Raw genomic sequence first — 71,127 nt, 5'->3', positions numbered from 1 at the left:
GTATTTCTATAAAACTTGTGTAAAACAGCTAAACTTGACTACTCCATTGTAGACCATTTTACAACATATGCAGAGCTGATCCAAAGCAACGTGATGACTCAGGAGCTCTGTTTTGTGCTGAGAAGCTGCAGACTTTATTTGCTGGCAAACTCAAACTGACACTACATGCCATCGTGCTACATAAACTGCCAGATGCTCACCTTTCCGCCTGTTAAGTGTGCATTCATCGTCACTCTCGGCCACCACAGACAGTAATAAGGCTGCCACTCATCCTCTCTTATGCTCGCTAAAGTTACAGACTCATTACTCTACACTACTCTGTCCACACAGTAGACCGCAGTATTTGTAAGCTTACCAAGACCCTTTTACAGTCACGGTTATCAAAAAGCTGCAGATGCATTTTGGCAACAGAAGTAGCAGTCTGTCCAAGTCATCCAGACGAGTTATCAAACTGCAACCGTTGAATCAGATGTTTTACCAGCACCAAAATCACCTAAATGTCTGGCTGTTGCTTGTCGATTGTCAGAGTCAGTATTCCACTGGTCGACTCAAGTTGTACAGGAGTCCAACAGGATCACAGCTGATTCAGAGCAATTGGCGGTGTCTATGGCTGCAAGCTAATAGATGTGTTGACTGGACTGAGGACATGGTCAAAATTGTTTGTGTTTGCTGCGCCCACTGACAGGCCATTGTGGTCTGCCTTTCGTTACTCAACTCAGAACAAACTTAAACACTGGCTCTAGATGCGGCGTTTCTTGAGTGTCACGACTACTGCAAGATGCCACTCAATCCTACACATGTGTCCTTTAAAAACTAAACTGTAGTATCCCGCAAATTTCTAGTTACTTAGACAATGGTTTTATGGGTGTGTGACTTTAAGTTCTCAAAGGCCTTAATTTGTTCCTGGTGCTGAATGTGTTGCATGTTTTGTGTAGCTGATTGAAATATGAAATGTAGTTTTTGTGAGAGAGGGAAAAAATATAGATATACAAAGACAAAGCTAGTCTCCTCACCCTACATATTTATTTATTTATTTATTGGACATTAGTGTAGCCACGATTTATCTTATTCAAATCTTTTTCTCTTTATCAAACTCACCCCTTTTGAAGAATGTTGGTGTTTTTATGTTTTGCTGTTGTTTGACCTGATAACAAAGAGATACAACTGTAATATCCTTGATGATAATTTAGTTTAACTTGAACTTGAGCTTTTTATCCCAAGCACACAGATAAAATGTATTTGTAGAATTACTGGAGACAGCCTGTAGAAGATGTCATTTGTTTTCTTCTAGACCGATGAGAGCTATTAATATATAAATGTTGGTGTTGGTGGGGGAGGAAGCATTGTGTTTAGCAGAGCCCTGCTGACACATGGCTGTGGGTTTGCTTGCTGTGGCCAACATATTTGACAGACAGAATGTGAGTCGGTTATCTGGTCGTGAGTGATGAAGCGTTAGCTTGTGAGCAGGCTGATGATCTGATAAGAGATTGAATTAGGCCACATGGTCTCTGATGGGGAGTATTTGCTCTGCTGCTTCAATGTAGGAGACATATACTGTCAACTCAGTCACACTGTTCCTCAAAGTGACAGATACTATGTGGAAAACAGGGTTCAGTGTTACTCTCATACCTAAAATATTCCTGATGTTGTTTACTTAAGAATTTATCTCAAATTTGACTGATTTCAGTGCTTTCTTGTATGGTTTTAGTTCTTCCTCAGTGTTTTAGTTTTTTCATTTTAAAGGAATAGTTTCACATTTTTGAAAAAGATATATTTGCTTTCTTGCTGAGAGTTACATGAGAAGATCTCATGTCTCTCATTTCTGTCTGTACAATATGAAGCTGCAGCCAAGAAACAATTAGCTTACAGGGATATACGCTAATATTTATAACCACTGGTTCCACAGACCATCGAACCCCTAAATTTGGTGGCCAAAGCACATTTTTGGTAGCCCAAATTTAAACTTGTAAACAAAATAGAAAAGGCACTTTAACGAAATTTAACAGAGCCTTCCTTAACTGTCCACTTTTCCCACAAATCGTGTTGTAGTGTTCCCTGAAGGCATTGTTTCAGATGAAAAATGAGCTAAACTTCTTGGCTAATTGAGGAAAATAGCGGCACGCACTGCAATACATTGTGTCCGTAGATGTGTCATATTCTAGCCACTTTCCGATCTTTTATAGTCCACCTTTTTTTGTTTCTGGTTCTTTTTAGGAAATGTGTTCACAGTTTGATTAGGTTTAGTAAACTCATACTTCAGCGTGCATTCAGACTGAATCAGGCGTTGTGATGTTTAGCTGCAGGATTCTGTGGCTGTGTTGGGGGTTGGGGTGTGTGTGAGGGTGTTTATTTATTCTTTATGTTGATTTCCCAAAGCTGCTTGGTGTCACCTCCCCCTCCTCCTTCTCTCAAACACATCGACACAAACCAAAAGAAGGTTCTTGATGTCAGTATTTTGTAGCATTAACTGTAACCAGAATCAGACGTTGAAGCTGGGTACACAATATAAACCAAACGAGGACATAACTGTGCTGTACTGGATAGCACCTGTTTTCAGAGATATTTCAGGCAGACTGTGGAGCAGTCTGATTGCTGGCTCATGATTGGCCATTGTAGCATGACATCAGGTTGCGTTTTACCAAAAGTTAACTTTCAACTTTCTCTGCTGCATGCTGCTCTGTTTTTTCTGCACCCCCCTGTGCCCCCCCCCCCCACTACAGCCCAAACTACTCCCATTCAAAATGAATGAGAAGACCTGTGTTTTCACTGCAGCGAACGATTCAGTCTGAATGAGGCCTTAGCAGCCTTGACATGTTGGTACCTAGCCGGTGATGAGTACTGCTCAGTGTTCGCATTCGTAGAATGTTGAAGTAAAAGGCACGGAGGATCAAGATGTTTATTGGAACTGTAACAGTGTGCTGGGAAAGACTGGTGCATGGAATATTTGGTAGCCACAGAGTAACGTTCTGTGGCCATAAGCCTGCCTTTAATATCAAATCCTGTCTTAGCTCAGCATAAACACTGTAGACAGGAGGAAACTGCTCGCTCTGTCTGAAGGTTAAAAAAAGGAAGCAGCAGCCACAAGGCTCACAAATTAACATACTATATCTCAATAGTTAAATCTGTAGGCTAAAAAAAAAGAAAGACAAAACGTTAAGTTATGTTTTTTTTCTTGTGGACTTATTTTCAGGACTACGAATTAAAGTAGACATAAGGTATTAATTAGTGAGCTTTAGGAGTGCCTGACTACTAGGCAGATTTTGTTAGCTTTGAATATAGGGAGGCTAATTGTTTCTCACTGTTTTCAGTCAATATGCTAAGCTAAGCTAACTGCTTCCTGGTTGTAGATCATGTTTTTCATACAGACATGAGACTAGTATCAATATTCTCATCTAACTCTCTGCAAGAGAGTGATTGAGCCAGTTCTCTAAAAATGAAACCACTGGTTTTGAGTTTAGTTTTTTTTTTTTTCTGTGAATACACCATCACTTGATAGACATTTCTTGTGCGGCAGTGGATTTATTTAAGAGATGATTTGACTCACTGTGTACACGTAAATGAATTAAATTATATTAATACCTAGGTTTAAAAAAACTGCTCAATACACCTTTAAGAGTGGTTGGTGCTGCCGTGAGACTGCACAAAGGTAGATCTCAACAAAATGTTAATTCATTGTTGCTGTGTGTAATCTAAATTTAGATGTATATTTTTGTGCATTACTCAGAATCTCTTTAAAGAGCTTTTTAATGTTCTGCCATCATAACTTCAAGCTACAAACTGTCTGTTTATTTTCTTGAGCAGTTCATTAAAACGCACACTGTCTGTCTCTTTGTCCTCTCCAGACAGTCTTCCATGACGAGTGCAAGTTCAAGGAGAGCTTGCTCCCAAACAACTACAACGCCTACGAGTCTCTGGTTTACAGAGGCTCCTACATAGCACTCAGCAAGCATGGCCGCGTGAAGAGGGGCAACAAGGCCACCACTGCCATGACTGTAACGCACTTCCTACCCCGAATATGATGAGCAAAAACTGGCAATAACAAACTTATTTGCACATGTGGATTATTTCCCAGGTAACATAAATACCGTATACGTACGTACAAACACAAAAGACAAAATGGACTGTAAAAGAAAGAAATACCACTATATCAGATAGTATTTATTCAAACTTTATATGTATATTTGGGTAGCTTACTTTGTATTAGAAATGATGGAAATGCCATTCTTTGCTGCTTTTATGATTTTCATCATTTTGTGATATGAAGGGGATGGAGAGGTGTTGTTTATCCCCTCGGTTTATATGGGTGCTTGCTGGAATTGGTTGAGTCCTTTGCCCTGTCAGTGGATGACAGTTCATCCTTTTGGAAATGAAATGGATACGTTATTACCTCAAAGCACCATATCCTGAGAAGAAGAGGAAGAAGAAGAAGAAGAAGAAGAAGAAGAAGAAGAAAAGAAATGTGTGCATGAAATTTCTACAGAGAAGAATGCTTGTTTACTTCAAATGCTTTTGTTGTCATCCATCAAGGACTTGGACATTTTCCCATCCTCATCCCCATCCCCCTCCATGTTCGATTGTCTCTGTCACTGTCAGGGCAACTAGAGCACTTGCAAACATGGCGTTGGTTTTTCTTGCTTCGTCATGAGGTGGTGGCGGTGCCTTGAATTCCTACTTGCAGCCCCCTTCCCCTAGCATGCGAGAAACGTGGTGCTCGAGTCAGAAATAGGAACGAAACGCAAGTCATCACTCCCTCAGACACCACTGGGGGCTTTAGCCCAATTCCTAGAGGGCCGGAGGTTTCTCCACTTTATTTTCTTTCCATAATTAGATCAATTAAGTAATTGAGACTCTATGCTGCACAGGACCCAGTGGAGCCTCTTGTTAATATGGAAAGCTAGATTTAGAGTCAGCACTCACCCCCGCTCCCCCGTCCCCCACCATGTCCAAGGGAGCTTTGACAATCCCAGGTTTTACTTTCACAAACTTTGTAGCCAGATCATCAGGCCAGATTGAGTGTGTGTGTGTGTAATACATGTGTGGGCATGCATTTCTGTTAAGTATGTCTGTGGAATTGCTCGCTTTGAGAGCTGCTTCATTTGAAGGTTTTTTTTCTCACTGTGGGAGGTCAAGGGGGCATCTGTGTAACAGAATATCATAGACCTGACACTATGAAGCAAAATGTCCTCGTTTTCTGTCTGTATGTTGTGTTTCCCTCCAGTTCAAATTGAATCAGTGCAGTCCATTGCATCTGCTCTGTAGCCTTGGTGTTTTGTTTGTTGATTACTCATGCTAATTTATTTGACTTTACTTTGGAAAATGTTGAGTTTATAGCAAAAGTGACAATAGGAGCTGTATGATTTTCACATCGGATTGATAATATTTGGCACTTAAAGTAATGTGTTTGAGCAGAAAGGAAGTGAAGATAGGGTGCATTTCATTGAGAAGGCAATTTGCTGGAAGTACGTTGGTCTGCTGCAGTAATCTGAGAGACTCCAGTCTGGTTTAGAGTAGGACTGCACAATAGGGTAAAAAAAAGTCATATTGCGATCATTCTGGCATATTTTGCAATGTGATTCACAATTAGTGGGAATGACCATTTTTGGATTGCAATTTTCATTTTTACTGGGAAAAAGCACTTAAAATCATGATGCTGTGACATTTATTGGGGTCTGTACCAAACAAACGTCTTGTTTTCTTACATCTAGAGAACAAGATTTATAGGCAAGGGCATCTCTGCAGCACTCCAGTACTTCATTAAAAGGCTGTTCTGTCACACATTTTCCCTTTATCAAAAAAAATGATGTGATTTGCATATTGTACTTGGCCATATTGTGATTTCGATAATATTTTGATTCATTGTGCAGCCCTAGTTTAGAGAGACGTGGAACTGCTTCAGAGTTCATGATGATCCTGGGATTTGTGAAAAATACTTCAGGTAACTCAGTCTGTCTGACTTTTAGATGATGTGGTTTGTGCTTATTGGTCCCACATTTTAAGCCATTTATGCATTACTCAGATTGGTCACAGTATGGCTTCTTGTGAAAAAAAAAGATTTATGAGCAATGTTGCAAAAAGCAGTGAACCAAAGGGTTATATTAGCAGTCTTCATTCAGGCTTTGCATATGCAGCATACCATACTTGAATTCAACAACTGCTCACGCTCCTCTTTCAGATAGTTTCCCATTGTGGAGATGGGGGGGGCAAAGAGCAAGCAGAGTTGAAGGTAGCAATGATGTCCAGAGGACTTATGGGACTCCGCATGTGGCACTGGTTGTTTGTTTAACTTGGCGAGGATGTGGATAATGTGGGGTAAAATACCTGAGCATCAGACTGGTGGGCCCCTTCTCTATTGATGTCAAACTGGACAGTCAGTGCAGGGCCCTGGGATTCCTGTCCCCACTCATCTGAGCCATTTTTGTACCAAGGTCAAAGATGTGGGCTTTCTGGACTCGGTGTTAGTGATGTGTTCTCTGGTCCATCTCAATGACTTTTACCTTGTTGTTTTATGCAGCGCCGCACCTGTTGGCTATTTTTTGATCAAGATGAAAATGGGCATCTTGCAACGTGCAATGAATAGTCTATTTAATGTTAAATGAGGTGCGTTTGAGCTTGGTTTTAAATTATTTAAGTTAGAATATTTTGGTACTTAATCTGCAATATTCTGTAAGTAGCAAACTATCAGTCAGGCCAGTTTGGTGAAATGTGATTAAAAGCAAGTAGCAAGGCTCTTATACATACTGTATATGTATCATATTTTACCTCATGCCCTTTCTAACATTACTGTAACGCACTGACAAAATGTCAAAATGTGAGCGATGGTTTTACGTGCCCTTTAAGCTCCAGCTTATGTCTAGTAGCAGAGACGAATGTGCAGTTATCTTGTCAGAATGAGTGTGTATGCAAGTGTGTGTGTGTGTGTGTGTGTGTGTGTGTGTGTGTGTGTGTGTGTGCATGTGTCCAACTGAGCACGCTCCTGTCATGTTCTGTTTCTGCCAAAGCGACAATAGAGATGGTATCACATCAATTTACCTTGAGTCAGGAATAACAGGGCATTGTCTGACTGTGCAAGCTGATGTACTGTACTCTCCTCACGGGAGAAGATAAAGACGAGAGGGATGGAAACTGAGGGATGTCTGTCAAACGCAAGCACTGACAGTGGTTTGAGCTGGTGTTTATGTAGCAGAAGGCCACTTAAAAAAGAATCTAATGCTTCCAGGAAAGGGACACTGGTGGACTGAATACTGTGATCCAAGAGAGCAACTTGACACTCCCAGGATATCATGTTTAATGTTTTTGAATCTTGACACCATTTATATTTGTGTTTGGGGGATTTTTTGCCTTGAGCATCTCACTACTTATTTGACTGATCAGCCTTTATTTCGTTACTGTGATCAGAAAATGATCACTTGTAGCTTTTTACTTTTTCGGGACAGATGTTGTGAAAGTGAGGAGTTGGTTGGACAAATATTTTGGCGATTTTGTCAAAATACAAAATAGGTGCAAATCTTTTTTTTTTTTTCTATTTATTATGGAGTGCAATTTACTGAGCAGGAGTACATGAATCCCATGCTACACTTTGATCAAAACAAGCTGACATGGGAGATCAAAAGTACTTCTTTTTGATGACAACATTGTGTTAATTACTGTATGTTTCTGATTTATTATGGTATGTTTTCAGAGGATGCTGTCAGCACAACAAGCGATGAGTTGAATGGGAATTGTAAAGCTACAATGGCTCCTGAAGTAGCAACCAACACCTGATAAGTTGGTATTGTTTACATCAAAATCAACTTAGCCTGGTGTCAGATTTTCAAAGTGTGAAATTTGAAAGTTTAAAGGAAATATGGTTGCACTTTATTATGCAGTATACTAATAACATAATATGTAACAAACTGTACTTTGTATCAATTTAAACAAGAACTATGAAAAAGCTCTTTATTAGATAATATTAGACCTTTTATGAGACCCTTATTAATCTTAATTAGAGGGTAATTAGAGACACATAACAGAACTGTAAACCGAAGTGAAATCACATGTGTACTTGTAGACAACTTGATAAAATCAAATTATCTTCCTACAGTATTACAAAGTTTGTGCAGTCACCTGCAGACAAAATATTCCTCAGCCTCTATAATTTTGAACTTTATTTGGTAGATCTGGTTCACATATTACTTTAAATGGGAAAGTCACAGATATGTGATTTCACTTTAGCTTATAGGACAGTTCAGTTGAAACGTTTCCTCAGTTATCCTCTAAGAACGGCTAGTAAGTGGGAAATAATACACATTAGTTTATAGCATCTTTCTGTTGTAATGTATTGCAAATTACCATTTAAGAAAGTCTCAAAAGGGTCTAACAGTGACAAATAATACACTCTAGTTTATAGTACAGTTCTGTTGTAATGTGTCCGTAATTACCCTCTAAAAAGTTTAACAAGTGGAAAATAATACACTTTTGTCTACAGTTACGTTCAGTTATCATGTGTCCCTAATTATTCTGTAATAAATTCCACTTAGGGTTTAATGCTGTCTAATACAAAACATACTGTATCTAGTTTTTGTCTAATTTGTTACAAAGTGTTATGTCTTATTACTGTACTCTACATTAAAGTGCGACCTCAACTACAAGTTACAAGTTCTAAAACCTTTGCATGATGTTGTTTCGAGGCAGAGAAGGTTGTACAATACAGCAGTAACTGAGAGAAGGAAGTTAATGATAAGAAGCATATCACCTTTCATCATTAACCTGAACTCCTAAATTCCTTTATTATGCATATAGAGTTCTGAATGGACTGGGTTTGTGTTACCCTCTTTGATTAAGGATCCAGTGTCTGGATTTTGCCATTGTGCTCATCATACCTGTTCAGCTGGTTTTAAAATGTGTTGGTTCACAGGGAACTGAAGGTCTGTGGGAGGATCTGGGATCAGACTTGTGTGTGCGTGTGTCCCTGTGTGCCAGCAGCCTTTGTGTTTCTCTCTCAGTTTTCTATTCCTGCACTGAGGGGAGAGTGCTTCCTCTGAGTCCCCCTCCTCTTTTTTAACATATACCTCACCTTCTGCCTTAGTTCCGATTATTGAAATGATTGTAAATTAGTTTGAAACAACAGACTTCTCCAATCATTTGTTTCTGAAAAATATGATGACGAGTAAGTAAAATACTATATTACAAATGGTTTTCCTTTTATTTTTGTACGTATGTGCTGTGCACAGCAGTCAACTGTATTCCTGAGATGATAATAAAAGACGTTTTGTAAAAGCTGTTGTCACTGAATGCTTTAAAGTTGCAAGTTGCATCTTTCTTTCATCATGCTGAGTGACACAAGTGGGGAACTTTGGGTGCCGGTGAAAGTGTCATGGTCAATGAGCTACCAAGAGTCGGTATGTGGCGCCCTCTTCTGGTCCAAGATGACAACAGGTAGAAGGGTAACATTTTCACAGATGTGAAAGTAAATGTAAATGAAACTGAAATTAACACTTTACATGATATTTTATGGGTTCTGTTCTTTAAAAAAAAAATCTTGTTTCCTAGTAAGACATAACTTTTGTAATTGGGCACTAAAAAAATAAAGGTAAAATAAAGATGGTTTTCATATGTTACACTTCCAATTAATGGATTTTAATTAAATGCTAAATTTGCACTATGTTTTAGTCAGAGAACCGTGCAGCTGAATGTAAAAAAGTCAAACCTGTCTACAAGCACACAGGTACATATGTGAAGAACACTGCTTCCAAAAATGATGAATGAATGAATATTTGGGTTTAAATGGAGCAGTTCTTTCAAGGAAATTGCCCTGAAAACAAACAACTACTTTTCCAGCTCAACACAGGAAACTAAAATAACTCTGAATTTTGTCTCTCTTTCACCTCTACTTAGTATTTAATAACACAATTCTTTCCAGGAAAGTTCCAAGAAGTGACTTGTTGAATAAAGTGATACACTATATCCCTGTAACAGATTATTGTCTTTGTCAGTAAGACAAATCTTGTCACTGCTGTCTTAAGTACAACCTTGAACATTTCTCTGTGGTGTAATATTCTTCCAGGGAGCCCAGAATTAAGAAAAAGAAATATGCACTCTAGTGAAAGGAAGTGAGAACTTGGGGAAGTGTGTACAGTTAATTAATATGCAAAGTATGCACAACAGCATTGATTATTATACTATTATAGCTCATTAATCAGTTAGCATGAATAAGTTATACCTAGGCTGTAAATGTATAATTAACTGAGTTCTTTATACTAAAGTTTTTTGCTGTAATCCTTTAAGAATTCCTCCTTCCATGCACCTGCAGGTAGATGAAGTGTGTGCCAGAGCCCCTTATACTCTATCAGTAATGTAACTCTGATTCAAACACACTTCAATCAAAAGTCAAACAGTAGAAATTACTGCAGTAGTAGTTAGGAAAGTATAATATTCTTACCTCACTTCATGTTCTGGATAATAGTTAAGTTGAGTCACCATCTTCATCACCCTTTAACATCTTCTGCCGTCTCTACTGTGCTCCAGTCTCTAGAATTACAACTTTAATCTTTGTATTAGATGTTTGTAGGTTTTTAGAGTAAATGGCCTCTATGGCAGAACACACAGAGGTATTTCCTTTTAGAGTTATAAAACTATGCTATCTTTACTGGTTAGAGCCTGCAGGAATTCCACTTCATCAACCCTTAACCAGGGAAAAACAGGCAGGCTCTGAGTCAGTTTGGTAAATGAGTTAGCCAGTTTATCGACCCTGTGTTTAAATAGACCTGTTGGACTTTCTCCTCCTCCAGTAGCTGCCCACACTCTAGCCTGAACATTTGTGCTATTGGGGTAAAGAGAGCACGGCATCCCCATTGATCATGCAACTGGCTTTCCTCTCACTCATCCTGATTGCCGTACATGTGTCTGTACCGGTGGATTGTTCAACGAGGCTCCAGGACCCCGACCAACTTTTACAACATCAGCAAGGCAGCTTCTACACAGGAGCACATGCAGGTGCATCCGCCGGTATGGGACGTTTCTACTTGGAGCTGAGTGGATCAAAGAGAAAAGGCATTCACAGACACTTTCTGGGTGAGCCAGCCTATATCCACAAACGCACATCTTCCACATCTAAATGCAGCTATTTCTTTGACCACCTTTGCTCCTTTCATTATTCAGAAAGCAATAACATGCTTTACATGCTTACTTTAACATGCATAAGGTATATGTCCTAAAATGTTTAAAAAATACAAAACAATGGACTCCAAATGTATTTGTATTTGTAAAACTTAAAAATATGCAGTTTAGGTGTCCAAAGCATATTTTGTATGTCATCTATGCAAACAAACATTGTTTCTGGCTGCCAGTCATGACATGTTGAAACATGAGCCATTCTGAATATACAGTATAAGAATTTCTATTTCTATTTTTCATTTCTAACTTACAATGACATGTTTAAACCTTTTTTTTTTCAGTTATTTTGCCAGTGAGAACAGATACAAGCAACTTTGTACTGATATATGATTTGAGAAAAAGACGGTTCATCTGTATGGATCCACAGGGAGAGCTGTACAACTCTGTGAGTATTTTTTAGATGCACTTAATGTAAGTGAAGTCAAGAACTGAAGTTTTAAGATTGAAGATTTTCTATTTGTCTGCTTTTTTTTCCACCAAACAGAGGGAAAAGGACAGAGAAGAGTGTCTTTTCCAGCGCATTTGGTTGGATTTGGTGAACCACCATGACGTGCTTTACTCTGTAAGTGGGGGCCGGCTGCTAAAACTGGAGGGAGCTGAGCTGCGTGTTGCTCACCAGGAGGCACCGGAGCCCTCCTCAGCCCTGGCGGACAGGTTTCTGGGTCGATTGGTAAAGAGACAGAGGAGGAGTGAGGAGGTGAACCCCTCTGATCCATTCAAAACAGAGTCAGATCCCTCACATCTTGCCAACGATCACAAGGATGCAGATCATGGGCAGCCTGAACAGGACCAGGCTGGTGCCGTGTCCAAAGAGACCATCACTTCCTGTGACGATCCCCTGCGGGTCTTACAGCCCAACGGGTCCATCAGTCCCGTCAAGACTAATATTGCAGACCATGCCAAACAAGACTAAGACACTTACTAAGACATTTGTGGACTGCAGTATCAGTGAGAGCCTCAGGGTGACTTACAAAGGGCTGGTGGGGTCAAACCGACACTGGAGGGTTGACATTTTTTGAGGCCACATGAATACATTAAATATTTTATAACTTCTGAGGAAAAGGGTGCATTTTGTCCTTTAAGTCCTTAAATTACTGTTTTCAGAATTTGTTTGTATGGAAGTATTACCCCAGTAAAGTACTCATAAACCATGTTACATCACAGCAACCTGTACAGATCCTCTGTTTGAACAGCAGATGAAGAAGAAGTTTGGCAACATTCGACATGATCATGGAGCGAGTTTGGTCCAGTGTCCTGCTGTCCTTTAACCTCTTTTGTCAGTTAAATTTTAAACCTTGAGCCAGATTTGGCAATGTTTGTTTTGCACATGTACAAATGTGTAATCTGTAAGTAGTTATGAATATTTATGCATAAATTTGTTCATACAGTAATGCTTCATTTAAAAACTAAACAAAAATGATGAGTGCATACTTTGTTACTGAAAAATATCACCTGCCATTTGCAGCCATACATGAACAGGATCAAATTATGTCAGGTGCCGGACACCAATAGTCAAAGCAATGAAAAGGTATTTATTTATTGAAATGTGTCAAATGACTTCCTTCCTAGCCTACTGTTTTATTTATATATGTTGTATTTCACATTGTGTTATTTCTGATATGGATAAATAAATGATAACTATCCTATGGATGGCCTCTTTGTTTGTATTGTGGCATCTCTGCTCTGCATTTGATTTCCCAGAAATGTCTAAACCCTGCTCTGAGATATCTGCACGCAAGGACAGTGTGAAACAGCATGAAGGCATGTCCTGTGACACAGACAAACAGGAACTGTATCCATTAGTCCCACCACTTAACAACATGTGAGACTTTTTCTTTAGTCTTTGCTCACATGATCATAAACACCTACTAGAACAACAAGTAAAACGTTGCACATTCTTTTCCCCACCAACCAATCGTTTTCTGAGGAAAGGCCTCAAAAAGCACATGGTCATTATGTACACAGCAAATTGGTTATGTAACTGGTAAATAACAGACCTGGGCAAACAATGAAAATCCAAATGAAGTCATATCAAATAGAAAATATAATAATTATTTGATGTCAGCATATCAATATCACATATAAGCATAAATATCAAACTGAAATGAAACATTATGAATCAGACTGTAAAATCAATGATTTACAGTACATCATACAAAGATGGACAAATAAGACTCAGTATTGGTTGAATGTGCAGTTTATAGGGAGTTTTATATTTAGAAAAAGAACAGAAGGTCACAGCTATATTCTTTTTATTTAAGAAAAGTACCACTAACACTTTCTGACAGCATCCTACATGAGGTGTTTCAATTAAAGAATCCCAGAGACAACAGCAATTGAATGTTTTTTCATAAAGTCCAGTGCAGTAGTCACATACTGTCCATTCTCTTGATTATGTTCTATTCATTGGCCTACTAATAAAGTGGTGATCTTTTAATATACAATGTAAACATCCATGAAGTCAGAATCCAAGCAGGTTATTTAAATAAAATCACAACGATATGCTCATTATATTTCTCATTTATTCATCAATGATCAAAGGGATGGATTGAGGTTGTTAAAAGGCTGAATCATGCCACCAACTGAACAGGCCTCAAGTAGAGAAACAGTGAAAGAGGCAGCATGTGTCCCGGCATGCATTTGTCCTTGTTGACCAAGGTGTTAATTCACAACAATGAAAGAGTCACTAATTTCCACAAAGTCAACAAAGTCACAGGTCCTCTCTGTGTTCCTACGTAAAATCCATGAACATCCGGAGACTAAATATAGAAACATGGACTCATTAGAGCACAAAGCTGCCCACATTTACAGTAATGAACAACCAGACAGTAACAAAGTGATGATGACACTGTCCTGCAACACAAACCGTCAACCTGAGTTTAAATGAAAGTGGTCAACTCAGAGAACAGCATTTAATCCCTAAATATGAATGTATATGTTGGTATCAGGATGTATTATATGTATAAGTTTTTTTTAATTTTGCAGTTTGATAACAAAGTTGAAATACTGAGAACAGAGTCGAGATTTCAGTATTAGGGCCAGGCATTAGACAAAATCAGTCAGTCAAAGTTTTTTTTACAAGATTTTTTTTTTTTTTACTTTTTAAGGAATAAAATCAAAATGTGGAGAATCAATGCCTGTCACTAATACTTAAAGTATGACTTTATTGTTGACATTTCAAGTTTATTTGCAAAATACAAAATGAAAAAAAGTCCTTCTCCTCTCATTTTTTCCCTTATGTCTGGCCTGAATACGCTTCTGTAATTACTTAATGCATATCTTGGTGATTTTAATTCAATTAATATAAGTATTGTATAAAATTTTTGATTCTAAATAGCACCTAAATACTTGACCTAAGATTTTATAATTTTATTGTCAAAATGTGCTGACAGTACTCTGAACAACCAGGAAAGACATTGTCCATTTATAAATTAGGAAAATTGAATAAATAAAACGAATAACGTGTCTTGAAAATACAGAACCTATATAAATAAAATAGTCTAAATTGCTAACTGTCAGAGTCAGGAGCTTTTTCACATTGTACATCTCACTTTCCTCTTCCGCTGGTTCTTACTTATTTGCCATATGCTTCTTTTTCAGTTTATGTACCCCTACTGTTTAACATGGTCCCCCCTGTGAATGAACACACAGTGAATTCCTGACAATTTAAATGTGTCCCCTTCTTTTCTCATGGTGAGTATAAATCGGCAAAGACCTGTGTTAGGACTTAAAGAGAACATATGTGCCTTGTCAGAACCCGGAGGCAAGGAGCAATTTAACTCCTCCACAAAGTAACGCACTGCCACGCACATGTAGGCTCCGTGGGTGACGACCAAAGCGTGGACAGGGACGCCCCTGACCCCGTCGTCTGCCTTTCCCTCCACAGGAGATGTTTCTGGTGGAGCAGATATGGAGTTTGCGCCTTCCTCTCTGTCATGCCAGTGTTCGGCCCCAATTTGCTTGAGCATTTTCTCCAAAAATTCTTTGACCCGCTCCTTCACCTGAGCAGAGCAAAAATCTGTTGTAAACTGAGCCATGTCTCTCATGCATATTCTTTCCTACACTCTCAGAATATCATGGAAATGTGACAACATGCAACTGTGAAGAATAAAAATTTAAGGTTGTTTTAATTCGAACAACAACAAAGTTACAACCTTTCACATTAAAAACACGTGCCAACTCCAGTTTGATCCTCACACAACAACCTGTAACTCGTTTAGGAAAGCTGGGAGGGAGGCCGCTGGCTGACACTGATTGGGGCGCTCACCGCTTACGTCAAATCTATCTTTGTATATCTGCATCATCATGATGATGTGCCGGTCACGTACTGGGTTGGACCAGAGTTAACGTCCAAGCCAAGATCTAACAGATGAAGCCTCACGAGGTACTTTTGAAATAGAACATCCTTCCTTCCGACGCCCCCTCCCACACACACATACTGTCCTCCCACGCAACCTCTTACACAAATAACACAAAGCTAAGTGGTGACTTTTTAATCGGGTGCAGTGACGAACACTCTGCAGTTGTTTGACAGCAAAGGGCATGTACTTTGATCCTCCTGATTCATACCAAGTGCTCTGGTAGATACACAAGAAATACAATCATGTGGATGCAAAGAGGCCCTGACATAGCCTGTTACATCCATACAGAGATATTAGATGACTGAGAAGATGAGCATTTTCTGCCACCTAGTGGAAGCATGTGTGTATTGTATCAGGGCATTCAGGTTGGATGCATATCTGAAATTAAATATGGATTAAGATTTAATTTGATTATCATGCAACAGATGAGTGTCTCATTTTCTCACGGTTAAGACCACAATGGACTAAGATCATCAGTGTTAAATGTTCAGTCTCACCAAATCTATACAATAAATATACAAAGATTTTCATACTCTGCTGTGGTGTTTGGCAGGATGTTTTGGTTTTATGTGCCAACATTCAGGGGGACCCCCCACCCCCCCACCCTGATACAAATAAAGTCCCTGTCAAAAGTTACTATTATCTACAATAATATTGTAGATTAAAAGCTACGTTACATATATTTTTGTTATTTGATTTCTGTTTTGTACTTGATTTAATATTGGAAGACAACAGCATAATAATAATAGCATAATAGACATAACTATCAGGACACAAAGATTATCTGATGTGATGAAGAGTTGATGCTGATTTACATAATGAGTAATACATTTTATTTTCTAGTTTCATAGAGCATGTTGATGCAAAGATGCTGTATTTCAAATTCACCTTAGCTGTAGTTTTCAGCCTGGGATTATTAATGTCAGCATATTAAAATGCATATGTCAGTATGTAAGCGAGTAAATAAATAAAAAGTTCATATTTTGGCCCAGTATGTTTGGTTCCCTGTATAAAGCATGACATGCTGTATTCCAGCCCCAGTTCCCAAAAAGTTGAGACACTGTGTAAAAAGTATATAAACACAGAATGCAGTGATTCACAAATCTGTTTTGACTTATATTCAATTGAATACAGTACAAAGATATTTAATGTTCAAACTGATAAACTTTATTGTTTTGTGTAAACATACACTCGGCCTTAAATTGACTGTGTTCTGTTGTTATTTTAAGTTTTACAGCATCCCAACTTGTTTGGAATCAGGCTTATATTAGCCAAGAAGAGAAAGAGAGCAAAAAGAGAGACAGACAAATAAAAATTATAAAAGACAAGGAGGACAGAAAGGCAGGACAGAAAATAAATAATGCCCACACACATAATGAAATCACAGATACTGGACTCTTGTAGCCTCACCTGCTCCTGAGTCTCCCCGTTCGGAGGCGTGAAGCCTGGAAACGACTGACCGGCTGCCTTGGCCATCTCTTTCACGTCCTGCACCCGTCCCCCCTCTGCTATACCAAAGCTCTGAAAAATAACAAGTCACTGACTGGATGACTCAGATTTATTTTTTATTAAGTAAATATATGTTACATTAATGTTTTAGTGAGAAAATACTTTTGCTATAAAGTCATGAAATCAAACAAAAAGATATGTTACTCACTATCTCTTTAAGTAGAGGGTCACACGCCATCTGTAGACCAGAACAGCTGCTGTTGTGTTTCACTATTGCTTCAGCGGTCTGGAAGAAATAAGACACAATCATCTAATCACTTAGTGACTACTTAGTGATACTGTGGTTATCTCCCTACAGAGTAGAAGTTTTCCCCAGAAGTGACTTTGATGATGGAAGACATTGGCTGGTGTTTTTTTTTTTTTTTTATCATTTATACTCTTGCACCTGCTAACTGCGTCTCTATGATTAAGATGATGTGAAAATGAAACCATAAAAAGTGTGGACTGATGTAGACAGTATATTGTATATCTGTTACATCTGATCACACAGTAACATAAATATATCCTGCAGTGTTTTGATTAGTGAATTTTAAGATTCATGCTCCTATTGTTAAAGTTAGGCATCACACCTGTTTGGCCCGCAGCATATCACTAGCAAAGACATTGCTGAACTTGACATCTTTCAGGTAGTGTCCCGCAGCCTCGGCCTGCTGCAGCCCGATCTCAGACAAGGGTGAATCGATAAGCTGACCTGTGTGGAGAAAGAGGGAAAGAAAAAAGTAAGACACAGAGAAAAGCACGAGAAAGAGAAAGAGTAATTGGTGTTATATCTTTGATTATACTTTACCTTGTAGCAGGCCTTTTTTATTGTATGGTGTTTCCCCACTGCAGAAAAAAAATGATTTTTGATAAAGATGCTGAGAGAAGCTACTGTTCAACTATTATCAATTATCATAGATTTGATTTTATATACTATATATGAAATGATAATAAAACACACATTATCATATCTATCCAATGATATCCTTTGTGTAGCCCAAAGACCTTACAGCAGGGTAGATGGTCATCTGAAAATACTGAAAATACCTTAGGGTGCTGAGGGTAATTCATGGTCTTCAAATGGCTTGTTATGTCTGACCAATAGTTAAAGACATTGTGCAATGTGCAATTATATAACAAAAACATAACCAGTAATTTTCTTAATTAAGCAAAACAATATTTTCGGGTAATTATCACTTGCAACGTCTTATGGTTTTATTTAAATCAGTTCTTTTAAAAGTTACATGTACTGATGTGCATCAATTTGATATAAGTATTTTATTTAGTATAAATGGTTCTATCCCTGATGCAGAAACAATATGTCATGAAAACGTGTATTTCACATACATTTCATGTTTAAAATTATAACCTTTAAATTACAATAATTTCGTTTTATCAGATAATGATAACACAGTGCTCCATGACAGGGAACAGACTCTAGAGTTCAGTCATTAATTAAACCTGACCTCTGGTGGTCGTAGAGAGGTACTGCAGCGTCCACAGATTAACCAGACTTCAGTGTGCAGACTAGTACCCATGAATTGGACTGGGACAGCTGAACTATGCTCAGTTTATGATACTGTTTATAGTTAGCTATGGTGCTCCAATAACTGCTGTGTCTGTGCTGAAGATATTACAAAATCGGACGGTGATAAAAACAGAGGCTAACACTGACACTAATATACAGTAATGCGCTCTGTGACACCTGCTAGAGTTAGCATCTGTCTATGTTCGCTAAAGCTATATGAAAGTACACTACAGATTGACTGACAGTGTGAAAGTACAGTGATAGGCTACACGAAGAAGCTTAACATGTTTACTACAATATTTCACACATATGAATATATACGCACATTGTTACTTTGTAAAAAGTAGCTAACAGAGACTGTAGCCTGTTAAAAATAGGAGCAACAAGCAGCACTACCCGGAGCCTCTAAACTGAACACATGACATTTATCTAAATACCAATATGTCACCTGCACTTACTGTCGAACAAGGGTTAGTCCAAATGTTAGCGCTCTCATGCTCTGGAGGTTAACGACGGAGTAATATCGCATTAAACTGCAGTAGTTAAAAAAAAAAACACTGTCTTGAAGACGACTACCGTACAGGACCGAGCTCTCGCAGGAACTGAAGTTGGCGAGCAGAAATGTGGACCACTCCGGTCCACATTATCAGGAGGAACACGCTGCAGTCACTGCCAAGTAAAAATTATTACTTCAGTATCCCACAAACGTTAATAAATGTCATTACCGATGCAGATATCAGATTGAACTGGACGACATGATCCCAGCCCCTCTGCTAATTGGCTCAAACCAATTAACAAGTGCAACTCATTTACTGCTAACACTCGTTAACACTAATTAAACTAATTAAAGAAATGTACTTCTTTGTTCATTTGACTTCTTTTCAATTTGAAAAAATTAAACACACGCATTCTCCCTTTTAAATAGGACTTTAAATAAATAAATCAATTCCATGAAACAATTACTTTAGGTTAGACTTTCTGACGCACCAGCCTCTGAAGCCACGATTAGACTCTCCTAAATTATACTGCAATGTTGATATGAAGGTGTATGATACCAATGACACTAATTAAGCTCCTGTAATGTTGCAGAGCCTTTCTAGTGAGCCAACATGCACAACAGCAACACAATGACTCTGCTTCACCTGATTGGAGGAACCTTAATTAGTATGAATGGAAACACCTGTGTTTACCAAACTATTTCATATCAAAATGGCTGCTGTAAAAAAGATCTGTTATAATGTAACTGATCTCTAAGAGGATCTATAAGGGGCACATGTTTTGATTTGACTATATCATATAGACCAGGCATTCCTAAATTTTTCTATGCCAAGGACCCCAAAATAATGTCAACAAAAACGAAGAATACAATAATACAAATATACAAATGCACTGATAAATATCTTTTAAATAATATATACATTATCAATTGTATTTTATGATACATATAATAATGATATTTTTTAAATTGGTTAAAATGATTATTTTTAGCATTTTCTTTCATCTTCCCTCCAATGTGCTGAGGCTACACCCCATGAATAAAGTCATGGTAACATCTGTTGATCAAATAACTATCCTTACACTAATGCAGCCACTAGAGGGCACACGTTGACACTTTTGACAGTCACAGAAGTCCTCTGGCTTTAATTTATAACATTTCTCCACACATTTGTCTCTGATCATGTCAGAGCTGCTCAAGTTTTGACCGTCTTTCTATCTCACCACTCAATTGTCTGAACCTGCAGAACATATATAACACGTGTCACCATAACACCAAAAGCACTGAAGCTGCTATAATATCCTCAATGGATGAAGTGTAGTCTTGATTTTTACACTTATTATGGAGTATGTAAATTTATAAATTTAGTTGTTCATCACATTTCTATTCTTCAGGAGACGTAAGGAGTGCGGTCAAGAGTTGAGAGTCCTTTTTTCTGTCCACTATATTTCCTTATCTTTTTGTTGACAGATTTATTAGACTATACAGAAATATCAATCTATCCCATTTTCCAGTGTTTAGAATTGTTCTTCCTTATATTCTGGCCAGGGGAACCACATATTGTCCCACGTTCGTCATCAGTGCTTTGTGTAGCTCTCAAGTGATTAAGTGGTACAGCTGAACTTTGCTCTGCAGTATCACTGCTGACTCACTAACACACACAAAAACTAGTCTATCGATCATGAAACAATTAGAGCCAGAGCTCAAAAGGAACACAGCCGTGGGAAATAGTGAGCTGATGTGGTGTCACACCCTTTAAAGCAGAAGTTTATTGAACAGAGGTTGTGCAACAGACATTTGAGGTACACGATATGAGTTATAGTGGAGGGGGGGGAGGCAACTCAAAGGGAAATCTGCACCATTGAAACTTCCAGATATCAGAATATTTATGGTTGGACGTGACAGGTGTAGCTCAACCCATTATTATGTGGCAGTTACAATGGTGCTCAGACTCAATATTTCAGACCAAAACATATCTTTCTCACATACAGAATCCATATTTGCTGACATTCAGAGTGTGGTTGTATAAAGCAGAACTGTACTTTGGCCATCATAGGAATGCTGTTTCCCCTCTGTCACACACAAGTCAGATGTAGCACCAACATGAACAGAGCTGAACATGCTTGAACTATCTATGGAATAAACCCCCACAAGAATATGTTGTTGGGCCCCCCCTCCAATATAGGTGAAGTCCAAGTGGAAGCCTTGCATATTTCCTGTTTCCCATCTCACTGAGCAAGTTGTTGCCCACTTTAAGCTACAACAAGGAGCTTTTGTATTTTGATGCTTTTGGAGGCCCCTGTGGACAAAAGCGGTAGTATTTCCACCACCATCACCACAACAAATAACGTCAAAAATAAAATGATCTGAATTCAAATTTCTCCTGTTTCTTTTTTAGCTGGCGAATTGCTCACTGTGATTTCCAACATAGTGGCAGGCATTAAGAATAACTGTAAAACAGTTAAAAACTCCTTGTTGTAGCTTTAAACAGTGGGAATCATCCACAAAAATGCTGTTTTGCTGTTGCTTTGTCCCCCCACTGTATTCTTTCCCCTCCGTTCCAGACTCCCTAACTGCAGAGGTATAGTGATGGATTTGTTTATGATTTCTTTTGTCCAGTAATCCTGAGGTATAGGAAATACCACTGATGCAGAATGTGACTGAAAAAGGAGAGCAAAATAGATAAAAAAAGGGGGGAAAGGAGACATGCTATCTAAGCAAACTGTCAAACTGTACAAAGAACATTTCCAGTCGAATACTCATTTCATGTTCTTCTATCACCATCTACTTCGGTTTTTCTGAAGGTATCTCTTAAGCAAGTAAAATAATTATATTATAATACAAATGTTTATAAAATAGCAGCACACTCAAGTGACACATCACAACTAGGTAATGTTATTTTTTTGTATAAATGAAACAAATTCATAGCTTTAGCAGCGCAAAAAGACAACAATAACTCAATAAAAATATTGACACTTTTTTCTTGATGTCTTCACACCTCCTCCTCTGTCCTCGCTTCACTTTGGAATACAGTATCTCTAAATCTTAGAAAAACCCTTTTGTGGGTCTGGTCACCCCATACAATATATCAAACACAAATTGAAAAGGTGGTCTCAATATATAACACATGCAACAATACATTGCAGGAAAGAAAATCACAACCATTAAGTTTGGGAGAGAGCTTACATCAGGCAAACAGAGGCAAAATTAAGGGGTCGTATCAGATATTCAGATGGGGATGTTTTGGCAAAATGTGTCAATAAATTGCCCAGTTTTACTGAAAAAAAAACATCACTAAAACATCAGATCCCCATATTTTTTCTTCAGTCTGACAAACATACACGCAGCAAAGTCACATACCGTCATGAAAAAAACTCAAGCATTAAGTCAAAGACACCTTGCTCTGGCAAAGCCACGTGTCCCATTAAAACAAAACAAAACAAAACAAAACAAAACAAAACAAAACAAAACAAATCATCTGTCTCTTGTTTTGTGCTGACGTCTGTCTGATAATGAACCCCCTTGCCAATGATTTGAAGCAGCAAAGCTCACAGGGGACAGATGTGTTCACTGACAGACAATCGGCCTGAACTGCACAAGCCAGCACCATAGAAAACTGACCAACCACTGCAACACACATCAGTTAAGGTGGTTCCGAACAAAGGCTCTGCTTGGTCTTAAAAAAGCAAACCTCCTTGCCCTCTGAGGAACATGTGCAAATATTGGATGTTACGACCACCTTTTCTTGTAGCTCGTCGCTGCCCTGTGTGACTATCTGTGGCTGTGATGCAGATAAATATGAAGAAAAATTCAAGTAAAAACAAATATTTCATTTCTTGACAATATAAAAGAAAATCAAACAGAACCCATGGATCAGTGAACTCTGTGTGTGAAGGCATTTTTCAATTCATATTGGCATTTTCTATCTGCTCCAATTCTCTGAAACGCTCAAACTCCCCATCACTTTGCTGGAACAGGAATGTTTTTTTTTTGTTTTTTCTTTTAGGAATGTCCTCTCATCTTAAGTTGTGGAAAAGCCATTTTAATTTGACTATTGCTTGACAAAGGTATGTCTGATGATTGGGAAACCAGCCCTACAAAGTAAACCAAAGAAAAGGCTAAGAAGGAAAAAAAAAAAAAAGAAAAAAGAAAACATCTATTCACCTCGAATCACCACCCATTTCATTTTTACTTATCTCCTGGGGAGCATGTTCTCAAAGTGCTTTGCCATTGAAATCATTATAGGGGAGCTGAACACAACCCTACGTGGGACTCCAGATGCATTGACAGTATATCATCATCCTGTACTCCTCTAACCCACCCCCCCAAAGAAAGTTCATGCTCACATGATCTGGCACCGTACAGTCTTAGTTCCTCATTTCATTTCCACGGAAATGGAAACCCAGAACGATTTTGTTCACTTAGCTGTGTCACTGTAGACATCCATTGTGAGAAATTAATGTTGATTCCATCCAAATATGTGGATATCAGAGTTTTATGGTGAGGCCTTTGGGCGTCTTTTGTTCGTTATCATCCTCCTGGTCTCCTACACAGCAGCATGCTCCTGCACCACTGAAATCCTCTCTGTCCTACCATCCTGTGCCTTCCACAGCTCCACAGTGACTTCTTAGTTGCAAACTGTCCCTGTCTCTCTAACTCTTTCCACGCCGCACCCTGTCCCCTCCCTGCTAATTAATACAGAGGAGTCTAACGTCCTCCAGACTTTCTCCTGTTTTCACGTGTGCCACACATGCTCGCACATGTGAGAGGTCATTACTACTCTGTCCAGACTCAAAGCAGCCTTTCACAACTAAGGAAACACCATATCGTAACAACGTGAAAAAGAATGAAGTATTTGTAATATTTCATTGACAGAATGGCAGTAATAAACAAACGCCTCACATGACCTCTGAGTCTGAAGTGTAACACCTCAGGAAAAATGCTCTAAGAAGGAATAAGGGCCTCTGAGTGAAAGTCCCTTCGCCCACATCCTCCTTTTTCCTGTCCATGCACATGAGTTTATTGTTGGCCAACAACGACCCATGATACATTGTTAATGCATGGAGGCAGTGATATAGCATAGATGCCCTGTTATTATACTGATGGACAAAGTGTGTGACGCCTGGGTTGGCTCCATAGTCTGTAAGTCTACAACTTGACTTTGCTCAAGTGCCTCACGCCATAGAACGCACACTGCTAATATAGTCGATACAGGATCACATGTAGCATTCACACATACACACACGCAGGCATGCATACATACTGGCATACTCACATACAAACACACACGCTTGCACACAAACTGACACACACAAGCAGCCTGACAAAAGGAGCTTATTGATCTCTACTACTCAGTTCCAAACTATGTCCAATAATAATATTAATAATAATAATAATTACTAATACTACTAATAATTATTATCATTCCGTCTCTTCCCTGCCATTGGGACCCACCAACTTTTAGCATAATGTTCTCACGACTTCCTCTGTCTGTCTCATCCTCGACACACATGAGGACCGTGTGATGGTCGAGGAGCCCGAACATGTGTCCTCTAACGCACCAGCCACGAATGTTATAGTGATAATACTCATATACAACAAAACAGAGGAAAAAAAGAACTGAAGCCCCACTGTGATCCCATGTATGCAATTTTCTGAATGGTTTCCACAATTTCTACCATAACAGCCTCATTATCACGCTATGGTTAAAATATAACTTAAAGATCATACTATACAATCAGAGGCAGAATGCAAATATGATTGGCTTCCCTTCTGTATATCCAAGGCACCGTAGAGCTTCATTGTATCAAATTTGTTGCTTTTAGACTAGAACATCATAGAAAATCTATTTCGTGGGCAGGTGTTTTTTTTTTTTTGACTCGAAGAACAGAAAAAATCTACAAAAAAACTAGCAAGCATTGTTCTTTTTCTTTTAAAGGGCTTGTGTTTTTAAACATTTTTTGTTCTTTTGTTCTTTTTTTCTGCTTTTAAGAAAATTGAGGTTTTTTTCATGATGCTTTTTTGTTTTGTAAATCCTGTGCAATGATGCCCCGCCGGTGGTTCACAAGTTGACATCGCGGACGTCTGTCGGGGTGGAGGATTGATCCAGCTCGTCCAGGCCTTTCCCACTGGGGCCCCTCTGCGTCTGCTGCTGCTGCTGTTGCTGCTGCCGCCCTTCACGCAGGCTGCTCACCAACACGCGCTCGATCTGCTCCTGGCATTCTTTGAGAACATCCTGCAAAGCCACAAGAGACAAGGACAAGCTGTTAACAAATATAGATTTTAATCTGATAATAGTGGGGCAGGAAGTGTTTCTCATTTCCAGGTTGTCAGCTAACCTTTCTTAAATGTTGTATTTAAAGGACTGATTTAAGGTTTAAGATTTTACAGAGTAAGTTATCTGGCAACATGTCCAACACACAGACCTCAGCAATTATTCTCAGATATACTGTGAGGTGAGTTACTTACCTGCTCGTTATTTAAATGGATAGTTTGGATTATTTAAAGTGGCATTGTACTGCTTGCTATCACATGTATTGGCTACAACAGCAATGTACTGCTGTGGACGGTCAGCAACAAAAGGTTTTTTAGCCACTTTAAAAAGGTTAATTAAAAAAAGAAATCTATATCAGTTTAAGCCCACCTCAAATAATGCTTATTTTGCCTTTAATGCAGGCAAAGGGGTGTTCAGCTTGCCTGTTGTTCAACAGTTCAGTCTGAATCAAAAGATACAGTACTACAGTTGTTTTTTGTACTGTAAGTATCATCATGAGTAGCAAGAGAAATCTGAAAACTTTTGTCAATGTATGACAAACAGGGGCCCCTGTTGTGGCAGCAGAGGGGCCCCTGGGCAGCATAAGCCAGGGTTTTAAATGACCACCAACTTTCTAGCAGCTCTGACTACTGCCAAGGCTGAGCACAGACACGGACCAGACTCAAGCATTACATCAGCCCACCAGGGTTGTGCACCGAACACCACTCGTATAGTGCTCATGCGCATGCACACACATATGCATTACCGTATGCACACCCCTGCGCACGCACACCCCTGCCTCCCCCATCCAACCACCCACCTATCCCACTGCCTCTACCATTCCCAAACACACACAAAACCCAAACAGAAGTAGCCTTGACAACGGCGGCTGAAAACACAGGTAGTACTAAAGCTATGTTAATTACATCCACCTCCTGTGGGAACACAAAGGTGGTGCTTTTTTAACGAGAGCCAGTCTGTGTGCCTGCCTGCCTGCAGGGGATCCATCTGAGATCTGGCCGGCTCGCCTTTCACCATCAAAGGCCGCCGCGGCAATCTGAGAATCCACCTGGGAGAGGAGCCTCTCAACAGCGCTGAGCCCTCATATCCTTCTCTGATGGAGGGTTGACAGAGGGGACAGCGCAGTGCATGAGGAGAGGTGGAGAAATGGGGGAGGGTAAAGCAGAGGAATGCTAAATGGGTTGTTAGAAAATGCGTCAGAGAAAGGTCAAACTGTTTTTGGGTGAGGAACATCCATTTGCTGGAGATATTCAGAAGTAACACAACAAACTTGATATATGAAAGCTCCTGTCTGAGAGAGCTGATGGAGAATTAACACTGCTCTCTGGTGGTGAAACACAATAACACAACTGAGGCAGAGTTGCTTGCATTCAGCTCAACACACGCACACACATGCTTAACCCCCTGCTTCAGTGCACCAGGCGTTTGTGGGAAACATAACTGAGAGCGCCCCATGGCCGGAGGGATGGGTGAAAGTGTACCGCTTGTGGAGTGGGGTAACATTCTTTAGAAATTTACAGCTAATTTAAACCTGATGGGCCACAGTTTGAGGCTGTGTTGTAGCTCCCGGTGCCGCTGGGCCTTGATGAAATGAGAACCGAGACCCCACTCACATCACAATTGCTCTTTGGGAGCTGCACACGGGTGAGTGACAAAAGGTCACAGTGTCAAAGGTCAAACAGCATGACACATGACAGGGTGAGACATGTACTGGGTTGTCAAAGAGAAACTACACAAGCAACTGAACCTTCAAAACTGGCAATTTGTTGAAATTGTGTATATGTGGGTGATGTTACGGAGGAGTTCTTGACGAGAGGAATCTATTTAAAAGAAGACTTACTTTACATGACCACTGACAAAATGACTCAGCCTACACTCTTAAAAATAAAAGTGCTAACTAAAACCATACAGCATTCCTCGGCTTGTCCCAACGGGAGAACCCTTTTTGGTTCCTGGCAGAGCCTTTCACATAGGTTCCACTTGGAATCCATTCAGAGGATTCTACCAAGACCCCAACATACAGGGCAATACCGGGAACATCTGTGAAGTGTTCTGCCCAGAAATCCCTGTGAAAGGTTCCACAGAGACCCCCTGTATGGTGTAATGGTTGCAACAAGAACCCTCTCAGAGGGGTTCTATTGTCCGTCCAAGAGTGGTAACAAGAACCCCCCAGGGCGGTCTACTGAGTAACAGTTTATATTCCAAGGGCTTCATCTAGAACCCACCCAGTGAGTCCTACCAAGAACTCTTTTATATTCCAAAGGTTTCACAGATTCTTCAAGAACTCTTTCTCCCAAAAATGGTTCTTTCAAGGAAAAGGGTTCTTAATGGAACCCACGGTCTTTCAAAAAACCCTTGACAAACTCTTTCTTCAAAAATGGGTTCTTCAAAAGCAAATGGTTCTGGATAGAACCTTGGTCCTTAGAAAGAACCCTTTTGGACCCAGTTTCTAAGAGCGTAGAGGGGTTTGGTGATATCTGCGGTCTGCATGAAGTAATTCCTGCCTTAACATCTCTTTTATTTTGAGCTCTCCAGCATCTACCGATGATTAGCTTAAGAGAGTTTTTTGGATCACAGTCTACAAGGAATGATTTGATGCTGACAAGGTTGGACTGGTCTGGGCTGGGTGCCTCTGGGAGAACGTTTCCCCCAGCAATGGGTCTGACGTGGAGGAAACCCGACCAGCGTCTGTCCCTTAATCTCCTCCAGAGGTTGGCTGCTAACATGGGCGTGTGTGCACACTCACAAACACAAGACCTTCCCACCAACATGTGCCCCATTGGTCATAAAATCTCAATTCCTGTGAGAAAATTAAGTAAAGCGAAGAACATGTAAAGGAACTGCCTGTGTCTTACCGCAAGAATGCACGCCTTCACTTCTTAAAAGACATACTCCCCCCCGTCTGTGAGCAGCAGTTCGGATCCCATGCCAAGCCCCATGGGCTTTATTCGAGAAACCCTAATGACTTCAATGTGTGACTACTGGAAACACCAATACTGTTTTCAGAGAAGGTACTTGGATACTGAATAAGTTGGCCATGGGAGGAAGTGCTATACTGAAGCATCTTATTTTGTAGCCTCAACCCGGAAAACACATAACCACCTCAGATCTTCCCTCGTTGTTACGGTCCTCCATCTGCCCCACCACCCCATACATCATGCTGCAACAATCTGTCCCTCTGACAAATCAAGGCGTGCGCATGATCCCCCAGGCGGCCTTTGTGACACTGGCAGTAGGGGGGAAGTCGTGCAGACAGACAAAACCAAAAGGAAGAAATGTGTGAAGCCGTGGAATGTGTTTTAACTGCTGACTGTACCACACAAGACAGTGTTAGCTACTCTGGGAGGACTGGTGGTCAGACAGCTGAAACAAACACACAGGCAAACACACACTATGGATCTCAGAGAATCTTAAGACAAAATATCTGGAGGCTGACACTGGAAATAAGGAGTCACCACATGACTCGAATTTCCACAAGTTACAATAAAAAAATGTGACCTTTCTCTTCCTCTAGCCTGCATGCCGAAACACCACAAGTGGTGATGCCACAGGCTGTGTTAATAGAGATAATCTTTCCTAATAAATGCATCTTTGTTGCAAGCATTTTGGCTGTTGAATGCCCCCCCTCCAATAAAAGCACATTTCATTTTCGCACTCATCCATCGTGCAACTTATATGAAACCATCTCAGTGATAGTTAGGTGACAGTGAAAACCAGAATGATTAAAAAAAAGAGGAATGAAAACAGGAAGGCGGGGAGAAAAGGGAAAATGTGTTTCCGGTGTCTTAGTGTGTGACCCTGACTGAAACAAAAAAGATGAATGAGAGACTGAGAGAAAATGAGTGTCAAAACGATATGGTGTAGGAAGTGGTGGTCTTAAACCCTTCCACTTCTCTAACCTCTATTTCCCGTTTTTATCATTCAAGAATAAAGGGAAGCTCTACACACTGATCTACTAACTATCTCAGCAAAACTATAAGTGCAACACTTTTGTTTTTACTCCCATTTTTCACAAGCTGAAGTAAAAGATCTCAGACTTCTTCTACTGTGCACACAAAAGGTTTATTTCTCTCAAATTTTGTTCACATATTTGTTAAAATTCATGTTAGTGAGCAGTTTGTCAAGATAATCCATCCAACTGACGACTGTGATACACAGAGATGCTGACTGAACAGCATGATTACCCACAGGGCTGGTCACAATAAAAGGATACTGTAAAATGTGCAGTTTCATCTTGAAAAACACATTTATCAGGCGCTCAACCATGACTGTTTCACATAGAGCTACAGATACCCATTTTATTTTTCAGGAAGGCAAAGTCATGACCCACCGAACTTTGCCCCTAAAAGCTTACTCTGACATTCTCTCCCTAAAAATAACGAATCACTCCTCGTACCTAAACCTTGCCAACTCAAGCAACAAAGGCAGCGTGTACTAGTCAATCAGAAGCAGAATAGGGTGACTTTTATGACTTTGCCCTCCTGGGGAAAAAATGTGGTACTGTGATGCGTTCAAGGCACACCTGTAAAATAACACTGTTCACTCAGCTGTCATTTGGAAGGATTATGTATTTTATGTTTTATGCATTTGTATATTAGGATAAATGTTGTATTGTAGTGTACATTATCACTTTCGTGCTGTCACTAACGATGATCTGTGCAGTTTAGTTTAGTTCACACACATTGTCCCAAATGTAATATTTTCTCTCTGCACATTATAACTTTGCGCTCAGGGACACAGGCCTGGTCCTCTGTCCCTAACGGGGAGCCCCTCTTGGCCACACCAGGTGCATGTGAGGCTACACACATTCTTCCAGCGGCCCAAGATGGTGACTTGGCCCTATCACATTTCCACTGGAAAACCACAGCTTCTGGATACCACAGATGCCAGCAGGGTGCCAGGGGGGTGGCGTTGGCCATGATGCTGTTGGCAGAAGCAGCTGCAGAGGTTGGCGAAACTTGCTTTGCCTTCATATTTTGCCTGGCTCTTTTGCCGGCTGGTTACGAGACCAACGTTGCTCTACCATCTCGTCGGGCCTCTATGCTGCCGGCCAAAACCAAAGACAGTATGTTGTGTGTACACATTTAGACTCAGGTTCATACCACCCCCCCTGATGACTGCAGGAGAAATTGAGGTTGAGGTGGCCCTCGGGTGTTGAACTGACGTATGAAGTGATTCAGCTTTTGGGAAGAGAAGGTAGGGTAAGTGTTCAAATGTCACGGTCAGTGATCACCATTTCCTCTTTTTAGTGTGTGAAAGCCTAAGCGCTCAACAGTGACAAACAGCATAAATAGCACCGAAGCCACTTATTCATGCTGACAACTACTTGTGTCATTAGTATGTGTTTTTTCTGTTGTATCACAAGTGGTGCACAAGTCTGTGCCTGGTTGCATAAACAACCTTAAATTTTAAACTTTAGTTTGTCCCTCAAGCAAAGTTAAGTCATTCACTTAGGAGTGTTGCATAAACTAAGGCTTTCACAGCAGTTACAACACAGCACATGAGCATCTCAGTTAACATGGTAACACATAATTCTTGAATGCAACTAACAACCACTATTGTCAGTTGTTAGCTACCTTAGCTTACCCACTTAGTTAGCCTGTGTTAGCTGGCAAAATGGACAACAGAAGAAAGCCAAACTGGGCAGAAGATGATAATGTGGAATAATATGGAAAGTACAAGCACAAAGTAAATTCAACCCAACTATAACAAATACACACAAACAGAAGAGGTGGGAAGAAGTAACAAGCTCGATGTGAGAAATTTCCTTTGAAATGAACCACAGATGAAGTGATGAAGAAATATGAAAATACTTATGTGACAGTACGAAAAGAGATAAAAACCGCATGGTTTCAATATATCAAGCTAGTTAACATTTATGTTCATGAGTTGTTTATGTTTGGCTGACGACAAAGTTGCTAGGGCTTATGTCAAATCTAGTGTCTCTAACAAGGTCCTAGCATCGCTTGTAGCATCCAGTGGGTTTTCCTTGTCTCAAAAAATGTGTCTTGATGTCTCCTCCTCCTCTTCAATTGCAAATTATTTCACTTTTAATGACACTTTTATAAGTCAATTAAAAATATCTGAGGAAAGTGGTGACTGGAGATCTTCCAGCAATGCATAAGGGAATACTGAGCTAACAAAGGAAATCCTTTAGGTAATCAACTCATGCAACTCATTTTTTCCTAATGCATCGTTAGATGAACATTTAAGGGAAACCTTAGTGTAAGTGGCAATATGCAATCAGGCACTGATTCTTAAGTAACTTTGAGTAACTTTATAAACTAAAGATACTCTATGTGTTTAGTTTTGGCTGGTTCTTAGCAGTTTACACTAAAGGCTCTTATATATGTTGAATTAGGACGGGTGCCCTCTGCATTGCCTCGTGTGTTTACTGCGAGCCATGGCTTGTCTGAATCCAGGAATGTGAAGAGTTGATCAGAGACACAGAGCGACTTAATTCCCTTAAGTCTAAGACCTCGCAGCCTAAACACACTGAGGCCCTGTGCTGCTGAGGTCAGCTATTTGTTTTTCCTCAGCTGCTGAGCGAGACTTCACACAGCTCGCACCAGAGGGAGCCATGCTTTCCAGCAGTGATGCATTATGGAGGAGACGAGAGAGGGCCGATTGTCGCGAGGGAGGCATGATCCCCCCCTCCAGTGTCCTTTTCACACTTCAGCAGCTTTCTTCCACCTCCTCCACCTCTTTTTGGGACAGAATAGAACATACCAGGGCTGAGGCTCGGGATCCATGTCATGGCCTTTGATCCGCTCCCTCTGCAGTGAGCACACATGAACTCTGAATGTTCATGTTTAAATCAAGTCTGCTCAAACTAACTAAAAGCCTTTTTCATCATGTTTGGTAATACGAGCACTCCTGCCAAGGCAGCGGCTTCAGAGCTGGAGCTGGTCCCTGGGCACTGCGCTGCGGCTGCCCACTGCTCCTGAATACTTAGGCTGGATCAAATGCAGAAGAATAATTCCTCCAAAGAGACTAATAAAAAAAATAACTTCATAAATTAAATTATCATCTCAGGGTCTCACCCTCCTTATCCTCTGCAGCTTTGCCCACCTCCTCACCCTCACACTGAGCTACAGCAAACTGAAGCCCTCTCCCATCTGCATGATGAAAGCCAGGCATCTCAGAGTCAGTAGAGGCCCTGCCTGTGTTTGGACTCCACTCACCCACCACCGCAACATTCACTGTACCCAGACAGCCACACAACGGCCTGGCCAGCATTCCTGTCAGTGACAGAGCTTACTGTATATGCTCTCAACCTGGCTCGATTTAGAGGATTCTTTATATGAGGGGGCCCTGAGCAGCCTGACTGTACTGATGGAGAGGAAGAGAAACCTGCTACATGCTCCCTCTCAGTCCAGTTAAGTGTATGACAGAGGAGACCGCACATAAACCGATGCATTTCTTTTAATGGAGACATTTTTGGTCTTAAATTGAAGCTCATTTTTAGGTCTTTCTCATCATGATGAATATTGGCAGTGAAATCCCCTCAAAACGTGTTTGTGGAAAGCTGAATCCCAGCGCTGAAGCCAAATGTGTGTGTGTGACATTTCAACATTTCAATTTCTGTCTGTCGCAAACACACAACCTCAGCAAACATGTGGTATTTCTTGCAAGTCTGGTAGAAAAAAAAAAAGAATTTTCTTGTTAACTCTACCAGATTGTAAAACTGTGTGTTTCAGTGGTAACAAGATGAGTTAACTGTAGCACTTCACTGGAGATGTAAACTGACGACAGAGATGAAAAGCAGCAGCAGCAGCTGATTCAGCTTTGAATCACAGAGTTAATGTAATAATTGTACTTTGCTAAATACCAGACAACACCTAACATTTACTCCCCCTCATTCAAATATTACTCAGAAACTTCCTCCCAAAACTTTCCAGACACAATAATCAAGCTCTTAGCTAAAGCCTGACTGACAGACCACACTGGAATGCAGCATTTAAAACTCAAAAAAATAAAAAAATATAAGCTGCATCAAGAGTTTTGGATGTGACAGAGGAACAGAAAACAACAACTCACCACTTCTGTGTTTGTGATTTTGGCCAGCAGGTCTGTCAGACTGTCGCCCCACTGTGACTGGTCAGCTGAATCCAGCTGTAGGCCGCAGATCGCTGCCCCCACACTTCCTGTGGCAATCATGGAGGGAGGGTACATGGCGAATCTGAAATCTGATAGAGGAAGAAATACAAATTGAGCTCAATGTGTCTTCAGTGCTATTAGTTTATAAACAGGAGAGTATTTATTGTTGCGTTAAAGGCACATATGCAAGTTCTGCCACTTAGGGTTTCTCTCACATTAAAACAATAACAAAAGGTATAGTTTGATGGTGTCATGAAGTAGCATGGGATCATGGGAATTGTTGTCTTCATTGTAAAACAGATGAAACCACTGATGAAACAATGGGCCCTTAAGCACAGATGTCTAAAAGGCCCCATTATCTCCCTTACATGGGAGCAAGACACATGCACTTTGTGTTTGTTTTGCCTCTTTTTGTAGCTGCTTTACATCTGTTTGTAGTCATGTGCAGCTTTTTGTGATAATTTAGTCACTATTTGTAGTTATTATGCATCTTTCTGTAGTTTTGTATGTGTTTGTGGCCATTTTGTGTCATTTTGTGGTTCTTTTGTGGTATTTTGTATCTCTGTGTTCATTTTGCGTAAATTGTTGTTTTGCTTTGTCTGTTTTCTCCTTTTTGTAGTAGATTTGTGTTTCTTTGAGTGACATTTTGCAGGGGACCCTTGACTCTTTGGGCCCCTGGGCCTGTGCCCGGTAGGCGTGTTCATTAATCCATCCATGGATGAAACCAATAAAAATCTATCTGACATGACTCGGGCAGAAATCCTATTCACAGATGAAGTAATGTATGAAAGTTTTATTCATGTTTTGTCTAGTCACTCAACTTCCTTTCCCACTCTCTTATGTATTCCTTATTTTTCTAAAAGTTATAGCAACTAGCGGCTAGTAGGAAATGCACCGATACATGAAGATCTCTGGCTTTGACGATTGTTGGAAATACAGGTCTAGCATTTTGAGACATTTTAATGCAAAAATTTTATATATTATAGCTTTAACTCAGCTGAAATATTTAGTTCAGTTGATAAATGACTAAAACTGTTTCTGTTTTTTTTTCTTTATTCACCTGGTGCAGTTTCTAAATTGCACTTTTACGTTCAGACACTCCACAAACAGGGCACAGATACGTCCCTTCCAGAGACAATATGATTTGGTAAACTAGCAGTCAGCTAATAAATAATCCTTCTATTGCAGCGGGCCTGAACGCAGCACTCACTAATGACCAGGGGCCTGGATAATGAGGGTTCACTTGGCTTGTAAAGGAGCTGAAAAGCAACCACCCTCACCCGCTCCCCACCCCGGTCCCCCCTTTCCCCAGCCCGGCCCCTTTTCTTCCATCTCCTGAGTAAATCGTGTGCTCGCTGAAAAAAGCCCCATAGCGCTTGGAAAGGGAGGAATAAAGAGGCTCAGTGCCTCTGCCAATGCTCACTGCTGTAGGTCCTTTTTCCACGTGTGGTCACAGGCGTGCGTCTCAAAGACCAATAACCTTGTTAGCTCCCCTCACTGTCATTCATAATGCAAATGAGACAGCTTGTGAACGGGCCAGAAGCCCGAAAAGGCAAGGCAACTGGCATACAGGGAGAGAGGGAGACAGACAGACAGGGAGAGAGAGTTTTTCTCTTCACACACACACACACACACACACACACACACACACACACACACACACACACTCCTTTCTCTATTCTGTCTTTATGTCTTGCTCAACTTCTACCTTTCTTTTTGGACAACACATGGCCTGCTTAGATGGGGCCAGTGAATGGCACACATGCCCCAGTCTTTGTTGCTACAACAGGCAGCGGTTTGCATTGGCGGCCCTCCTATCTGTTAGCATATTAATAGAGTGGCGGGCCTGCGAGAGGGAAGGCAGAAGAGTGTGACTCCATTGTCCAGAGTCATCACCTCATTTCACCCAATTGAGAGACACAGCATCCATCCCCTCTCTGCTGATACCAATTCAGCGAGACAGGCCGGACAAAGACCATGGCCGGACAGGAGGGGGACGGGGGGAGGAAGATGAAGAAGGAGCGATGGACGGTGTGGCGACAAGGCGACAGGGAGAAAAGAAGGGGAAGGTGGCGGGAGAGGAGAGGGGGTGGACAACTCCAATCGCACATCACTCTCAAGTCTGTGTCCAGACTCTTGTGAGGTTTTTGGAAGAAGAAAAGAGTCGCCCTCCAGCGACCTTCACCTCCTGCCTCCCGCCCCCCTCCCTCCCCCCACAAGTATGCCTCTGTTCCTGGGCCACCTATGGGCTGGAGGAGTGGGCAGCGGGGGCATAGAAACAGCCTGCGCATTAACATATTGCCATATTCAATTGCAAAGCAAACTGCGTGCGATGGCTCTGAAGGAGATTTTTCTTCCTTCTCTTTTTTTAATCTGGAATCAAAGAGGTAGGCCCTTTGATAGCTGTAAAGGCAGCCCCTCACTGCCTTTTTAACATGCACAGCCAGGCGCTTTCTCATCTTGTGGGCTCAGTGTTGACAAATAAATGAACTTATTATACACCCCTGTGTTAGCCGCTGGGCCTCTGCCAAGGGGCGATTTATTAAAGGCTACCTCGAGCCAAGAGGAAAGAGCACACAAAGCCCTTCGGCATTACATCACTGCTGTAAGAGCACAGGTTTCTATAGAGCGAGAAGAGGACAAAGGCATACACGGATTTACTGTACGTGTGCAGTGAGTGCGGACTGACAGGCAAGGAGGCAGACACCTCAGAGACCCAGGCGAGAAACAATGCACTGATGCCTGCATGCTTTAAGATGCAGACACACACACACACACACACACACACACACACACACACACACAGACACACACACACACACACACACACACACACACACACACACACACCCAGCACAGACGTAGGTTTGTGGGAGAGCTGAGTGGCGGGCAGTGGGCAGCAAGCTGATTTTTCGCACTCAAGACAAGACAGGTCTGTAGCAGAACAAGGACGCGCGCGTGCAGCCGATGCGGGCTGACACTCCGGCCTGGTGGCTGCTGCATGTGGGGGGAAGAATGGCCGTATTTTAGGAGGCCCTCATTGATATTCATGTTGAGGATAAACAGTGTATGTAGCTGAGTGGGGACGCCTGCGATGGAAAGCTCCCTGTGAGCAGCGGCTGGCTGGCCTGGCCTGCACGCCTCTCACCCCCTTCAATGGCCCTTTCTCCTCCCTGTGCCCCCTCATCTCCATTCCTCCATCCTTCCTACCCCCTGAAACTTCATCCCCAGGCCTCTGGTCACACAGTCTGCTGCCCTACATGGCCCACTCCTTCTGGGTGGCTGCGATGCACAGTATGCACATTAAACTTGTAAATTAATTAAAGTTGGAAAGTTGAACAACAGCCAAAAGAAGAAAGAAAAAAACTCTCCTTCTCACCCTCTCCTCTCTTTCCAGCGCAATAAATCAGGCTCTTGTGTTCTACTGTATACATGTAGCGCTTATTGACCTTGTTTATTAAAGGAGTAGCATTACGAGGACCCACGGCCTGTTGACTGATTAAGGCCAAAAACAAACATAATTTTGGGATTGGCATGACAGTAAGTTTCACCACTAATGCAACACGGCCTGGTGGTCAAAACAAGGTCTGCAGAGAGCTGCTCAGACGCTACACCTTATGTAGCTCTATGCAAACAACAACAACTCCCCTCCTGGGCTTAAAAAGTTCCTCCACATGCAACATGGGGAGAAATCACTGATTAAGAAACGATAACTCGACACTGCCATCTGTCATATTCCATTAGCGCTTATTCCAGGCTGTCACTCTGGAGACAAACAGAAAACAAACCTTGGGAGAGTCTGAGTCACGCACCCTGCTCAAACTATGATTTCAACTTGCCAGAAAATAGAATTCCTCCTTAATTGTAGCATCCTGTGACAGCTCGCCTCAGTCTTGCACCATCATCTCCACTGTCACAGCTGCAGCCCTGAGGCGTAACAGCAGTAACGTCAGTGATGAGGGGCGTACAGATTTGGATCAGATCAAAGGAGAATCACTTTTCTCCACATTGGAAGAATTGGTAACTCTATTTGTGCCTGATTGAAATACACATAATGGACTAAGGGAGGGGGGCAGGGGCAATCTCCCCACCTGGTGCCCCCATGTTCAACAAAAAAACCCTATGGTAAATCAAATCAAACCCAAAATAAAACCTCTTCCAGTGGACAAAACATGATAAAATATCCTCTAGGCTGGCCTTCTAGTGGAGAAAACATGGTAAAGCACCCTCTAGGGCAGTTGTTCCCAGAGACTGAGTCGTGACCCACAGGTAGGTCACAGGAGATTCTACTTGGGTCACCAAATAAATAAAAGACTATGGAGGAAATTCTGCAAATTTAAGATTTATATCTGCACTACACCTTTTATAAAGCATTTAATTATTTTTTTCCAGGGAAAAAACAATGATATGGCCCGTTAATGCAGCCTAAATTCATATGTCATTTTAAAAGTGTTTAACACATGTATGTGTTTTCAATTACATGTTATGTATATAGAAGGTGATTCAGAAAAAAGCAGTAAAAGTTAAAAAAGTGGCTCTAGGATGGCCTTCTAGTGGACAAACCATGATAAAGTGCCATGTCGCTACCCTTCAAGCTAGGAAATTAGTTGGCCTTGATGTGCCTGTCCATGGTTAAATAGTGAATAGCTCCCTGTGTGTTTTTATCACAGGGTTGCAGTGGCTGTTGTACTGTACTTTAAATTGTACAATAAAACAATTTATCCTAACCCAGGGACTACAACAGTTTCATCATATATTTTTCAATGTGCTGTTGCCCCACACATACAGCTGGTGCCCTTTTTCCTTTTTTCACCCCTGCCCCTCAGACAGCCTCTGTCTGCCTCTGCTGAAATCTTCAAAAACTCTTTTGTCTTTCTCTCCTCCTGTAGTTCATATGATTTGGACAAAATTAAGTGTTCACTTAAGTATTTAAACTCTCTAATCAAAACTTGGAGGGCATTCTGTTATCAGAAATGCTGTCAGGTCAATCTAGCTGCTACTGACATTTACTTTATTTCAAGTCACAAATATTAGTCTTGTGTGGCCAGCATGACCTCCAAGGTAAACATGTAAACTAAAAATATTTTGATTTCTTAACCTTTTTGGTGGGATAATTGCAGCACCAACAGCAGAAAATCTCAGACTTTGTGTTTGTGGTGTGACTCAGCTGGCCCCAGTATTTATAGTGTGGTGCTGATTACAGCAGCGAGGTGAACGGGGGAACTCAGGACATGCCACTCCATGAGTCACTCTGAGTGTCACATTTTTGGGAGCATACTGTCAGGGCGATTCTTCCTGCTCCGTGTGTTGACGGTGCAGCCAGACCGGACGTGACTCCTCACATTACTGGAGCGTGTGGAGAGATGATAATTTGTTGGAGGAGGTGGCTAATTTGTTGGGGTTCTGAATCATCAAGCATGAAGGAAGTTTTATGTAAACAAACACCAGTAAAGACCATTTCATTGACCACATCTGAGATGAATCATTCATCTCTAGAATGTAGAGCTGAGCCTGGAGGGGATTCACCGTGCAGCAGCCGCTTGGAGAGGAAGCTACGAGGAACATTCCTGCCTCTGGACCAGAGGCTTAACAGCTAAGATGAAAAGAGGACTTATGAATCATTTAAAATATTTGACTGTTGCATATAAATGAGCACTTTTGACCATAGTTTGTCTCTTCTTGTATAGACAAAACGCCTCCATTTGAGGTACACGGCTTCATCATTTTAAATAAAAATGAAATACAGTGGAGGAACGCTGTAAGTAAGCTTGTCATCCAACTTTCTATAGCTTAGAAGCTGCGTAACAAACTTTACAGTGAAAAATACCATACACTTCTGTAGTGTGAAGAGCATGACAGACACAACTGTGTGAGTACTAAAGCCAACTGGTATATCTGTTGACTAACATTATTGGTCTGATAAGTGTAAGACACTGTGTGAGCTACAATGGATCATTTTATAACTTCACAAACAAGAGGCTCTGACATACCCTCCACTTCAGAAACCACTGGAGAAAGTGCAGAGAGTGAGGCTAACACAGCTAACATTAGCAATGCTACACCTGCTGCTGACTTAGTAACTATGGGGAAGCGCAAATGAGAGAAGACCCAAAAATACTCAATGCAATATATGATATATGATATATATGTAGTAGGGGTTCTGTCTCTCTATCAGCTCAAGTGTCTATGTCCTGGAAAATGTTGACAACCCCTCCTCTATGTTAAAAAGTGACATTACTAACTAACCAATTAAGCATCAAGTTACTTCACATAATACAAAGACGCTTCCACACACCAGAATAAAAGTAATCAAATATTATTTCGAGATAACAAAATGAGTACTCATTTACTTAAATCATTGGTTATTTACATCCTAACTTGTAGCAAAATCGTCATTGTGTCCTCCAGGACAATTGACTCTTTTTTTGGACGGTATTGTTGGCTCTGATCCAGAATTTTCTTTTGATCCACTTCTATGACTATTGTCACCATTCCATCCATACCATTACAGAGAGGGCTATTGGAGTCGGTATAAAATAATAGAGCATAATCCCTGCCAATATGGCAAGAAGACGGAGCTCAATAACTGCAGCAGACAGGTTGTGGTGCATCTGTCTGCCCCATGCACCCCGTCCATTCTCCCACTTTACCTCAATTGAATAAGAATAGAAGAGGAAGCTCGGAGTGCTTGGTGTCTGTGTGTAGGAATGGAGGTTCATAATCTCCCTTAATGAGCTTGTTTCTGGGCTATTATCCGGCGGCCTGCCTCAGGGAAACGCTGGTGTTTCCTATCAAGTGGCCCCGCAGCGCTGACCCTCGCATGGCTCTGCATATGAAATGTAAGGGCCAAGCCTTTTGTCTCCTTTCTCCCAGCCTCTAGCTGAGCTCCCGAGCCATTTGCATACTCCTGAAAGGACCAGCCAATGTTATTAATTAATACAGAGCCAGCCTGCGCCACCTGACAAAATCCCACCGAGTGGCCCGAACGGAACTGTTTCATCAAAAGAGAGGAGCCATTAGGAATGAGAGGCCTTATTCTCCACTTCTCCTCTTCTCTCTCTTGTTCCCTTGAAAACAGAGAGCCGTGGTTTTATGCGTGTTTTCTTTTTCAGTATAGAGGCAGCGGCGGTGGGAGTAGTGGTGGGTGGTGGCTTGAATGAGACTGTATGAAATAGGAAGGCCACAGGTGACCCGTTGTCAACTGTCTTGCAAATGTAAATCCTCCTGAGAGATCTCCTCCTTCTGCTGCTGCGTCTTTACCTTCTCCGCTCGGAGGATGTCTCAAGGAGGATTCTCACCAGATAACCCCGAAAAGATTTACGGCTGGGAACGTTCCACAAATGGGGTTTCGAATTCCCAGAGATCTTCAGATGCACCAAATTGTTGACTCACCCGCGCTCCCTCTTTCTCCGTCTTGCCCTCATCGCTCTGTGTTTGCCTGGATACAAGTCTGAGGAAAGCGTACACAGATAAATGGCCTGTTGCTAATCCAGAGCTATCTGCAGAAAGTCTCTCCTAAAACACAATGTCAGGAGGACGACTCCAGGAGGCTCGTAAATTTATTTCCACTGCCTCATTGAAGCAATTAAGGACAAAGTGCATGCTGAGTCTTTCACAATGTTGCTTTGGGAATAGGTCCGATCACTGACACGCTGTCATTCCACACATTAATCCGCTGGCACAAAATAAGGGGTGAGAGATGTGGGGTGAGATAGGAAGAAGTAGATAGTAAGAGAGGGTGAAGGAAAGAGAGAAAACAGGCGTTTCTTCTTCAAAACTTTGCAAATGTAAACTTTTGCACACTTTTCTCACCCTATCATATCTACCAGGATTCCATCATTTTATGTTGTAAATACCTCTCACCTCCCTTGTATTCATTTAACCACACTCACACACTCCTCTGAATGATGTCAGCACAAGGAATTGTTTCCCATGAGGGGGGTGAAGTTAGCATTCCTGTTTGAGGCCTGCAGAGAAGGAAGCTGCTGGTGGTGCACTGTTAAAAAAAAGGCTAATTTAAAAAAGTTAGTGCTGTGCCGCCTTAAAATTTTGAGTTGCCTGAATTTGAAAAGAAAGGTAACTCAAAACAAATTAAGTATTTACATTCAGTAAGCTTAAGATATTTGGTTGAACCAACAACTCTAACGTCACGCTGGCAAATATTACAAACAACTGCAAGTGCAGTGCATTCATTCAATTCATCATTTCAAGTCAAAAGACTCATGTATGTTTTGTGAGTTTATTTATAAGTAAATGCAAAAAGATGAGTTGATTCCACTAAGTTCATATGATTTTTTTTTACAGTGTGGTGGGACATCAGCCAGAAAGTGAGAAAGAAAGAAGCGTCAACCAGCCAGTCATACTGTGATGATTTTGACAGATATTGTGATTGTGATATGATTCTCAGGTACTGTAGACTATTATAATCATGTTTATCAGGCCACAGCATCTCTCTTTCTCTCACCACTGTATGTACATGTAAAAAATTACAGCCTCTGGCCATATTGCAAAGTTTAGCACGTTTAGAACTACCTTCCTATCACTACCCCTGTCAGTTTCGGATTTGAATGTGAAGTTGGTGGTGACACAAACAGGAGAAACCTGCCCCATAGAGAATCTCAACATGGGAAAGCTATCATGTCCTCCAGCTGTAGGGCGGGGAGGCGTGAGAAGTTCGGGGGGAGAGAAAGAGGGGAGGAAGGCGGCAGGGGAAAGAGATATGAAAACATGACATGCCTCAGAATTGGCAGCGCAAAAACAATACACTCCTCTGGCTTTTCCCTGACTCCCCTGTTCCCTCCTGCATCTTCTCTGTCCCGACCTCGCCGTCTCTTCAGATCATGTTAAAGGCTCCCTGTCCCTCCCACGACTTGCTGGATGTTTGATCTTGAGGGAACAATTCACCTCAAGAGCAGAGAGACAATGGCCTGCCTGCCTCCACCCCTGTCCATTCCTCTTCTCGACCCTGTGCGACATGGGAATGCCCCTCAACCAGGCTGAGTCTGCTTTGAAGTGTTACTGGATGCTCTGGAAGCCACTGATACGCCTAGAAAACATGACCACATACCAGCCTGGGAGAAGACAAATGATGGACGTCAGACTTAAGAGCCTAACGCTGAAATGTCTTCCGTGACACATGCTTTTCTTAGGCAGAATATTTTCCCATTGGAGGTAATGCATCTCACTTGAGTTACGGCGGGCCGTGACTGGCCCACAGCAGCACACCCCTGAACAGAGTTGTTGCCGCATGTTATTGAGAGAAGAGGGCTTTGATACGGTGCTGAAGGAAGAATGTGCAGATAAAGATATTTTGCAACATGAGAAAGTATGTTGATGCAAGCCATTATTGCTTCGTTCAACTTGGCAGCTTATTCATGATCTGTGTCACTTGCAACACCAAAAAGAAAAAAAAAAAGGAAAGATGTGATATCAGGATGACATTGCACCCTGTATGGTCATCTTTTGGGTCAAATTAAACATCACACTTCATTAGGAGAAGAATCTGTTAATGATACAAGACATTAAAGGTGATAGGGGCACCAGCATGGAAATTAAGCAATGAACTGCTGTGGACAGGGTCAACAACTAAAGTATTTCAGCCACTTAAAAAGGGTCCACCTAAAAATCAAGATGTGTATGTAAGTGTACGCCACATTTGGAATATTTTCACGGCTTTACTTTGCTGTCAGATGGCCTTTTCTGACAGGAAACAGCAATTCAATAAGCCAAACATTGCTCTCTCCAAACTAACCATCTCAATTCCATTTTACCTCACATAACACAGGAGTTGCTGGTCTAACGCTGCCTGGATCTGTATAATAATTCAAACAAACTGACTGGTCGAGGCAGTGATCGACCAGCAACTCCTGTGTTCTGTGGCTGGTAAAACAACGATTTCGCCTATGGAGTTTGGTTGGTTTGAAGACAATGATACGTGGCTTATAATAACAGCTGTTTCCTGTTAGAAAAGACTGTTTAAAGGCAAAGTAAAGAAGTGAAAATATTCTAAATATAGTGTACAGTAAACTGATTGATTGTAGGTGGACCTTTTGTAAGTTGCTAAAATACCTCTTGGTGCTGATCCTGTCCAGAGCAGAGCACTGCTTAGCTTTCTACACTGGCACTCCTGCTGCATGTCCAAACTGTGGGCGTGCTGACCGCTATGTACTATAGGTAATACACAGTCTGTCGATAAGTACCTCATACCCCACCCCTGCCCGACTAGTCCTTTAAATGTATGTGACAGAGGATTGCATTTTGTCCTACCTGTGGCACATAGGGCAATGAAGGTTTGGACATGTTTGCGTATAAGTGCCAGCTTATCCTCGGGCAGCGGCAGCCTCCTCACAATGTGCTCGATGAAGTCGTTTGGCGTTACTGCTGCCAAGTTCCACTTCAACTTCCCCAAAACCACCAGTTCCCATTCCTGGACAGAGCAAGACAGAGACAGAGTAGAAGGCAGAGAGATAAAACTGAGAACGATCCAGAATGACAAACACAAAGTATGACCACATATTTACATTCTGTAGCAGTTTACACTCACTTTACACTAGGGCAGCAATTTAAGATGATCTTCATTATCAATTAATCTATCAACCATTTCCTTGATTAATCAATTACTTGGAGAATAAAATGTCAATATGAGGTGACAAAAGTTTATCACTGTTTCCCAAAGCCCAAGATGATGTCCTCAAAAGTCTTGTTTTGTCCACATCCCAAATATATTCAGGTTGCTGTCATATGAGGACGAAAGACAACAGAAAATAGTCACATTTGAGAAGCTGGTGATTAATTTAATATTTCACAACTATTAGATTAATGGACTCATCGTTATAGTGCTACTTTCCTATGCACTTTACTGCAGTTGACCGTTACAGCCTTAAGTGAGTGACTGTGCCTCTGTTGGCCCCTGGCCCCGTACATACGTATGTGTGGAGGTTAAGCATTATTGTTATTACGTTAGTCTCTGCTTGGCTGGGCCTGGGACAGAGAAACACCAGCAGCGCCACCAACCCAGGTGACCTCACAACACTGTCTCCCTCCCCGTCTGTCTGTCTGGCATCTGGGGACTTTCCTAAAGAGGCCCACCAGAGGTTCTACTGTGTGTGTATGTGTTTCAGTGAAAATGGATAGGAAGGCTGCGCTTGTTGAGCAGGATCAGCAATAAATCTGTTTTACATAAAAAAAAAGTTGAACAGTTTCATTATTTAATCTCATCTCATCATGTGAAACATCAAAAACAGTGAACAGTGAATGTATCAACAGTGAACGTACTTTTCTTTTCTGCATCTTGTGTTTTGCTGCTAATTCTATTTAATCCTTTGATACTCATCAGTAAATACGTTACTCCTTATACACTGTAAAAACTCTTCTCTTTAACTTAATGCAATTATACAAGTTTTATTTGATTCAAGTTAGTTAAACCTAAAATTTCTGGTATTTATTTTCAGAACACTTCAGAACTTACAAACATGAGTTCTTCTGATGAGTTGAATACAAAAGGAAATCAATTTTGTCTGTAATGTTCACGTTCATGTTTGTAATGATTAGAAAAGATAACTTGTGTTGAATCATTAGAATACTACCTCAGCTTGGCTTACCACTTTCAGTCAACTTAAAATCTTATGTTAAAAGAACTTGTTTCACACGAAGCATGAACTTTGGGAAGCGTTTGACTTGACGTGAATTGAATCAATTCACTGGTCTTAACTTTTAAACTGAATTGTTTAATGTGGATCTCTTGGCAAAATGTGATGACACACATTGAGACGAGTGTGTAATGTGTGTGTTGGGGGACACTAGGTGTGGTGTTCTCTTCTCTTAGAGTGTATTGTTACTTTCACTTCCTAGAGGAGGAGGTGATTAACGAAAGAGTTGGTGACTAATTTGGGAAAAAATTTTGTGGTTTGGTTCCGGACTGGAGCCTTGTGACTGGGACCACGGATGCTCTTCATTTTCCCTTTCAGAGAGACAGAGAGACCACATGGACTCAGTCATGAGACAATCCAACATGGCTGCCACTGACCCTGCTACCAGCCTGCAATTTTCTAATCAAAGTGACCTTTTTCAGCCTTGCAGTGTTTCCCGATCGCCTTGATGTCAGGGACGTGGATAGAACAGAGGAAAGGCTTTTTAAAAACAGGGCCACGGTTAATCATGTGGGAGGAAATGAGAGAATAAAAGCACCTCTGATTTAAAGGTGAAAGGCATCTTCCTCTGCTTGCTTCTAGATGTGCAACCACCAGTATCTCAAAGATTCAATTATTTGATCATATGCAAATGGTAATGACCAGCAGTGGTTTGTTGATTGTGGCTGCTCTGATGTTTGCAACATGGCCGCCTCCTGCTCTCAAAAGCCTTTTCTATCAGTGCCAGCAAGCAGGGGCAGATTTAGTCATTTTGGGGCCTAAGGCAAGCACAGGCATGGGGCCCTCCACATCCCTTGTCCCCCATTTCAATCGCTGAATAAATATTAAGCCATGAAAATAAACTTTTATCTCCGGAGGAGTGCTGAGGATGAAATGGCCTGGTGGTATGGCAGCAGGTACTTTGGTATCTCTTGCCAGACAGCAGTAGGTTTAACAGGCTGTGACTGGGTTGGGTGTTGTCTTTAAGTTTCTTCCCGCTTCCTCCATTTTCCAGCACTGCTTGGGTAGCTTTGCTTCATTTTTCAACAGCCAGTACACCACACCGAGCTGTTAGTTTACATTAGTTGGGAATATAAATGTTAAAATGGCAGTCCAGTGTAGCGGGGAGGCCCTGCGACATTATTTAAGCATCTTGATGCTATTTTAGCATATGGATGTTTAGAATGACATAATTCATTGACAAAAAGTTTTTAAACATTTCTTAACCATAAGTTCATCAGGTGTTTTACCTGATGGGGCCTAAGGAAATTGCCAACCTTTGCCAAATGGTAACACCCCCCCCCCCCCCCCCCCCCCTCCAAGATTGGAGCCTACAGCAAACACTACGACAAACCTTGCAACACAGGCTCGATGCTGACAGAGTGGCAGGCAGGCAGGCAGGCACCCACTTCCTTCTGCTACTGCCTTCCTCTGGTCACACCTTCTTTGTAAAATTGTGGTTCTATTTACAAGAAATGTTACCAAAGACGAGGACAAAAAAACGATCACATGCCCTGAGCAGCTGATCTCTGTTTCCTGTATCTGCTTGTCAGCCAAAATACTGCCTTATACAGAAACAGTGAGTAGAGGCCCCGGCAAACCAGTTCAAGGACTGAGGGTTTTGTAGGTAGGATGGACTCTTGTAAAAATGCAGCATGACACAAGTCCGTCCCACTTTTTTTGCTTTTAATGAACATTCTGTTTACTTGTCAAACCCCTGACTGCCTGTAACACGCTGACCATTGAAATCCTTGCTGGAGAGTGGGGAAATCAAATCTGACACAATATTCCCAAGCAGAAACACATTCCACAAAATTATCAGAAACCAACAAAACCAACAGCAGCTCGTCAGGAACTTGAATATACTGCAGCAATCAGCACGGCGAGCGGAGCCGACAGTCAGGCCTGCAACCATCAGCCATGTCTGAATCATAATATGTGGCCTCTTTCACAACATGGGTGGGATTGGCTGTTGTTTACTGAGGAATGTTTATGTAGCACCACAGAGCAGTGGGGAAACACTTATCTGATGGGAAACTGAGTTAATTAATTGGTTTGTGCTGGTGAAGGCAGCAAAAAGGCCTTATCAAACACAGGACGTGGAGGAAAGACATTTTTGTGCTCCAAATGACACATAATGCACCCGGCATCATCAGTTAGATGTGTCATTCTGACTATGAGCCACATTTCAGCGCTGAAAAATATGTGAGAATCAGAAATAGCGCGGCATGACATAATTTCAGAAATGTGTGCATCCACGGTTATTTTTGGATGAAGACTGAACTGTAAAAGGCAAACTTGAATTTCTCTGTGTCTCTCCCTCTCGAGCTGACAGGAACAGAGTCAGAACTTTGGCTGGAGTTCAAGCTGACCTCGTTGCTCTGTGCAAATATCTGCCACTAGATGGCGATGGAGACCATTACACACACTGGATGGACACTGTAAAGCACCAGAGGGTCCTACAGTACAGTAAAGAGAGCCCTTGTGGAACAATTCACTGTGAAGCTCTCGCTCTTCATGCACCTTTGATGACGGCACAAGTCCAAAGTAGAGATTGGACAACAGATTCAGTGAAATGACAACAGCTCCTGTGTTTAGTATGGGCTTTCTGGAGCTAAATAAATACATTTAAGTGAACTGTTGCATTAAAACACATGAAATAAGCCCCTGGTTTCCAAAGGCAAACATGATGCAGAACAAAACACATGAATATATCATGAAGCTCTGTTTAACTAGCTGATGGTGACAGCATGAATCCTCACAAGTGTCAATTTTGTGAAAAGTGTTGAAGCAACTTGTTGCTTACCAGCAGCTGTTGTGGTCTGATGGAGTTATCTGTGTAGATGCAAAGCTTCTCTGCAGTTAATGGACGAGTCTCTTTCAATTTGGATGCAAGAAACATGCAGACTGCTCCCAGCAGCTGCAGGTTACACTTTTTGGTGGGTACCACGGCTAAAAATCTGTCTAAGTAGTTCATGGCCAAGGGAAAAACTTCTTCTTCGCACTTCTGCTCCTCGCAAACCTGAAGAAAGAGACAGCAGACAATGCAGCAATGTTAACCCAGCCTGCAGTGAGCTGACTGCTTTTCCAACACGTCAAATGTGTTTAAAACTTTTAGGAGATAACGAAACAAAAGTCTAATCACATAAAGAGCACATATAAATTCAGTGACACACATAGTTGGGGCCCGGCCAAGAATTTGCGCCCAGCCCTAATCGGTTGCGACATCATAAATTAATTCGAAATAGATGATTTGACAAAGAATGAAATAAGTCTCAGATACAAACTGTCAATAGAGTCGCATTCCTGCAGTTCATTCACTAAGAAATGAATTCAAGTCACTATCAGCCGAGCCAAAAAACACCCCGACATGCAGGGCAGCACACGGAAACACACTTTTTTTCATTCGTCATATTTTCATAAAATAATTAAAAATATAAATAAATTGTCTAGATCGATTTTCTTCGCACCATAATGTCCAACAGGGTCTTCGACATCATACCCGACAATTCATATCCAAATCCATACACGATAAATATGAATAAAATGTCAAAATAAAAGACGAGTCGCAAGAGGCTGGTCTGATGTGCGTCACCGCCGAGCCGATATATTTATTTCAAAAATTAATTAAAAATCTCCAGCTGGTCGGATCCTGACAATATTTACATGAAAATAAAGCTTAAGGGTTGCAGATTGTTTACAGATGGACGATGATCAGAAATATTTGACCAAGTGTCAAAAATCGAACATAATTCCAGAGAGAGGCATTGCGACGGGGGAAAGACCAAAAGCACAGATAAGGCCCTCGCCCCTTCCGACATTTAAAATAGATACCTAAAATGTTTGCAACGCTTTTTGTCATCATTTCTATATTCATCGGACACCCAAGAACCTCTTCTGTCATTGCCAATGGGTTATAAGCGCTGTTATTGCGTTTATGACACTGTAAAGTCCTCTTAAAAGCACAAGCGCTCCTGTAAAAACCAACATGGCGATAGAAGAGCAGCATTGCATTGGGGAGTGCATACGTGTGCATGGAAATATTCAGGCTATCTAAAATAATAACATTAAAGAATGAACGGGCAGCCTGCTCGGACAACATGTGAAGCCAGAAAAGAAATTCTCTGGTGTCGCTGATCTCACAGCGACAAGTTTCATAAACACAGCCTTCAAGAGCGGACTTTAAAAATGGTAAGAAATGACGGAAAACGACACATTCGGTTAATCTGAGCAATAAGCAGCTGGAAATGAGAGCAATAAGTCGGACCTGCTGTCCAAAATAATGCAAACAGCGCTCAGTAAGCAGCAATGAAACAAATGAAGAGGCTTTAAAGTCGAGCACGGAAATAATGAGAATTGTCAGCACTCGGTGTTTCGGTATACCTCCAACATCCAAGTCGCGACCATCCTCCTCATAAAGGGCTGAATATCTTTCTGGACGCCTTTGAAATAGGAATATTGCGGTAGAAACCTCTCCTCTATGGTCAACAAGCTCTGCAGGACTCTGTCATCGCACAGGAGGTTCGGATCGGGACGAGCTCGAATGATGGTGTCCATTTCGAGGCAGAGCAGCTCCATGGTGCTGCTGGTGCTTTCACTTAAGTCAAAAAGTAGGATTTCTCTCTCGAAGACGTAAACGCGGCGTTGCGGAGCGAAAAGGCAAAAGGATGGCAGGGAAAGTCTTTAGGAGGCATAAAAAGTGAGACTGCAGGGGCTCCGTAAGAGTAGTCCTGCCTCTCCTTGTTGAGAACTTTTTCCTCTCTCCCCACAGTGCGCCTCTACTTTCATCCGCTTGGCCAGATCAGGCGCATTTCAAGCCTGCCCTGCATGCGCCACTGACGCAATTCACTTCATTACCTCTGCATAGACCAGACGCAACATGCTGCACTGCTGTCCCTCTTTCTTTTACCCCGACATGCAAGACAACTCTCAGCAAACTTGTTTCATTTCAACATGTAAAAGGCTGACACTTGTAAATCTATCTAAACTCCAATTTAACCTAACTTTTCCACATTTACAACCTGCTTTAGGTTGAAATAAACTAATTATATAAATTATTTCGGTTTATGCATGCATGTGACTGATTAATGTTTAATTATATAAAGAAAAGCTAGTAAAATAAATGATTCTGTGTTTTAATAGATGTATGTCTTCATTATGATGCTTAATCGCATTATGATGACAATTAAAGAGTGGGGGACATGAAGATATTGCCGCTTTACATAATATAAATAAATTAATAAATGTGCAATTCATTGTTGCGCTCTTATTACGCACATTTTCAAATTTAAAAAGCCTTTAAGAAACCAACTTTACTCTTTAAAGTGCAGCAAGTGCCCCCTTGTGAAAGTCATTTGAATATTAGTTCGGATTAGAGAGAAAAAAGCGACTAATTGCTGTTTTCTTTCTTCTCAAACCGACGTGTCTGCAGCTCTTTCAGATGGACTCAGTGAACCTGAGCGCAGAGCATGACGCATGGAGATACTGTATGTATGTGGCCATAAACACTGCGTGCTAACTTACAGAGGCGTGTGCACGCACGGACACGCGCATATGATAAACCCACCCACACACCCACACACACACACTCACACACACACACACACACTCACACACACACACACACACACGCGGACACACATGGTCTTATGGACTATTTTTTTTTATTGCAGCCACAAACAGCTTGTGGTTTATGAGATAGCTTTCTAGGAAATTTGAAGCAGCGTTGACTTTTTTTTCTTCGCATGATCTTCTGTTGAAGATAACACACAGATGAGAGTCATTGGCTTAAATAATATCACCCAACTGAACAATCCCTGCCATAAATCACCAGTTTTTCTTTTGTTGACCAGCAAGAATTTACATGGAAAAACAAGCAGGTGGAAACGGAGCTGAGAGTGTCAGTCATTGAGCAGATAATTAAAAAATGACTGCCAAATGATTTAGCCTCACATACAGTCACAAAGAGAATCTGCATGGGTAAATATGTTAATCCTCCTCCTATTCTTAGTCAACTTCAAAGGTGGAGCCGTGAATGAAACGAGACTTCAGTGCGTCAGGGAGAAGACTGGGAACTGTAAAGTCCTCCGAGTTGCAGAGCTGTTAATTTCCATCTGAAGCTTGTTGGCCATATAGCAAAGCCTGTGTGAAAAAAGTGGGGGAAATGTCTCTTTAAAGTTTTTTTTCTCCAGTCTAAGTTGTTTCCTCCTCCCTGTGTGTCTATTTGCATAGCCAATAGTTCCTCAGCGCTCGACCGAGGCTGTGCGATTGTTACTGGGCAGACTTCTTCTATACCTCTCACTCTCTCCTCCTTCCACTCCTCTGGTCATTTATCAGTCTCGTCCCTTAAAGGATGTCGCCGCTGCTGTTGAATACAACCGACCTGACACGCACAAGACGAAGAGTTGCATCATGGCATCCTGGTTTGAAGTTGAAGAAATTCACGTTCGGACAGAAAAGTGGCCGAAACTCAGTCTTTACATTAATTTAGTTAGAAAAAAAAAAATAGAAGAGGAGAGAAACTTTTGCGACAGAGAGAGTGGATGACATTTATGTCTGTATCTTGAAACAATGCAGAAGGAGATCAGCTCTCTGATATCAACAAAATGACTCACATTTTAAAATAAATGAATGAAACTTCGAATTTAGGAGGAAGAAAAAAAATCGAAATTTATGTCACCATTTATGACAAATGCTTTCTGTTGGGAAAAAAACGGAATTTCCACACTCTATAATGGATTAAATGAATTATTAAAACTTAAAGTTTTCAATTTATTAAAACGTGTAACCCTCTTTTGATTAGAAATTACGATTTTTCCACTTTGATGCACATCAAGCTCAGATGAGAAATACATATTTTTAATAAACTGAAATTAAGAAATGTGCTATTTCTGATTAAACTGACTTCTTCACAATAGTTTTAAATAATTCAAAACAATTAAACTGTTGCTATAAACGCAGTGGAGAGGCAGGTGCTGCAGATCTTGCTCCACATCATCCAGCTCCATCAGCTGCCTCCAGCTCACCAGGATGCGCCATGACGCACGTCGGAGGCGTCATCACCAGCATTTCACCACAGGCTGATGTCAGAAACGCACGACACTTGTGCTGTCTTGAGGCAGGTGTGTAATTTCATGTAATAAAAAACAGAACAGGCTACAGCAGGTCTATTCAACGTCTCCCTCAGGAGCACTGCGCAATGTCTACAGAGACATCGTTTTAAAATCTGTTTTTTTTTTCTTAAAAAAGAAGTGAAAATGGAGTTAAATACAAGTTTAAATGTATTTTTTTTCAATATTAAAATAAGGCAAAAAATATAATCGAGATTTTTTAACTAAAAAATTAAACACTGTTCCTTCCTCTTTATCAAAAACACTAATAAAATAACTTGTGACGAGTGTTTTAACACACTTGTCAGGAGTTTTTTTTTTTCTGCAGCGGAACAGTGCCGCCAGCGGCTCCTCTCTCACACATCAGAAACAACAGAGACGCATTTTGTCCCCGGAAGCATTCAATTACCACATCAGAATCAAATCGGAACACACCCCACGGGCTAGTCACGTTAACAAATGCGACTCTATACATTCAGATGTACAATAGGGACAGAGCTTTCAAGAAATAATGAAGTCTGAAAAGTTTGGTGAAATTCCTGCGCTGCACACTGCAAGAAATATCCGTCGGGTCAAATTATTTTACACAGTTTCGGGTTTTTAAGTCTTAATCTTTTCAATAAAAGTGTAAAAAAACAGCCAGAGAGGATGGGACAAGTTCACCTGTTTGCTTCTTATCAAATGGTGATATTTTGTGAAAACCAGTGGAGTGATCTGCTCCCATCATGCTTTGTTTTAAAGGGCAGATTCTTCCACAAAATGTCCGACGTGAGCGCGTTAAAAACAAGCAAAATTATTAACCTCTGAGTGGATTTTCTCCGCTTTGTTTGTTATAAATAATTCGATTTTAAGACGCGAGTAAAAGAGTAAAGCTGGTCACTTTTTGCAGTGAGAATCAACCAGTGACTCATCATCATCAGCGCACCTTTCCCAGTTTAAATCACCGGTACTGAGACCAGTGAGCACAGGCGACACCCCGGTGATGAGACAGGCTCTGCGTCTTTTCCCCCCTCTTCTGTTACCGACATCAACTCGGGAGAAAAATGCCCCACACGAGGCAAGAAAAGTGTCGGAGGGGAATTTGGCAGAGTCCTATCAGAGCACAGACAGTTGTGAAATGACAGCAGCAAGTCTGAGTGTGTTTGGAAGAAAAACACACACACTGTCAAATTCAACAGCTCTGTGTTTCAAATGAAGCATACAAGGTCTATTTTATATGAATCTGCTGCTGTTCTTTCTGAGCAATGTGAAACACAGGTAACATTAAAGTACTATCTTTTTAAAAAAATAAAAAATAATTCAGAAATAATGCAATTTAATGCAGCATTTTTAAACAATAAATGTGGGGAAAAAACATCCATTAAAAGAACAATCATCATTCATGTGAGGCAGGTTTTCAGGTTTTCCATGTCCATCAAGCTAAAAGTGAAACTAAAATGAACAAGAATGCAACATGATGATCAACAAAGCTTTTCCAAACGGTGGAAAAACTAGTTTAAATGGATAAGATCTCTTCAGGTATGATAAAGATAAGATAAAAAAGCTCAAACACTGTAAAAACAAACCACCTGCATCATCAGGTCAGCAGCTGTCAAGCAGGAAATACACCTCTTCATAAAATTAAATAAAATTAAATTAAAAGATTACTAGTATGTTATATTAATCTTTTATAATCTAACTCTTTATTGTGTTTCTTTTAAGCATTCAAACTAACAGAAATATTGAATAAATTGGATGTAACAAAGAAACTTTTTTTGGATTTATGTGAAATTCCACCTGTGTTTGAATTATGTATTAAATCTTTATACATCAATTTTAAAAGAGTTTATATATATTATCCTCATTTTTATCATCATTTATTTTAAGAATAATTTTTTGAGGATTTTTGATACAGGTATTAACACTCCAACTGTAATAGATTATTGTTGAATGGATGAAGAGCTGACTTATTAACGGAAATTAATACAAAGATTTAATTATTTGTGAGAAAATAACTCAAATGAAATGAAACATTTCATTCTTAAAATTCAAATGAGCTCATTTCTTCATTTTCTGGATAATAAATCTGCTTGATTTCCAGTTTGTTTAAATTCTGTGAACATATAAAATGTATTACTTGAATAAAAAATAGAGCACACAGGGAGTAATGTTTATGAAGGAGGAAATCAGAGGGAAAAAAATAATAATTGAATGAATTAATTATTGAAAATGTTTCTTCAAAAATTGGTATTTATATGTACAGTCATGACAGAGGTGTCCACACTGCAACAAAATGAATCAGTTCAACAAGAAAAGAGTAAAATCTAACAATCAAGTAGCAGGTGAGATGCCTCACATCGCTCTGACATGAACATCCAGCAACCTCTTCCCTCTCTGCTTCAACCCAGATTTTTGGGGGCTTCATAAACCACTCAGCTGACCTCCAGTCAGGTGAATAAAGAGCAGGACACAGAGGAGACACCTTCACATCCAACAGCAGCAACATGGTCAAGCAATTTCTCTAACAAGAGCTTTGACATGTAATAAAAATCTAAGTGGAGACAATCGCTCTCAGATTCTTTACATGCCTGTGAAGTGATCTTGACGAGCCCTGTGTGATGTCTACTGATGAATCACGGTTAAATTCTCATGAAAACATCACTCCTACATGCAGTTCATTTGTTTATCATGCCCACATTTCCCCATTTTTACAGTATTTTTCTGCGGTTGAGTAACTGCAGATGTGTGTGCCAAACAACAATACAGCGAAAACCTACTCATCCATGATTAAAAAAACACCAGACTTCATGCAAAACTTCACTGGGAAAACTTTTCTCCAACTGAATAATTTGAAACATCACAAACTGTAAATTTCAGACATGTACGAACTTCTGCTGCATCTCACCAATCCATGAAATACACAGTGTCTGAGCTGTCAAACATAAAATAAGTAAGTCTTATCTCTTTTAAATGCCTACACACATGATCAAACATCCTTGATTAATCTAAACTCACTGACACGTAGAACAAACCAAAAACACAAAAATTCTGTTTTACATGAAATGCTTTACACAAACAAGATCAGTCAAACACACACACTTTGTCATCACATCCAGGATGGAAACAAGTTCACTCACCCCAAATTAAAAGACATTAAACAAACAAAAAACATACAGGAATTTAGTGGAATCAATTAAACTTTGCTTGTCAATTTAATGTAAACATATATGTTTTAATTCTCTCAAGTTAAAACAATTTAAATGTTCAAGTTTTTATTTTCAGGCCACTTCAGATCTTATAAACATGAGTTGTTCCTACTTTTAAGTCAAATTAATGCGCTGCTGTGAGTTCATTCAACTTGTTAAATTAAGTTTTGAAAGACACTTGGTCAGCAGACTTCCCAGCATGCAGTTGTTTGAGAGTTAAAACTGTTTTGTAGTTTGAAGAAAACGTACATGATGGAAACTTGCTGTTTATACATGTTAAGATAAAACATGTTTGTTGGTTCTTTCCATTATAAGACCATCGTACACTTAGTTGATTGAACTTATTGTCCTGAGCTTATTGAATCTGAATATTTGTTCAACCCCTGATCAGTTAAATCACATTTTTAAGGCAGCAGGAGAAGTTACATTTTTAAATTGAAACAGAAAATTTTTGCGGTTGTACAGAAAAGGAAGTCACACAAAAAGACTCCTGAAAAAGTTCGGATCATCAGTAAGGGGTGAACTTGCAATTACATTTTCCAGCTGATTCTAGAAATCTGAGCAATCAGCTGATATGATGAGTGTCACTTTCTCCAAACCAGCATGAAGTAATTTTTAGTTTGCACCTCCTGCACTGTGGGGAGCATCACCCCTGTTCATGACGTGAGTGTTTCCAGCTCGTCCCTGACATCTCCACTAAGCACCTGTGGGATTTCTGATTCCCCTCCATGACTGATGCTACAACAATGCAGCTTTGGCATTGAGCTCTCACCCTGCAGACTTCCCTCAGACTCCCTCAGAAATTCTTTACGCAAACACGTCCTCCCGAATTCTTTGAGACATGCCCTTATCTCATTAACTGGAAAAGAAACAAGAAGCAAAAAAACGTAAAGAATAAATTCTTAATTGTTGTCTGTCGACGTCTTTGGGATAAGATGGTGACTGCAAAAAGCCTGGGGAGAAATGGAAGACATCCAGCTCAGGTAGATACCTGTCCGAGCCTCCGGTCAAAATACAGCTGCTGCACGGTGGTGCAACGGTGTTTAACAATGAGGATAGGATCACAGACTTTACTGTGTGGTACACTTCTGTTAATCCTCAGTATTCAGCATTAAATTGACAGAAAACCAGTTACACACAACAAAATGCCTTGCACTCATCACATATGCTTTCTTTAAATATCTATGAGAAAAAAAGATCATGCCAAAGGACAATAAAGAATAAGTCAGAAGTTAATAATATTTACTTCTGGAGGCAGTGAGGAACTACACATAAAAGCTGCAAACGCAAAGCAATTACTCTTTTTGTTCATATCTGTGTTGTTTTCTGCAAAGGTGGGAGAGTAATTAACTTAAGTAGATTTTCCAGGTATTTGTACTTTACTTGAGTATTTCTTTTTCTGACAACTTTTTACAATTACTCTCTACATTTTAACACAAATATCTGTGCTCTCCACTCCTTACATTGTCAAAACAGGCTCGCTGCTTTAGTTTTCATATAAACTGCAAACAATGTGAAAAGATGTAACAAGGTGAAAACGACGTAGAAAGACATAACACGGTGAAAACAACATGGAAGACGTAAAAAGACGAAAACGATGTAGCAAAATGAAAGAGACGTAAAAGACGCAACAAGACTAAAACAACATAACAAGATTAAAATGAGGCAAAAGACGCTACAATAAGAAAATGATGTAAAAGGTGTAACAAGACAAATACGATTTAATAAGATGTAACAAGATGAAAATGACGTAAAAAACAGACAAAAACAACACAGACATAACAACGCATAAGACAAAAATGAATGAGATAAAAGACATAACAGGAGATATGATAAAAAAAAACAATGTAAAAGACGTAAGAAGTTGAAACAGACAGAGAGGGAGACTTTCTCACAGAGAGAAGGAGAGGTTCATTTAGCTTTGCACAGAAACAACAATTAGAAAAGTCCTTCAGAAGGCTACTTTTACTTTTATACTTTTTTTTACACAAGTATCTGTACTTCTACTTGAGAACAGAGAGTGTGGACTTTTGCCAGCTCTTGTTCTCTGTGCAAATGACTTTTTGTTAGTTTTCATGTTTGTAACAAAAAAGTAGTTTGATGAAGTTTGTGTGAGATACAGAAAAAAGGAAAATGTCACAACAATATCAGAGTACAGGGTTCCCAAACTTTTTCATGTTAAGAACTCCTACAATAGATACACATTTAGGTTTGAAGACAATAAAGTCTTCATAGTCAATCAATGATCAGACAAGGATCACTATAAAGTACAGTCAGCCCGGTTTCTTCCTTTGTTTCAACGTCCAAAAAAAAATGAACTATTAACTATTCTATTCATCCTTTTGCTTGGGGACCCCCTACAACCCACTCAAGGACCCCTGTTGGCCCCCAGACCTGGCACACAGACCATTTCCATTTCGCGAGATCTCATATATATCTCGTGTCGCGCCCTTTGGCGAGAGCCTGTGTACCCGCTTCAGGCGTGTGCACACGGATCAGGTCTGAGAGGCTACAGTTGACATTTAGGCTAAAAACATGGTGTAAACGGCGTCTTTTTCGGTCAAATTTTAATGCTGCCGCTTAAGGACACTTGGATTACACCACACAAGCAATATGGAGATGTTTTGTGGGATTTTTTTGTGTTATTTTTTTTTACATTTTAAAACTGGTTCACTTCAGTTGTACTGGATTTGGCTGCAGTGCTGTTTCCCGCTGAAGCTCTGGGAGTGTTTTGTGAACCTCACATCAGCACAGGGGTGAGTAGATAGTGGGTGAAATTTCATTTTTGGGTGAACTATCACTTTAAACGTCACCTATCTGAGAATTTATAAGAGTAAGTAAGACTGTCATTAATCTGTATAAACAGATATCTACATATGAAAACACAATCTATGGGCAATAGATAATATTTTGGCATCCTTAGTGTTGTGGTTTCTGTTTGTAGCCCGAGTAGCACTGACCAATCAAGTTTGAGCAGGTTTTGGTTGCATGCAGGTAAACAGTCTGTGTGGTGAACAGAAATGGGAAGTAACTTTACTCTTTTACTCCCCACATTTTAAGAAAAATATCTTTTTTTTTTTAAAACAGGCTCATTCCTTTAGTTTTACCTCATTTGAGGGGGAATTATGAATTGTTTTTTATTTTGCATCACTGCATACTGCCTTCACAACATCAAGGCTGATACTGGATACTGGATTGGATGATCCATTGGTAGTGTATATCATGCATGACAGATGTTCAACAAGATGAAACAGACAGAATGGGAGACTTGACTGCAGAGAAAAGCTAAGTTTCAGTTAGCTTTGCACAGAAACAGCTGGTAGAAATATCCTTCAGAGGGCAACTTATTGCTTTTTAGTTTTTTCTTTCTTTCTTTTTTTCAAACAAGTATTTGTATTTCTACTTCAAAAATACACACATTCTTTATGTGTGTATTTTTGTCACCTGTGGTCGAGAGCAAGGTAGAACACACTGGCTGAAATGCATTCTCTGAACCCTTTTATTAGCTTCTTTCTTTGTAAAACAATCTAGTGTAGTCATCGTCTGTCAACTCTAATGTCATTCTTGCATCTAAAGTTGCTCATCAGACTGTAAATGATGACCGGTGCACAGAAGACAAAGTCTTGGACTGGATATCTGTTATCTGGATCTCTGCTGGCTACAGCAGAAGCCCCGAAACTTTGGCCATTGCTGTTAGAGGCTAAAACATCGTCAGACGATAGCCGATGGATTCTGTGAATGTATTCTCTTCAAATGTGGCTGCTAGCAAATTTGCCACTTCTTCCAAAGCAATGAGACATAGTAACAAGTTCAATGAAATAACCATGATGGCCAGTGTTGATCTTGCTACTGTGTTGCACTCCTCTTTGGTTTTCACCGTGCTGCAGGTGCAAGTGCCTGTGGGAAAACAGACTTGAATCATTTGTTGCATTTTGCTCTTGTCTGTCACAACAAAAGGTCCGATCCTCTAACTACAGTAAAATGTTTTTCCTTACGCCCTTGACAAAGACGGTGTCAATCTTTTCACACACAATCAGCTTTCAGAAGAGCTGAAAATGCAGAGTGAAAGCATCATTAATAACTAGAAGCAGCCTTGTATACGTCGCGATCCATCACAGATGTTAGCGACAGCTTGTTGAGAGACAGATGAGCCTCTCCTTTCCACAGACTGCGTCCTGTGGAAGGTGCATCGCTGGGACAATAAGGTCTGGTAGCTCTGGCCAAACCTTCAGTTAACACAAGAAACAAGCCGTCTGGTATTCATTTACCTTTCTTCTACCCCTCCACCCCATTCCTACATCCCTGCCTTCCTCCCTGCTCCCATCCCTCCCCTCTTTCGCATGCTTGACCCTGTCTTTTGAACTCCGCCAACAACCTTTCATGCGGTCATCAAATCTGAGGCCAAATGAGCCAGATAGAGAGGTGGGTTTGGAGCACAGACTGCTAAATAATGTCAATATTTCCCTGCCCTAACGGAGGATAAACTGCTTTCTTTTCTGTTTCTCACACTTTTTTTCTCCACAGAACAGCAACAGTGAAGGCTGCCTCAGAGCAGAGAGGCTCAGCTGCTGCTGCCGTCTCTTCCCCTCCAGCTCCTCCAGGATTTTCCCATGTTCATATCACTAGCCCTTGACTTTGTCACTCATGCAACAGCTGCTTGCTGATACCACACCACAGTTCCAGCCTATTGCTCTCCCTTATTTCACTATGCACACCAAGAACAAAGGCATTGTTAATCCAGCTGAGTCCTTGGTGCAGAATGCAAGGACTTCTAGGGAGAGGTTGTGAACGTCAAGACAATAACTACATTTCTGCTCAGAAAAACTCTCCAGATTGTTTGAAAATTGTGTCTCTTGGTGCTTTGGGAGGATCAACATCCTGAAGACTTCCACCTGGAATCACAACAAGCTTAGACTAAAACACTGAACTTGAGGTCAAAGAGAACTCATGGCTGGGTGAAAAAATTGACTGGTATTTAAATGATGCCACCCATCAGAAAATCAACCTCTCATCACACCAACATGTTCTCATCCTGGCTTGCCGACTACTGATGTTGCTTTGTCACCCCCCCTCAGCATCTTATACTGATGCATAATACTTAATAGTATCCTTTAGCAATTGCAGTAGCAGTTTGGGAACTGTCAATGTGCTCTTGAGCAAGGCACTGAACCCCCAACTCCTTTGAAGCACCTGTTTCTGGGCAACATCCATCACGCTACCACCTCTCCCGCAGAAAAAAAATGCATGTGCATGTATGTACACAAGCCTATGTGTGTTTAAAATAATTAACAATGGAGTGGAAAAAAAACTCCTATTGACAAACACAAGATGCCTTTGTTTCTGACTTGTCAACCAATCAGGAGTTGTGTTTCTGACTTGTGTGTAGCAGTGCTGATCCTTAGTTGCATTAATAGATCAATATGTTGATCTCAACATGAGATTGACCCTTCAAAATAAAATTTGTGGTAATGACAATAATGAGATCAAGCCCATGGGAGGCATCACATGACCACGGTATTGTGGTAATGCGGTAAAGGGGTTACCGTCACCTTAATTACAACTACACAAAGGGATACAGGATGATATGAGAAACATGGTTGCACAGTGCACAGCATGCAGAGTGACTGAGCTGCAGAAAAACCCAAGAACTTGAACCATTCATACAAATCTTGTTTAATCAATGATTCATATGCCGCTCCCAATACTGAACAAAAGAAACACTCCCTATTTACATTGAGTCTATCAGACAAAGAGGTGCGCAAACATAAAAAATCATGTCGTTCCCTAAAATAACCCAAGTCATTAAAAATAAACACAAGCACAGTGAACACCTGAGGATATACCAGCACTCACATGAACACATGCATGCACTACGTGGTGCTGCTGTTGCCCTTGTTTCCATATCTCTTCTGCAGAATGTAACAGATGGCACATAGGATGTTAAAGCGTACAGAGAAGATATGAGAACAAGATTACTTCAACAATTATAGAGGGTTTCCCTCCTGTTGCAACTGCATCAGGTGCTCACCTATCTGCTGTTGCTAATAATAAACACTGAGTGCTCTGAAAATAAAGAAATCACACACGTGTGGAGAAAAGAGAAGGTGCAGGTGGGGCACAAACACCTGATCAAGAATACATAGAAAATGTCACATATTAAAATAGACAATCAAAGAAAACACATGCACACACCCACACACACCCACACAGACTCACTATCTGAGCCTCTAAGTGATCAGTGATAGAGACAAATGAGGGGGGCCCACCATAGTGGCTCCCCTGGCAGACGCGTAGCTTCATTACAGCACCACACATGAATGTGCACCATCCTCCCCACCACCACCCCGCACCACCACCACTCTGGATCATGCTGCAATAATCTGATCCTTTTGGGAAACTGAGGTGTTGGACTGTAATTTATAGGCCGTATCTTTCAAGTCTCTCCCCGGGCTCCGCTGGTGGCGTCAGCCGCTGAGCCACTGTGTGTGTTTAACGGCTACATGTGTCGCTCCCTATCTCGCTCTCCGAGTGGCACAAAGGTAAAAGGAAGCTTAACAGCCTGGGAAAAAGTTGAACAGTGTGAAATTACCTTGATCCAAAGATTCCTGCCACATACCAGCCCAATGAACCCATAACAGAGCAGCACTCAGTCAGTGAGCCCTGCCTGCAGGGAACAGCTGAGACATTACAGAGAGAGAGAGAGAGAGAGAGAGTGAGTGAGAGAGAGAGAGAGAGAGAAGGGGGGGATATGGGGAGGTGAAAGAAAGAAAGATAAATGGGAGCAGGAAAGAGGCCCACCTCCAGCAAACTCTAGTCTACAGTCAGTGGTCGGGGTCAGAGTATCTATATCTAATGTACATCCCATGATAATGCTGGACAACTGGTAGGTGGGGTACCACTCACTTGGTTAAGTCAGATTTCGCACTCGGAGGCCCTTTAGGGGAGCTGAAGGAGGAGCAGCTGTACGGCTGCATTAAGGCTGTACGATATGACCAAAATCTCATATCCCCATACAGGTCTTTCATATCCAGATTATGACACATATAAGTATTTTCATATCTAGATAACAATATGTATCCCACTATAAGTCATTTCATATCCAGATAATGATAAATATCATGATATAGCACATTTGCTGTTAATTCAATTAATGGTTTATATAAATGACCACATGGAGAGGCCTTGGAATTGTATAATCAGCAAATAAAAGTTAGTTACTCATATTTGATTATTTATCGCCTTTTATTTAGGACCATATTGTAAAGTTTCAATTAAGCATGTAATAAAATATAAACTAAAACTTAAAGTATTCACGTCTAAAAATGTAAACAGAAAAGACTCTTCAGCTATATTTGGTATTGCGACAGAAGTAGCTCCTCTTTATGAGCTCTGTTTTGTCTTGGCCGGTTGGAGTCCTTCTCCTGTTTGGAATTATCCCGTTCTGTGTCAGGTTAACTCTCCTCCATGTTTGTTTGTGTTGCCTTCATGCATATCTCCTGCCTGCATCTGTGCAGAAGAATGCAAAACGCCGTCCAAATGATATAAAAAATTGCAGTGAAGTGTGTGATTTGTGAGACAATGAACTAAACGATAACATTATTATTATTATGATATCTGAAGAAAATGTGAAAAAAAAACATCATCCATTTTCACTTTTTAACTTTAACTTTATTATTGTGAGTTTTGCCTCTTTTTGTAAAAATGAAGTACACTCAAAATATGACAGGGCTGGACAATATGGACAAAATCAAATATCACATAATATTTGACAGAATACCTTGATAGTGATATTTATCGGTGCTATACTGTAAGGATGACAACTGGTGCTTTCACAAAATATTTTGTACAATGAGATTTTTGGTAAATAATCATCAGTAATGTGGATATAATGGCTAAGTAGGTAAAGAAAATAATAGAACAGCTATAACAGTTTGGTAAGTTCAGATAAATAACATCACTTTACTTTAATACAGCCTATAAAACCAGGAACAGACAACACTTCTGCCCTATCATGATATGACGATAACCATAATCAAAGATGATATCTAGTCTCATATCACAATGTCAATATAATATTGATATATTGCCCAGGTCTAGGCTGCATGTTATTGACAAAGTATTGTGGAAAAATCAGATGGCAATGGTTAAAGTGGATTGTGGTATGTTGAAGAAGAATTTTTAATGTGTCACTGAGTAATATTCATGCAACTTCTTGGTTGGCCTGGAATAAATGCTTGTTGAGGAAGCTCAAACCGAAAACTGAAAACCTCATATTGTTAATTGGCTTTTATTCCAAACAAAAATATTTAAGACACATAACCGTTCTGCACACAAACAAGACAGGGATCTGTGATTTGAAAACATTTAAAAGAGTTTATTTAGATGGCTTTAGATGCTTGTTGACCTAGTTGCTTTGGCCCCAGAGCCGTGCTTTGATGCCCTGGTAAAAGCATGTGAGCCAAAACGTGATGGTAAATCATCTACAGTAAATAGATGCTTTGAATAAGTTTCACTTCACAAACCTGAGCCTTGTTGTGTAAAGGGTGACTCTCGCTTTCTGCTTTGTTTATTCTGACTCATAAACAGTGGTCACTTTAAGCTCCTTCACCACACGGCAGATTTTTCAGTAAAAAGCTTAAATGCTGCAGCAGAAATCTTGTAAATTTCTGTAATTTCAATGCAGCATAAGGAGAATTTCCTTGGATCAGATGTGTCTTACATTAGCCAAGAATATAATTCACAGTTTGCTGCCATCTATTTAACTACAACAATCTAATACACCTTGATAGTTATTCAAAACAACACAGTCGGCATCACACAGTTATTAGTTCTTAATTTTATTTGTTTCATGAGCCAAAATGAAAGAACCAAATAAAAATAATCTACAAACCAAATAACCATATCAACTCATCAAACATAATAAATAAGGCAATATATATTCATTTGCAAAAAAGTTTCTTTGTAATATGGCCACGGGGCTTCTAACAATGCAATATGTAATAACACCAGATTATGAAATAACTCAAAAAAATGTAGCCTAATAAATCTTCACTTTATTAACAGCTATATGTTGTAATAAGCAGCCTGAATGCAATATGTAACAAACTTCCCTCCATTTTGTCATAAATGATTACATGATGTGGTGGGTATCAAGTTAAGGTAAACAGTGAGTCTTTTTTGAGTCAGTAGATTCAGGCTAGAATGCACAAACTTTGTTGATATGATATCTTCCTTTTATGGAAGAAGACATGCATTCATTGGTTAGTACACAATGCCCCTAATAATTACATTTTCATTAAAAAAGCGCAATTCCCACATTTTGTAACAACCACCACAATATGTGATCATTTTTTACAAACTGCCGGGAAATTTATTACATATTGTGTCCAAGATGTTTATTACATAATGCAGTGTTATTAACGCAGCATTACATGCTATTAACGCTTGATTGATCTCATTTGAGTATAATGCAATTTTGACCTAATTTATGAATCAGACTAAATAAGACTAAAGTGAGGAATTCAAAAATGTATGCATGGGAAATTAGAGAAAATTGGCAGGGAAATAAATAATATTTTGATCAGGTTTAGTTTTACTAATTTTCATTCCTTTTTGGTTTATTTACTTGCAGATTCATTTATCATTATTACATAGTTAAATAGATACTGAAATGTTTTTGTTTTCATTTATTTTTACTTATTTAAAATTATGACACAAATTATAAAGTTATTTTTATTCCCCAAACAAAACAAAAAAACCAACATTTTTTTTATTTGGTGGGAAAAAAGTTCCACATTGGCTTCTAAGGGAAATCCCCACTTCATATCTTTACTGTAGTTTGGAGTCATTAAAGAAGAGATGTTTGCAGCTGATTAAGATTAAGTGAAGTTGAGATAAAGAGAAGAAAGAAAACGGCACTGATAAAGACTTTCTTTTGCTTTGGCTCTTAGTTTTAAAGCTGTTTAAAGTATTCAAACATTCAGATATATCTATTGAAATACTGTGTATTTTACCACTGAGGGGATTCCACTCTGGGTTAATTACTGTAAGTCGACACAGTGGATCAAATGGAGTCGATGAATCAAAACACTGCTGACAGCTGGAGGAGGCAAACCCGTTTCAGAATAATTCACAAACGACCAGTTCCTGTGTTTGTTGGTTGCACCTGTTTGTTGTGTGCCAGCGTGTGATGAGTTCATCCTTATCAGAATATCTGCAGTGCCTCTGCAGACGTGCTCTCTCTCTCTCTTTGGGTTTGGAAGTGTGACAACTGTTCACAACCAATTAGAGAAACTTGCTACAACTGTCTGCTGGAGGTGGTGATTCTGACAGTGCCGGATATGAGCAAAGGTGCACTTTGTACCGCATGTAGAGCAATGTAACGTGAGCGCTGATGGGGAGTGCGCCACCAGGTTAATCAGGTGCAGCTCCTCTGTTTCAGAACTGGAAGGTTTGATGTGCGCATACACATAAACTTTATTTGAATTTATTAGGATTAAGTGTGATAGATGGCTATTTGATGGCGAAATAAAGCAATGAAAACATTCTAAATATAGTGCACACTTAAACTGACACAGATTTTTTTAGGTGGACCTTTTTTACTACATAAGCTTCTGTGCTGGTGCTCCTTTCTGCTTCTCCAAACTGGGGGTGTGTAATTAACTGACTATAGGTAAGTACCTCATCCAACCCCACTTCAAATAATCCGGACTGTTCCTTTAATATACTGGTTAGGTGAGCTGAAGCTTCCTAGGAAAGGAACAAACCTGATATCATCCAAAAACAAAATGAAACAAACATGCTTTCAAAAATAATATAAATATTTTCGTGTTCCAGCTAACTGAACTATATTCAGTAAACACATTCCTTTCAATTCAATTCTTCCTCTGACAACCCTGTGTCGATAAAGTGAAGTCCTTCTTCTCTTTCATCTCTACTTATTGATCTAGGTGCATCTGGACATCCCTAAACCTCATTCTTGTCCCTTTAACTACACAGACCTGCTTTCATCAGTAATTCAACCTGGTTGATTTGATAGTTCCACTGACCTCTTCATGTTTAATGTGTTTTTTCCTTTTCCCTTACTTTCTCTGTGACTGGAGTTAAAGGTATGCTGTGGATTCTTCATTGTAAACAAACACTGCTTTGTTTGTATTCTATTTTTCCACCAAAATGCATTATGTGCATCCTTAAGGGCCAACAAACATACTGACTGCATTTCCAACATCATGACACTATTCACATTTCACACAGTCTTCTTCTTCTTCTCTTTTCTCAGCTCAGTGTTCTCTTTTTTAGTGTATTACTGCCGCTGCCATTTAAGCTCTCTGCAGTTGACAGAAATTGTATCCTATGCTGATGGAATGAATGTGCATGCTGGTAAAGCAGGAGACACACACAAGGCAGGTATGCAGAAATATATGGGTTATACGGAACATGTAATAAGCATGACTATTAATAATATAATAAAATATAATAAAAAAAGTAGTTTCAAGTCTTTTCTTTTTATCCTATGAACTCAGTGAGGTACATTTGAAGTCTTTCATGTCAAATAATTGCTAAAAGATATTCATTTTACCTTACCTGTTAAAATATCGTTGTTAATTGTATTGCAACATATGTTGCCACCCAACCATCCCACCATCTCTCCTAACTTATGCTCTTAGGCATGATCTCCAAAATGGCTAAGGATGGATATCCCTAGCCCTCATACCACAGCCCTTAACCTTGGTTACCAGTCACCACAGTTAAAACACTGCTGAATCCTTTCACATCTTTGCATGTCATGTCTTTATTTCTTGCATAAAATAATGTTAAGAATTTTGTTAAAATATTGATAGATATTCCCCAATAATGACACCCATTCCCAAAAAAGGCAGTAATTTCTAGATCTTTATACATAGTACATTTCTGCATTTCAGGTCCTTTAAATATGAAAATAAACATTTTTACATTTCACTGAAATTCTCTGATGTTTTCTGGATGTGCATTCTTGTCAGAGTTCTCAAATAAACCAGAAAAAGAACCCCCAGGATCTGTTCAAAAATGTATGTTAAAAACAAAGCACCCCAGTTCTTAATGACTTGCCTCGTTAAATAAAGGTAAAACAAATAAATAAAAATAAATAAATAAAAACCCTGGGGTCGTTAGACATGATCCAAATAGATCAATAAATAATAATTTGACCTGATCAAGAAGGTTTCTCCTTGACAGCTTCAGTCATTTCGGCACAAACACGACATATGTTTATGCTCAAGAGACAAAGACCTCTTGTTGGATTATGACCCCTGTCAGTCAGGAGCAAAAGAGGCAGTTGTGTGACGTTGCCATAGAGCCACAAACTCCTAATGCGGCGGAGGTCGGGGTGTTTGGATGAGTCGAGAAAACGTGAGCCTATGACAAGAGAGATCATTGTTGGCTTCCTGTTTCCTATCGTCAGTCAAAGTCGCTTTCTTGGCAATGATCATGATCGTCATCGTCAACGTTACCCAGGCTGTTTTGTGCCTAAACCTAACCAAACTTAACCATAGCAGTATCAGATCAAAAAACACCTTTTCCCCCAACATTGATCTGTAACAGTACTGGAGATGATATCTTGTTAATAATGGGCTCAAATTAGAAAATACGCACGTCTTTCTGGAAGGCAGTTATTTTTATATATTAATTTGGGGGGCTTCTTGAGTCAAAAACACGATCAAACGACCCCGATAGGGAGTGAACACCAGCATTAGCAGAAGCAAAGAGTTCATACTATCTGTCTAACATCAATAAACATACCTTCTTTGACAATGATTAAGAAGCTGACAACAGATTCACAAGCCAACTGCCTTGACTCAAACTCAGACTTTTGTGTTGAGACAATTTACTTGTCTTAGAAACACTTGAATCTTTGACCTTTAAAAACAAAAAAGTTGGGTATTTCACAAATTGTTGCAACACTTGCAACCATTTAATTGTCCTGCACCCAAATAACGACAAACTGGGGTCACAGCTCACTGGGAACACATTTTATATTAAGTTTGTCTAAAGAAGAAAGTCAAGGTTTAGTTTTAGTTTATGTCAAAACCTAAAGGAGAACTTACTGTAACAAATGATAAAATGACCATGATACTTCATCAGAGCTTAAGGATGGAAGGAAAATGCTAAATTGAAATACTTGTTTCTCTACAGGTGGAGTATCCAACTTTGTTTCTCTTCTGGTCTGTAACTTGTGTTATTGTTTGCCAGTTTAATTAATGCTGAGTGTTTGCCAAGTAAGTAAGTTTCTGTTTAAGTTGTTAGTTGTTAAGAAATGATTGATAATCTTTTATAAAGAGCAGATGTTTAAAATGGTTAACATGAATAATATGGTAATAGAGTCCAGCAGGCGGTCACTGAACTCCAAGAGTGTGTATTTTCAAAACAGAAGAGTTCAGGATAACAGGCTTAGCCTTACAAAAAAGATGATTGACAGTTATAAACAGCGGATCAACTTATAGTGGAGGATCGCTTGTTATTGCCAAATTACAAAGTTGTGCTTGTCTTGTGCTCCTGCAGCATTCCTGCAGCCCACCTGAGCTTCCTTGAGTCTGGGGAGGAGTGATTAGGAGAAAAACTCCCTTCAACCATATATTAAGTAAGATTATAAAACTTAAGACATTTATAAGACTTTTATTTTGTCAGTCCAGGCTCCAACTCACTATTTGGACTGCAGTACTCATTTTTGGATGTGCAATTATATTGTTCCATTACAACTCAAAGATTTTGAGAAGACAGCTTTCTTGAAATTATGACTTTTCTCATCTTTTCTTCTCTTGGTGCAAGAATCAGACAGGCCTGCAGTGATACAACCAGACTCTACCCAGCCCACCCAAGCTGGGTCTTGGACACTGGGAGTGGTGAAGAAGTCGATTTTTTACTAACCAAGCTAAGTGATGTAGTTCCTCAGTATTTGATTGATGCAGAGTTTTCTACCTCGGGAGCTAAGAAGACATAAACTAAACTTTTGGTTGTTCCCCATCGGGAAGAAGGCGGCGGACTCATTCATGTTCCATTACCTCTGGAATGTCTACTGTGGAATCAAGGAGCAGCCGCACATCACAGGCTGGTATTCACCTTTCAATCACCCCCCCCCCCCCCCCCCTCCTCCTCCAGCCCCTCACCCCTGTAATCATGTTAGCTCATACATAATCGCATTTCAATTACTGACAGGAGTGTGACCCTTGCCTCCCAACATGCCTAATCTAATACATGTGTTTCCTTAAAGACAGAGGGATGCCTTGTTTTGGTAGGAGAAGAGGGAAAAAAAAGAAGCACGCATCAACATGCTGTGTCATGCCGAAGCTATAAAAAGGGATGTCACAGTTTTCTTCTGATTCAGCCGAGGAAGTCAGTGGCTATTTTTAGCCGGACGTATACTGTACATGGCGCCTGGAAGTGATGTAAACACTTGGATTGGATTGGAGAGGAAAGGAGGAGAAAACAGTTAGGGAGGGAAAGGAGGATACAACAGAGGATGTGTGCAGCATGAATGCAAAGCTAACAGTCCAACAGAGTGTGTGTGTGTGCATGTGTGCATGTGTGCATGTGTGCGTGTCTATCAGGCTCTCAGTGTTCTGAATGTGTCTACGTCTGTCAGGGGCCCTCTGAACTCCAGGCCTTTCTGCAATCCCATCGTCCAGGAGAGTGCAGAGAAAACACCAAAGATACCCTCAGCCATAAATCCACCTCTCCCCCTTCTCTGTCTGTCCCTCTGGGTAAGCTAATTCTTTCCTCCAAGACTTTTTCATCTCCTCTCCGTCCTTCTCTTCTTCTTCCTTTCCACCCTTCTCTGTCCGCCTGCTCTTTCACTCTGCAGTTCCCACTCTGTCACTCTGTGTCTGTGTGCTTAGTGGCCTTGTGTCATTATTATGGGCCAATTTGTGTCAATGCTAACATCCCATTCATCATGGGGGGAATGGTTTCCGCCAGGGCTCGGGGGGCTCACATACCTCACCTCTCACATTTTCACCATGGTGGCATCCGCTCCGCTATGGGGTCGGAGGTCAGAGTTCCAGACCTCCTGAGTGATCACTGACTTCTCTGACTTCTCTGCTACCCCCTTCCCTTCTCTCCCACCCCCCCCTCCGTCCATTCCTGCTCCCAGCCCTTCCATGCAGCTCTCTTAAAGCCACACAGTCTGTTCAGGGTGGGACTGTTGCACCGTTATTCCGCCTCACCGTTCTGTACAAAACATACAAAGACGCAATTGGGGGCCATTGGTGTTCTGTTGTTCTGTATTTTTTAAATTCCTCTGGCTGCTACCTGAAAGTGGAAGATTCAAATCACCTGTCAGACACCTGAGATTCCTGAGAGCTGAGCCGTCAAATTCTTTTTTTTTATCCTTAATCAGTATGCATTATGATAACAAGATAAAACAGAAAAAAAGCTTACACAAATGTACAGAGATAACATTTCAATGAAAAATTAAAAATGTGGGGAATCCTAAATATATTTTTATACTATGTCTCATATCCATGTCACAACACACACCAGAGGTTAACTGATGAGACAGTGAATGTGGTTGATAAACAAGTTTTGGCTCTTCTTTTTTTTAACTGTGTCATTGTACACAGAGCAACATAACAGCATGGCAGGCTGTAAACTTTACAAACCGAGTCTCTAAATCCCAACCTGGGTTCTGGGCTTCCCCCATTTACAGGGGGTCCCCATGGCTTTGTCTGCTCTGAAAATGCTGCTCAAAATCAGATTTGCATGTTAATTAAAATCACAATGTATACAAATGTTGGCATTCAAAAGTATTTAAAAGTTTTTTTTGTCCTCAATCAAA

General features: G+C 40.4%; 4 protein-coding genes across 4 annotated transcripts in view; 2 read left to right on the top strand and 2 right to left on the bottom strand.

The window, feature by feature from the left end:
* LOC146316176 (fibroblast growth factor 6-like) overlaps positions 1-5,793 on the top strand; it is a 9,358-nt gene extending 3,565 nt beyond the window's left edge. The window contains exon 3 of the mRNA XM_084734699.1: positions 3,843-5,793. Coding sequence (XP_084590825.1) covers positions 3,843-4,019 — 177 coding nt within the window. The 3' untranslated portion in view covers positions 4,020-5,793. The remainder of the gene's footprint in view (positions 1-3,842) is intronic.
* Positions 5,794-10,605: 4,812 nt separating this feature from the next.
* On the top strand, positions 10,606-13,549 carry LOC146316175 (fibroblast growth factor 23-like). The gene is made up of 3 exons (XM_084734367.1): positions 10,606-11,049; positions 11,433-11,536; positions 11,636-13,549. Exons 1-3 carry the CDS (start codon positions 10,836-10,838, stop codon positions 12,062-12,064), a joined length of 747 nt encoding a protein of 248 aa, XP_084590493.1. The 5' UTR covers positions 10,606-10,835; the 3' UTR covers positions 12,065-13,549.
* A 963-nt stretch (positions 13,550-14,512) lies between these two features.
* tigara (TP53 induced glycolysis regulatory phosphatase a) lies at positions 14,513-19,119 on the bottom strand. The gene is made up of 6 exons (XM_084734332.1): positions 18,987-19,119; positions 17,809-17,846; positions 17,591-17,712; positions 17,170-17,247; positions 16,923-17,033; positions 14,513-15,152 (listed from the first exon to the last, which is right to left on the bottom strand). Exons 1-6 carry the CDS (start codon positions 19,055-19,057, stop codon positions 14,763-14,765), a joined length of 810 nt encoding a protein of 269 aa, XP_084590458.1. The 5' UTR covers positions 19,058-19,119; the 3' UTR covers positions 14,513-14,762.
* Positions 19,120-21,896: 2,777 nt separating this feature from the next.
* Positions 21,897-49,876, bottom strand: ccnd2a (cyclin D2, a). Its single transcript, XM_084733522.1, has 5 exons — positions 49,409-49,876; positions 47,832-48,047; positions 43,665-43,824; positions 33,339-33,487; positions 21,897-25,259 (listed from the first exon to the last, which is right to left on the bottom strand). The coding sequence occupies exons 1-5, from the start codon at positions 49,601-49,603 to the stop codon at positions 25,086-25,088; spliced, it is 894 nt and encodes a 297-aa protein (XP_084589648.1). The 5' UTR covers positions 49,604-49,876; the 3' UTR covers positions 21,897-25,085.
* Between the last annotated feature and the right edge of the window lie 21,251 nt (positions 49,877-71,127).

This window comes from Lutjanus erythropterus, chromosome 13, assembly GCF_056507025.1.
Source record: "Lutjanus erythropterus isolate fLutEry1 chromosome 13, fLutEry1.hap2, whole genome shotgun sequence".
Taxonomy (NCBI): Eukaryota; Metazoa; Chordata; class Actinopteri; order Lutjaniformes; family Lutjanidae; genus Lutjanus; species Lutjanus erythropterus.
Note: the sequence above shows the minus strand (reverse complement) of the source record. Positions and strands in the feature narration are given on the sequence as shown.

What these genes read in the sequence shown, in the direction of transcription:
- LOC146316175 (XM_084734367.1), top strand. Translation starts at nt 10,836, where the DNA reads ATGCAACTGGCTTTCCTCTCACTCATCCTGATTGCCGTACATGTGTCT. An exon ending in CATTCACAGACACTTTCTGG is followed by an intron (nt 11,050 to 11,432) that starts GTGAGCCAGCCT and finishes TTTTTTTTTCAG; the next exon opens with TTATTTTGCCAGTGAGAACA. An exon ending in AGGGAGAGCTGTACAACTCT is followed by an intron (nt 11,537 to 11,635) that starts GTGAGTATTTTT and finishes TCCACCAAACAG; the next exon opens with AGGGAAAAGGACAGAGAAGA.
- ccnd2a (XM_084733522.1), bottom strand. Translation starts at nt 49,603, where the DNA reads ATGGAGCTGCTCTGCCTCGAAATGGACACCATCATTCGAGCTCGTCCC. An exon ending in TCAGACCACAACAGCTGCTG is followed by an intron (nt 43,825 to 47,831) that starts GTAAGCAACAAG and finishes TGCTCTGTCCAG; the next exon opens with GAATGGGAACTGGTGGTTTT. An exon ending in AAATCACAAACACAGAAGTG is followed by an intron (nt 25,260 to 33,338) that starts GTGAGTTGTTGT and finishes GTGGCTTTGCAG; the next exon opens with GATGTTCTCAAAGAATGCCA.
- tigara (XM_084734332.1), bottom strand. Translation starts at nt 19,057, where the DNA reads ATGCGATATTACTCCGTCGTTAACCTCCAGAGCATGAGAGCGCTAACA. An exon ending in TAAAAAAGGCCTGCTACAAG is followed by an intron (nt 17,713 to 17,808) that starts GTAAAGTATAAT and finishes TTCTCCACACAG; the next exon opens with GTCAGCTTATCGATTCACCC. An exon ending in ATATGCTGCGGGCCAAACAG is followed by an intron (nt 17,248 to 17,590) that starts GTGTGATGCCTA and finishes TATTTCTTCCAG; the next exon opens with ACCGCTGAAGCAATAGTGAA.